This window comes from Mixophyes fleayi, chromosome 1, assembly GCF_038048845.1.
Source record: "Mixophyes fleayi isolate aMixFle1 chromosome 1, aMixFle1.hap1, whole genome shotgun sequence".
In the NCBI taxonomy this organism is placed as follows: domain Eukaryota; kingdom Metazoa; phylum Chordata; class Amphibia; order Anura; family Limnodynastidae; genus Mixophyes; species Mixophyes fleayi.
In genome coordinates, this window is record NC_134402.1 from 9,651,222 (window position 1) to 9,723,310 (window position 72,089).

Here is a 72,089-nt window from a genome sequence, read left to right on the forward strand (position 1 = left end):
CAGCAGCTGCAAGAGGACTAGCATTTGAGGAGAATGTACTTTAGTACAGCAAAGTAGTCACCTGTGAAGAGAGTGCAGACGTGGTTAGCTTGAGTCAAGTGATTGCCTTAATTATACATTTTGAGAAGGAGCTACAGAAATTTAACGAATGAAATAAAACAAAGTAAATGTGCTAACTATATTTTAATTGTAGATTAAGTACTTAATTCGCTTCGCCAGGATCCAAGAGCTATCAACATCTTGTAATGACGTCTACTCCTTCAGTTTCTCTGGCAACTGCTTGTCGGGAAAAAAAGTAGCTTTCCCAAGACACCCAGTTGTGATGCAGATGAGTCAGCACAACATTTTGTATTTGCTCTGCTGTAAAAGAATTGGCCAAAAATTGTGACAGCTCTGCCCTAAAATGAACTACTAATTCCATTCGGAAGGCAAATATCGACAATTACATCATAGTATACAGACTTCTATGATGGTGGGATGAAATAGTATAGTTTAAGGAAGATTAGCACTGAACCCTGCCACCTCTCTTGTTTCTGAGTTAGCTATGGTACAATAAAATGTAAGTGCAGATTTATACCAAGCCAGGCAGGCCTATAATTTATATTTCAGCAATTACAATTAGCAATGGAGCAATGGAGCTGTTTTCTTTGGGTGTTGCCTATATAACTCTGTAGAATTTGCCTGCAAACTCTACAGACAAGCCTGCTTGTCTTCCTCTTCAACAATGACTCTTAGCAATTGAGCACAAGTCTTTGGGTTTATATTACACAAACACCTTATTAGTGCAAATAAGGAAAAATACAGTTTAATCCTTGCTAGGCCCTCCACCATCCTTTGCATGTTAATAGTAGGATTGGTTGCAGTTATGGGCAAGGTCACACATTGTTTGGTAAAATCTTTCAAACCAACCCAGATTTCAAACTGTTGTGGTCTGCCACCTGCATCATCCCTGCTTCTGTTTGGAAAGTGCAATTTGGTGCCAGAACTTCACGTGCCAGAACTGCTGCCACTGGTGCCACAATGTTGCCTCTGGTGCAGGACTTACACAATCAACAGCATCCTCATAAGCGCCCTCGTCGGCTACACAAATCTCCCCCTCATCCTCTTCTAATTCCAAATTTGCATCCTCACTTGGTGTATCACCGGCTACACTCGGGCTGTTCAGGCACACATCTGCAGAAATGCTGAAAGGGCCATTCTTTATGGGTACACTATCACAATGGCCACAATTACACACACCACTCGTGGATGGACTCTCTTCAGGGATGGGTGTCATTTCTGATTCTGAGCATACATTTTCCTCTAATGCCTTACTGTTTTCTTGCAGCTCGGCTTTCACACTTAACAGTAGTTGTGTACCACTTTTGGAATCCAAATTACTTGGTCTTGCTTGGTCACGAGTGACCGTACAAGAAGAAGGCTCAGTAACATTTTTAGATCTAGCACTAATAGAGAATGGCAAAGGCCTCATTCTTTCTTTGCCACTGCGTGTGTAGAATGGCATGTTGGCAATTTTTTTTTTCTCGGCGGGTTAACTTTTCATCAGTTAGAGCTCTTTTTCTCTTTAACACGGTAAAAGCTTTCTTTTTTGTGTTTTTTTCCCTGACGTCAAAAGATTGTGTACTTTTACATAGGCTTTACCAGATGACGTACAGGTAAGACTACCATCAAGACTGGTGCCAGCAGTTTCTTGCTGATCCTGCTCCTATGTGGACTGCTGTGAATCCATTTTAATGAGACCCAAAGCACTTGTAGTGCGAATTCAGAAATTTATAATGCTGCTATATAATAATTTCAGCACCAGAAAAAATATTTTTTTCAAAGAGGGGAATATCTGACACCCCAAACACTTGTAGTGCAAATTCAGAAAGAAATTATGCTGGTATATTACAATTTCTGCAGGCAGAAAATTGTTTGTTTAGGAGGAAATATGACACCCCAAACAGTTTGTAATGATTGCAAAAATGACTCCTCTATACTTCTCTCTTCCTGCTCTAATAACTGCTCTCTTCCTGCTGTAATAATTGCTGTAATAACTGTTCTCTCCCTGCTCTAATCCTGCAACATAACCCTTCTCTCTCCCTCTGTCAAATGGCAATGGATTGCTGTGGAGGCGGATATTTATGCATTTGAAACATCGCGTGTACCAAGATCAGAGATCCAACGACGTCACAATGACGTTTTGCCTCGTTTTCGATTCAGAGTAGGTGGGAAGGTTGGGAGGAACAGATCATTAGGACCTGTGGCCACAAGCAACAGGATGGCTATATACATCAGGGTATATTTCCTAATTTTTAGGTTGTGAACAATAGATGGGAGGTCCGACTGGTACACTAGCTGCCTTAAAACCTGGTCAGGACCAAACTGAACCAGCTAGCGATAAAAAAATCCTGTGGTTTGGACTTCAAATTCCTTGCTGATGTGTCATCCAAAAAAAGCCACTTTCATAAATTTCCCTCTTAAAAATCTAATAAGTCACCAAGGAGTTGTATGAACATATAGGGCCTTATTCATTAGGGCTTGTATCTGCTGATTTTAATCGTATAGCGTGCAAAATCGCTCTGCGCATGCTCAGAGCAGACAAATACGTCCAAGAAACAGAGAGACACAGACAGGTACACAAGCAATGTTTGTCTGATAGTGAGCGCAAGGAGCACTTGTTACAGCTTCCAACTTTGGGCAGTGAAGTGGGCTGAGAAGGGGCGTTATGTCATTCTCGAAGTACAAAGTACAAGTGCCAAACTCTGGGGTATGTAGCCACAGTCGTATCAAGCTCTGCGGCAGTGAATGTAACTTGTTATTCTGTTGTATCTCTTGCATCCACTCTGGGGCTAGTCTAAGTCCTGATCAGTAAAGATGACAGTCTCATATACATCCTGTAACATGATTTTGCAATCACGAGGATCTGTAAAATGTATTTGTATGTTCAGAAGACATTAACAAAGTTCTAATAAATGTATTTCATGGGAATAATGTTTTTTTCTTTTGAAAAAACAACTCTTGTTTCTATTATTCAATGTTTTATCATTAATGCTTTTATTATTACCATAGGACATGAAATCTATTTTTTTTTTATTTTCATGTGCATTCTTTTGAGAATATATAATCAACATAGGGATTGCACGTATTGTGCAGTGTCTTGTATAATAAAGGACAGCAGACCTAGGGCCTGATTCATCAAGGTACGCAAACGCATACGCATCTGCTAAACGGGACTTGAGAAATAGGAAATAGGAGAAATAGGAGAAATAGAGAAATAGGAGGATAAATGAATGTAGCTACATCCCCCTTACCTGTATCCTTGACCCCACCCAATCCTTACTCATAACCCACCTAGCTGTAATCTAAGGACAATGTGTAACAGTATCACTGCAATATCAACAATATACAATGAACAATATACATTTTTACAACGAATAACATATAGTGGAACAGTTTCCTATATAGGCATGGATACAATGTCCCCTTATCCACATGTAATTAGACACTGTATTTGTACTCTGGTTAGCCAGGGAACATTAACAGGGCTATAAAAAGTACATTTTGTGAGAAACGAGGGACAGGCTGGTTAAGGAGAAAACAACTAGTTTCATCACAATATCCATAATAATACTTTTAGGTTTTGATATTCTTTAGAATACACAATGAACATGGAAATTAAGACATAAAACCAAGTTTAAACATTATACATAAATATATATATATATTATTTTTTTTTAGCCTGGGCAGTTATCATATGATGAAATACATAATTTAAGATATGTTTTTGCCCACAGTGTTTATTACAGAGAGTATCAGCAGCTACAAGCTTTCATATTTGCCATTAATGAGATTAACAGGAACCCGGATATTCTGCCCAATGTTACTCTGGGAATGTATGCATCTGATTCTTGTAGACAAACAAGGAAAACTGTAAAAGATGCTATAGCGATAATGTCTGGGAACGAGATGGAAGTTCCCAATTATGTATGTATGGAACATGGTAAATTGGCTGGTTTTATTGGAGATCTTCATTCTGACACTACTTATCCAATGGCGCAGTTATTGAACTTTTATGGATATACACAGGTAATTGCTGTGGTTATTATTTCTATAAAATACAGGTAGAGTTACCCATTTCTATAGTTAAAATATTGTTTTGCATGGGTAACCTAGTATTCTAGATAATATGTCAAAGAATGACTGTGAAATATACAGTATACCGGGCTGATGCACAGTGGGATACACAGCTGTTTGCACAGTGTAAAATACACAGATTTGCCCTGTGAATACTCATCAGAAACCTCATATAAATGTGCTCAGCCAGATTTGCTCTCACCTGATTATTCCACTTTCTTACACCAGAAAAGATGGAACGGGGGGAGGGATGTGGTGATCTAACAGGGGCCAAGAACAGTAAGGACAAGCTGACATAATTGAAACTGAGGCAGACTAGATGGGAGACACATATATGTCTGTCAGTAGCTGTATCTCTTGTGGCTGTTAGAGGATAGGTGCAAATACATGATGATGATGATGATGACAGGCACCACCAGGTAGTCTTCTCTGATTGGATGAATGTGTCTTCATCAATCTAGTAGAAAGCACTTATTTTGTTACTCGTGGCTTATTGTAGGATTAAGTTTCTGATTGTTTGTGAGACCTGCACAAAAGTGTAGTTCTACAGATGTATGTATTTTTTATTTAAATTACATGAGTAGCAAACGCGTGTTATGCTTTCAAAAAAATTTTTTTTAGAAAATATTTCTGTTAGGACATTTAAATTACAATTATGTTTGTCTAGGCTTATGCCATTGTGTATGGTTATTGTGCAACTGACACATTTATAACAAGTATAACATTTATAACAAAGCTAGGGGCCACTTCTCCCTTCTCATTCTCTTGGATCTCACAGCGGCCTTCGACACCGTTGACCACCCGCTCTTGCTCCACACCCTTCAATCCTTTGGCCTCTCCTGCTCTGCCCTGTCCTGGCTCACCTCTTACCTTGCTGACCGTACCTTCTCCGTCACCACCTCTGGATCTATCTCCCCCCCTCCTGCCTTCCAGTAGGGGTCCCCCAAGGCTCTGTTCTCGGACCCCTACTGTTCTCTCTTTACACCTCTTCCCTGGGTGAACTCATCAGCTCCTTTGGTCTCAAGTACCACCTTTATGCGGATGACACCCAACTCTACCTTTCCTCTCCCGATCTCTCTCCCTCCCTCCTCTCCAGGGTGTCTGCCTGCCTCTCCGCCATCTCCTCCTGGATGTCCTCTAGATTCCTCAAACTTAATCTCACTAAAACCAAACTTATTGTCTTTCCCCCCACTCACTCCCCCTCCCCTTCCGACCTTTCTATCACCGCTCTCAACTCCTCTATTTCCCCTGTCTCTCAACTTCGCTGCCTCGGCGTCACCCTGGACTCCTCTCTCTCCTTTGCCCCTCATTTCCTCTCTCTTGCTAAGTCTTGCCGCTTCCAGCTGCACAACATCGCACGCATTCGGCCCTTCCTCTCCCAAGATGCCACTAAAGCTCTTGTCCACTCTCTTATTATCTCCTGCTTGGACTGCTGTAACCTCCTCCTTACTGGCCTCCCCCGCTCTCATCTCGCTCCCCTTCGCACCGTACTCAATGCTGCTGCTCGGCTCATTTTCCTTTCTCGCCGCTCCTCTTTTGTCTCCCCCCTCTACCAATCCCTCCACTGGCTCCCCATCCCCTACAGAATCGTGTTCAAGCTCCTCACTCTTACTTTCAAGGCCCTCTCCAACTCCACTGCTCCCTACATCTCCAACCTAATCTCCATTCACGCTCCATACCGCCCCCCTGATTACCTCCTCCCATGCTCGCATCCAAGACTTCTCCCGCACTGCCCCCTTCCACTGGAACCAGCTCCCCCGCTCCATCAGAACTTCCCCCAACTTGTCCAGCTTCAAACGGGCCTTAAAAACCCACCTCTTCCTTAGAGCCCTCCAATCCCCCACCTAATTGACCTAGTTGACCTATTGACCTCCTCCCAGTCTCCCCTACCCCCCTCCCACTTCTGTCCCCCTCTTACCTCCCTCCTTTTCATTCTCCTCTCCCCCCTCTCCGTCTCTGCCTCCGTTCTCCCCATTCCCTCCTTCCACCATCGCGTCTCTGTCCGTCCTACCCTCCCCTTAGATTGTATGCTCCTTCGAGCAGGGCCTCCTCTCCTTCTGTTCTCCACCACCTTAACTCTGCTCTCCAGCTCCATGTCTCTTCAGTGAGGTCCTCCTGCCCTTCTACCCCCCTCTCTACCCCGCTGGGGGCTCTCACCTCTCATCTAGCTGTACATTGAGCTTCTGAGTTACTGTGCTTTTTGTTAACTGTACCGTGCTGTCTCACCCTGTATCGTTTTTCTGTCTGTCCCTGTACGGTGCTACGGATACCTAGTGGCGCCCTATAAATAAAAATTAATAATAATAATAAAAAAATAAAATACTGTAAATACACTACTCTGTCTTGAAATGTGTTTACTATTTTTTTTCCCCTTCAGATCTTTTGTGCTTTTGAAATACAACATTCAAAGATAGCTACCAATAATACTTTGTATAATAATTTTCCCTGACTATAATATCCATACAAACCTTGTAAAAGTTTTTTAATTTGAAAATCTATCATATATGATTTCATGATGGCTTAGCAGTTTATTTGTTTTTACAATTGTATCACTGAACAATCTATTTTCAGAATTATTTATTAGTATAGTTTTATATAATGTTTGGTTCTCCCTTTTTGAAATATAGCACATTGCTTTTTAATAGGTATGTGCACCGGTCACTTTTCGCATTTTGGGTTCTGGGTTCTGATTACCTTCAGGTTTTGGGTTCTAATGGGTTTTGACAAAACACCCTCCCCCCCCCCCCCCCCCCAAGGTTTTGGGTTTTGGGTTTTGGGTTCAGAGTTTTTTTAAAAAAAGCATAAAAACCTGCTAAAATCAAGATTTTTTTTTTTCTTTTCTACGCTATTATTAACCTCAATAACATTCATTTCCACTCATTTCAAGTCTATTCTGAACACCTCACACCTCACAATATTGTTTTTAGGCCAAAAGGTTGCACCGAGGTACCTGGATGACTAAGCTAAGCGACACAAGTGGGCGGCATGCCCTCTACTATGACATTGGGCATCGGACTTGGCAGACGACGTTGATGGCATTTCATCGTCTATGTCATGACTAGTGGCAGCAGCTTCAGCATTAGGAGGAAGTGGTTCTTGATCTTTCCCTACTTTAACCTCCAAATTTTTGTTCTCCATTATATGCAGCACAAGAGAGCGTACCCCTAAAACACACACACTCGGCAAAGCCTTTAAAAATTATATGCGGCACAGGAGAATACCACTGGACTGGAGATATACTGCAGTACCAATGGACTTATACTGCAGGATCAGTGAACGTAATTATTATATTGCAGTACCAATGGACTTATACTGCAGGATCAGTGAACGTAGTTATTATATTGCAGTACCAATGGACTTATACTGCAGGATCAGTGAACGTAGTTATTATATTGCAGTACCAATGGACTTATACTGCAGGATCAATGAACGTAGTTATTATTTTGCAGTACATATGGACTTATACTGCATGATCAGTGAACGTAGTTATTATATTACAGTACCAATGGACTTATACTGCAGGATCAGTGAACGTAGTTATTATATTGCAGTACCAATGGACTTATACTGCAGAATCAGTGAACTTCTATAGCAGTACCACTGTACTGGACACAGGACAGCACCACTGGAATAATGGCAGCACCACCACTGGACTGAGCAGGACAGAGCACAGGACAGCACCACTGGACTGAGCAGGACAAAGCACAGGACACCACCACTGGACTGAGCAGGACAGAGTACAGGACAGCACCACTGGACTGAGCAGGACAGAGCACAGGACACCACTACTGGACTGAGCAGGACAGAGCACAGGACAGAACCACAGGAATGAGCAGGATAGAGGACACTAGTAACACACCCTCCCTCTTTCCTGATCAATGCCCGAGTGAAGATGGCGGCGGCAAGAGGGGAATATAAAGAATCCGAATCTCGCAAGATCCGATGGCGGGATTATGACGAAATGCCTCGTTTCGAGTTTTGCGAGCGGTGGGAATACCCGAACAGTGCTCGGTTCGGGCTCGGATCCGCACTGTTCGGAGGTGTTCGGATTTAGAAAATCCGAGCCCGCTCATCCTTACTTTTTAACTGATATATTGTGTTGTTGAAAGATGATGCCTTCACCGCAAGCAGCAGCAACCACAACTGCACAGGGAAGGCCTGATTCATTAAGGATCATAAGACCATTTGCATGGTGCATCTTGCGTAAGATTGCTTGGTGCAATAATGAGACTTATGCAGAGGAACACAAGAACATTAAATTCATGTTCACATGCAAATGAAACTGCTAACTACCTATGATTTGAACGGTGGAATAGGGAGGGGTAGGGGAGGAATAACATAGGTAATGTACAATACGGGCCGAGGCCAAGAGCATACACATGCATCTGATTCAAGCTCTGAGAACATCAAGGGTATGTGTTTTTAACCGTATCATTTGTACCAGCTACAGGGCATGTGTATTTGCCGAACGATAGTGATGATGTTCGTGTATGCATGTGTTTGCAAATAAGAACATCTGTATAAATTATTTTATATACAGTACGCATTAAGAACATACTGATAAATTAATTTTAATGTAAAAATAAGTTGCAAAATTAAAACTGTTTCTGTTCAGATTGCATTCCCTAATGAATAAGACCCAGTGTGTCTCCACAGATCACGTGTAAATCTCTTTGCATGCTAGAAACAGAGGTGATACTGCAGCTTCTGCTTCACCTCATGTTATCACTGAAACTCTGCAGGTAATGAAAAGTGACCTAGAGATTATAATCAGCATCTGTACAGTAATACCACTGCTTACTAAATTGTTGACTGTGTTACAATTCTATTTGTCTGGGTTATTAAAGACCACAGTAGCTTTGGCTGCAGGAATGTCAAACCTTTTTTGACACGATTACCAAAATGGGTACTACAGGATTTCTAGTTGCACAACAAGCAATTTATTTAATTGCCATTTGATTCCCTTTTGCCAATAAAGCAGCAATATTACATACCATACTCATGTATGGTACTCATGTAGCCCTGGAACCTCCGATAAGAAATTAATACATTTTTCAGAACTAAAAACATTTTCATTCTTAGATATCATGAACATTTTTTATCAATGTTCATGCTATATATGATGCATCTCTCTACATCTGTAACATTGTTGGCAAATTTCAAGGGAGTGCCGATGACTCCTGCATAAATAGATAATCAGTAATATGGTGAGATGCAAGGTGAACATGCATGTCTATTAGGTAATAATGTTCTTTTTCTATTATAAATGAGTGAAAAAGCCTTTAGCCATGTAAGTCTGAATGAATATACTGTAGAGTACTATAGTTGTATTTGAATCTCATTTTCACAGAGTAGCTAACCATTTTAGAATCATGTTCCATTTTAATTATATTGTAGATAATTTGTACCACTCCAAAACTAGACATTTGTGAGACTTTACATTGCTGTAGTAATTTACGATTTAACAACAACTATGTTTATTTTTATAAATAAAAATAAATATAAAATAAAATATATTAAAATAAATATATAAATAGATAAATTAAAATATAGTAACTGACAAAACGAAAAACTTTGTTTTAATAGTTGTAGAAAAAAATGGACTTCTAATACCCAAATCCAAAATGTCATCTAACTATTGTTAATATTTCGTTGTCTGTCTTCCACTTCACTCTCCCTCTCCCTCTCTCTCTCTCTCTCTTTAGACTAATTAATAGTTGCTAATTAATTTCAAAGTATTTTCAGAAAAAATAGCGCTGCCTTGAAGTGAATATTCAAGTGGGGTGCTTCATGATTTGTGGATCCAACTGGACCACCTTGCATTGGTTTCATCTTAATCGGTGAAGGGAAGTCCAAATGCATATCCGGACAGACAAACAAACCAAAACCATTCAGTAGAAGGCCCAGAACAGGCTCCCCGGGTCAAAGTTCTGGCCAGTGTACACTAACAGGAAGTCTGACTTGGACCTCAACCCCCTGGTATGTCTGCTGGGATCCAATGTAATCAGTCTGTTAAGTTTTCGTCCATATCCATACAGTAGAAGGCTCAGAACAGGCTTCCCGGGTCAAAGTTATGCCCAGTGTAAACCAACAGGAGGTCTGAACTGGACCGTAACCTCATTAAAATCTGGTCGGGATCCCACTGGACCACCTCACGTTGAATTCATCCAAATCGGTGCACAAACAAACTAACAAACTTCTTCTTTTATATATATAGATAACATATTATCAGATTTAGTCCATGCTTACAGGTGTCCTGATTCATAGTATAGAAGGTTCAGAGTTGAAATTTGCATTTGAGTTCTACATAAAAGTTAAAAGTACATTGAAATATTAAAATGAAATAAAGTAAATGAAATAAAATAAATTATAATAAAATAAATTACAATGGTTTTCTTAGGACATAATATAAAAAGGAACAACATAAAGGCTGTATTAAAGACTAATAGACAATAGTGTAACAGTCTAACCTGCAAGAATTTTCATGTATTCTACCAAGTGGTAATATGTATATTGTAATTGTATAGATAATTTAGCCTAGCATTCTGCTTATTACTAGTGAAGGTTAGAGGCTATATGCAGTACACAAGGTGTATTTTTGAGAGTGAAAATAGTTAGTGATTCCAAAGCTTCATTGATTGTAAATATAAATTGTTTAGTAATATTAAAAGATATCATTCTTATTAGTCTCGTAAAAAGCAACCCACATCAAACTCCTGATTAACCTGTTTGGGGTCAAAGTTCCAAGAGAGTATATCCACTTTGTTTCTTCTTGTAGGATTAATTCAGGAAAGTCGCCTCTTCTCCATGTTGTGGATAGTTTTTTGATTCCTGTAAATGCTCTGTAATAATATGTGCTAGGAGTCCATCTTTAATGTTCCTCTTATACTTACCGATTGTCAATGTTAATTCTCTTTTTGTTTGGCTCACGTACTGAAAACCACATGGGCGTCCGAGAAGATATATTACACCTTTGGTTTTACAAGTAATCTTCTCTTTTATTTTGGAAACAGAACCATTTGCTTTTGAGCTGAACTCTGTGATTGGTTTTGTACTTGAATTAACACTCCCTTTGCAATTTTTACACTTATGGAAATAATAGAAGCCAGGGTTCTCTTCCCCATACCAGGTATTGCTTCTCATAGTTTATTTTGTTTGTACAAAGCTGGAGACTAACTGGTCTTTTAAAGTACATGGTTTTCTATTCACCATATTTGTTATCTCTAATAAGATTTTAATTCCGTATCCTTCAAAATGATTGACCAGTGTTTCTTCACTTCTTCCCACTCTTCTCAAACATATTGGGTTGTTCATTAAACTGTGTGATGAAATGTATCTGAGTAACCGATGATCAGGTACAGAGGACACACAGCTTGCAACTGATTAATGAACAAAGAAAAAAGTAAATTGTAATGTTGGTCTCAAACAGCTGAAGTTATTATTATTATTGTATATTTGTAAGGTGACACAGTGCTCCGCAGCACCGTACAATAGGGAAAATAGTATGTACATTAAACAGGGACATAGAAGGTAGACACAATAAATGTAGACATAAAAACAAAGGGTATGGAGGACCCTGCTCATTAGAGAACTTACATTCTAAATGGAAGAGGGCCGAACTAAAACAAGAGGAGCAAATGTGGTTCAGACTGGAGATTGGGACAGTCCTGACGGTGCAATAGTGTGAATACTGCTATCGGGGATAAGGTCACCTCCAAAAGAAAAGATAGGTTTTCACAGAGCATCTAAAGATTTTAAGGCTGTGGGAAATTCTGATTGAGCGTGGTAGGGAATTCTATAAGTGGGGAGAAGCAAGGAAGAAGTCTTTTATGTGGGAGTGAGAAGTGGTTACCAGAGTTGAGACAAGGCGCAGGTCAGAGGTAGATCTAAGAGGGCAGGAGGAAGAGTATTTTGATATGAGATCTGAGATGTATGAAGGGGTGGTGTTGTTGAGGGCTTTGTAGGTAAATTTGAGTAATTTGAATTAGATTCTGGAGGACACAGGGAGCCAGTGTAGGGATTAGCAAAGTGCGGCATCAGATATGCAGCGGTGAGAGAGTAAGATCAGTCTAGCAGCAGCATTTAGGATAGATTTAAGAGTGGATATATGGGTTTTGGGAATGTTAGATAGCAGGAGGTTGCAATTGTCAAGACAGGAGATGATAAGAGAATGGATAAGAGTTTTGGTAGCATGTTGAGTAAAAAAAGGGCATATTCTGGCAATGCTTTTAAGGTGGAATTGACAGGACTGGGAGAGATTCTGGATGTGAGGAAGAAAGTAGAGGGCAGAGTCAAATGTGACACCAAGGCAGCGGACTTGGGAGACTGAGGAAATAGTGGTGCTATTGACAGTGCGGGAGATTTGAGAGGAGATGGTAATTCTGTCAGAAGGGAAGATAATAAGTTATGTTTTGGATATGTTGAACTTAAGGTAGCATTGGTACATCTATGTGGAGATAGCGGAAAGACAGTTAGTTACACGAAACAGATAATGGGAGGGGAGGGGAGGGTGTTCCAGAGGTAGAAACACTGAAGGTGCAGTTAGATAGGAAGGAATTGAACCTAAAAATAACTAAGTCATTGTTATGGTTCTGTTCAAAACTAATTCCTTAATTACAGCCATTGAGCCAGACACGTGATATAAACGTTTAAACTGTTTGTTGCAGAAAAAGTATAGTCCAGGGAAGGCAAAATAAACAGTAAACAGTTCAGGCTGAATGAAACAAGGGCCTTCTAGATCTTGCCAAACAACAGGTAAATAATAATGAAATACAGCAAATAACTTAACTGAAACCAGTTTGCAGTAGTAGCCAGAAACGAGCAGGTAATCCAGGAACAAAGACACATGAACAGGCTTAGGATCTTCAATGACCAGCAAAGGATTCTGGAATAGGCAGGCATATATAGGCCACAGACAGGTGTGGATGATTAACTAGCAGTGCTAGTTAACCCCTGATAGTAGGAAAGGCCAAACAGCAGCACCTCTGGAGGATCACAGGTACTGCAGGGTAATATGCACACAGGGAAACAAGGCAGATCATTACACAGGGCAAAATGCACACAAAGATACAAGGCAGATCATAACAGTCATGAAGGCCAATGGAGTGAAGGGTGTGCAGGAGAAGAGGGTTATCAACAGTGTCAAAAGATAGAGAGAGGTCCAGAATGAGTTTGGAGAAATTACCCTTAGTAGATCATCAATTACTTTTGTGAGAGAATTATTATTGGAATGTTGAGGATGGAAGACTGATTGCAGAGAGTCGAGAATGAAGTAAGAGGAGAGAAAATTAGACAGGCGTTTTTGTACACTATTTGCTCAAAAAGTTTGGAGGCAAAAAGGAGGAGAGATGAGCGCATGTTTAAAGGAGGATGGAAATGTGCCAGTGGAGAGAAACAGATTGAAGAAGTAAGCTAAAGGTAGGCAATCAGTGGAGGAAAGGGTAGCAACGATGTTGGTAGGAAATAGGGTGGAAAATACAGGTTGTAAGATGAGATGATGAGATGAGTGTAGAGACTTTGACTTCAGTTACTGTAGAGAATGTAATAAGAGTGTATTGGGGAGTGGATTAGGGTGAGGGGGAGGGCATGAGGTAAGGTGAGGCTGAAGGAAAGGATGTTGTGGTCAGAGAGTAGGAATTATAGGTTTATGAACTAGAGATGGAGCAGGAGTGGGAGAAGACAAGGTCAAGGGAGTATCTATCACTGTTGCTGGGAGATGAGGTCCACTGTGTCAGGGTTCCCAAGGTAAGACCTTGGAGAGAAGGTAGGTGAACAAAGTGGTTTATTAGAAACACAGGTAATAAAGGTTCAGAATGCAAAACTGGTAAGGCAGTAATATAACCACAGTTCTTAACAGTGGAATAGCAATGCTGTAAAGCGATGAAGAGATGAAGCAGTCAGAGGGTTGCAGGGTGGATACCTCTGGAGGAGGTGGAGAGATGAGTAGCTTGCAGATTGCAGCATTGGATACCTCTGGAAAGGTGGTGAGAAGAGTAGCCTGCGGATTGCAGGGTTGGATACCTCTGGAGAGGTGGTGAGAGGAGGTGAGAGGAGTAGCCTGCAGGTTGCAGGGTTGGATACCTCTGGGAAGGTGGAGATACGAGTAGCCTGCGGGTTGCAGGGTAGGATACCTCTGGAAAGGTGGTGAGAAGAGTAACCTGCAGGTTGGAGGGTAGGATACCTCTGGAAAGGTGTTGAGACGAGAAACCTGTGGGTTGCAGGGTTGGATACCTCTGGAAAGGTGGTGAGACGAGTAGCCTGCAGTTTGAAGGGTTGGATATCAGCATGCCCAGACTGTTTATGGTAACCTGGCATTTCTACGATTTGTAGTTCTATAAAACAAAATGGTGTCTGTTTTTTTTTTACTACATTTATCGCCTTTATTACCCTGCACCCACCGCCCAGAGGTGTAGGAAGAGCCCTAGTGCTTTCAGCAATGGGCTGGTTATTCCTTGAGGACCCACATATTTTTTTTTTGCAGACCCCACTCCCTAGGGTATCCAGCCCAGTGCTGAACAGCTTGGGGTTGGTATGTCATTATGGCAGGGGGACATTTCCCTTTTCTGACTCTGGACTATTTGTTGGATTAACACCTGTGTGTGGGTCTATAAAATAATAATTAGAGGGCAGGTTTCAATCATTTCAATTTGTAAAATAAATTACAAGAGATTTTATTCAACCATGACCATATACTTTCCAGGGTATGATTTGGCACCACATTACATTTTTACAATACTTTGTATTGGCCCCAACTGGGACCTTTGCAGACTGAAAAACTAAAACCAGCTGCATTTAATATGCAATCTAACTACAATAGTCAGCCTTTGGTCTATGCTTACTGGTGATGACTATAAAAGGGGACCTAAATTACCATTAATCTGTGGGTGTCAGAAAAAGGAGATTATTTTAAATTTGCTGTTGGCTGTTGTTGAGAGAAGTGAGGAAATGGATGCTGAACGTAGAGGCTTCTATGCACGTTTTGTCGCTATCCAATAATGATTGTCGAATCTCAATTTATGTTTCCAACGCATAAATATTTATTCTCAAAAAGAAGAAGAAGAATTCAAGCGAAATAATAATAAGTACAGCTGTTACTTATGCCAGGCGCTCTGGATCCAGTGAACAGTGATTCAGGTCTGAAGTTTGTGGTTAAAGATGACTGTCCACTTGATGAAAAGCTCCTGCTTATATGCAGACAGAAATACAGTAAAACAATGCAGATGGTGTGGCTTGCTTCTATTGGTCCAGGTTTCAAGAAGGAGGTTGCAGATCATAAGCTAGATCAAACTAAAGAATCCAAAGGTGGGGGTCATCTCTCCAGGGGATGTGCTCCGATCTTCCCGCCAAGACTCCGGTTTCAACTAGTCCATTAGCATTTTATAGTCAGTATTACATTAAAGGTTTATTCTCTTACATCAATAACTAGAGTATGCAATGTGCGATCTCTTCGCCGAATGAACCGGACAGCTGCTGATGAATAGGGGATTAAAATGATATCAGACATGACGCATTTCCTTTAACCTGAACCATAGGTTTTACTATTATGCATATAACTTATAATAATAAACATATATACTACTACATTTCGACATAGATGACTATGTGTTACAACTACGATTAATGTGTACTATTTACCAATGTATATGTGTGTGTGAATGTGTGTAAAAGTCTAAAAACTGTTATTGCCACGTGTAGCGTGCTCTACGCATATTTTCAGACAAAGACAACCAAGTTGGCTCGATATTAATTGAAATGACTTTATCCAATTTGCTGACTTCGACAGCTCCACCCTTTGCTAGTGTAATAAACTATCACATAATCACCGTTTCAAGTTCAGGATTATACAACACCATCCTCCTTCACAAAAATAGAGTGTCCTATAAAAAGTAAAAACAAGGAAAATCCTGGAACAAAACAAAAACAAAAACCGCCTCTCCATCGCTGGAAAGATAGTTTTAAGGCAACGTCTATGGTTCAGGTGCCTTGACTTTAGGCTTTAGGACTCCTGGAATAGGTTTACGAGTGACAGATCGGTGTCGTCAGTCTCAGCTTTATCTCGCACTTTCTCCAGGTTACTGACTTTTCTGAAGTAGGTAAAATGGACCCAAATGTCTCTCTCTGCAACCTTCAGTGATGTGGTACTGGTCAGCAGCACTTGGTACGGGCCTTCCCAACGGTCTGTTAAACAACCTGAGCATAAGAAATTGCGGATCATAACATAGTCCCCAGGTTCAACATCATGACAGTTCGTTTCTGGCATACCAGGTGACAGCATTTTTAGTTTTTGTTGTTGCTGCTTTAGCTGTCCGCTCATCTTTATAAGATATTGCACAGTCACTTCATTATTACACTTTAAGTCGTCTTGCGGACTCACGATCAAATGAGGTTGTCGGCCGAACAGTATCTCAAAGGGGGACAGATTAAGAGGAGGTCTAGGAGTTCGGATGCTATGGAGGACTAGTGGCAAAGCTTCAGGCCACGCCAACCCAGTTTCAGCCATTATCTTACCAAGCTTGTTCTTAATAGTACCATTTACTCTTGGTCGGTAAGGGGTGTGAAGTCTGCTACTGATTCCCATGAGCTTACACATGTTCTGGAAGATATCAACAGTAAAGTGGGTACCCATATCACTTTCGATGATTCTAGGGATACCGAACCTACACACAAACTCTTGTACAATTTTCTTTGCAGTGAACACAGCAGTATAAGTGGCTGACGGAGATGCTTCTATCCAACCGGAAAACACATCAATACATACTAACACATACTTTAGATTCCTGCAAGGTGGTAATTGGATATAGTCAATTTGTATTACCTGAAAAGGTCCGTCTGTAGGAGGGATGTGGGATGGCTCAGTTGGAATAGTTTTCCCGACATTTTTCCTCAAACAAGTAAGACATGACATTGCTTTCTTACCAGCCTGAGAGGAAAATCCAAGTGCACACCAATATGCTCTCACCAGTTTGCACATACCTTCTTTACCCAGGTGAGTCAGACCGTGTGCTGCTTCAGCCAGGCTTGGATAGTACGTTCTGGGAGCTACAGGCTTACCTTGTCCATCTCTCCAGAGTCCTGAGGACTCTTGACCACATCCCTTCGCCTTCCAGACCGCCTTTTCCTGCAGGGAACACAAATCTTGCAATTCAATTAATTTCTGCAATTTCAATTAATTAATGCCCTGCTGCACATTTAGCAGCTTTGTCTGCCCTGTTGTTGCCCAATGACACCGGGGGGTAAATGTATCAAGCTGAGAGTTTTTCTGCGAGTTTGAAAAACCAATCAGATTGTAGCTATCATTTATTTAATACATTCTACAAAATGACAGCTAGAATCTGATTGGTTGCTATAGGCAACATCTCCACTTTTCAAACCCGCCGGAAAACTCTCAGCTTGATACATTTACCCCCGGGTCTTCTTTAGAGGTATGGGCTTTTCATTTTATGACGGCTACTGTCCTGGGTAACTGTATCGCTGTCAAAAGTCCTTTTATGTGTTGTGAGTGTGCCACTGGCGTGCCTGCTGCTGTCGTAAAGTTTCTAAGACGCCATAGGGCCCCAAAATCGTGCACTACCCCAAAGGCGTACCTAAAGTCAGTATATATATTAGCTGATTTGCCCTTTGCCAACTTACACGCTCTCCTTAATGCTACTAGTTCAGTCACCTGGGCTGAGTGAGGTGGGCCAAGGGGTCTAGCTTCTACAACATCCTGATCATCTACAACAGCGTAACCAGTACATAGTTCTCCCGTCTCTGTCTGTCTATGACAACTCCCGTGTGTATAAAATGTAAAATCTACATTTTCTAAGGTGGTGTCACGTATGTCGGGCCTTGCAGTAAAGGTCTGGTTCAGGTATTCCATACAATCATGCGTATCAGTACTCTTGCCAAATTCATCACCACCCAGGGTCTCCTCATATCCCACCCTTTGTGTCTCTTGAGACACATATGGAAGGTATGTAGCTGGATTTAAGGTGCTACATCGTTTGATGGTGATGTTTGAGGGTGCCATCAGAGCTAGTTCCCACTTTGTGAATCTAGCTGAAGAAACATGTCTGGTTTGGGCTGAATTTAACAGAGCTGATACAGCATGGGGTGTATAGACAGTTGAATCATGTCCTAATACTACGTCCTCGCTCTTACTTACCAGAAGAGCAGTTGCTGCTACACTTCTGAGACATGATGGGAGGGATCTTGCTACAGTGTCCAATTGTGCACTGTAGTATGCTACCGGTCTGTTAGCGTCACCGTGTTTCTGAGTGAGGACACCTGCTGCACAACCATCAGCTTCCGTTTAGTATCGCTCAAAAGGCTTTTCATAGTCAGGTATCCCCAATGCAGGTGCTCTAGTAAGACTATCTTTAAAATAAAGAACGTGTGCTCTGACTCCTCTGTGTGTACAACATGTTCTGGTTTTGAGGATGAGACTAGCTCATGCAGTGGTAAAGCCATAATAGAAAAACCTGGGATCCAGGATTTACAGTATCCACACGTCCCCAAAAAGGTACGAATTTGTTTCTGGCTCTGCGGCAGAGTCATGTGTTGTATGGCCTCAATTCTGTCTGTCGTCAAGTGTCTTAGCCCCTGGGTGAGACAGTGTCCTAAGTATTTGTTCTTAGTCTGACATGGCTGTAACTTGTCCTTTCCCACCTTGTGCCCTGTTTTCGAGAGATGGAGCAACAACAATTTAGTATCATGTAAACATGACATAAAAGAATCAGAGCACAACAACAAATCGTCCATATATTGAATTAGAACAGACCCATTGCTAGGTTGGAAGGATTGTAAACAGTCATTTAAGGCTTGGGAGAAAATACTCAGGCTGTCAATGAACCCCTGGGGAAGTCTGGTCCATGTATATTGTACCCCCATGTAGGAGAAGGCAAATAGGTATTGGCAGGCAGGGTGAAGAGGGACTGAGAAGAAAGCAGAACATAGATCAATGACAGTAAAATGATTTGCAGATGGTGGAATCTGCATGAGGATGATAGCTGGATTGAACACTATGGGGAATTGGCTCTCAACCACTTTATTAATTCCCCTTAAGTCCTGGACTAATCTATAGCCCCTCACCCCACACTTCTTCCCAGGGAAAATGGGACTATTTGCTGTGCTGGATGTACAAATTAAAATCCCTTGTTGCAACAGCCTCTAAATAACAGGATATACCCCTAGTTCCACTTCCGGTTTTAATGGATACTGTGGGATTTTTGGAGCTATCCTACCACTTTTTAGATTTACCATCACAGGAGCTACATTTGCCATCAATGTCCTGTGTCCTGTCCATCTCTGGTCCATAGGGACCCCGGTATTTCCAGCAACATCCCCTTTACTTGAAATGGACTTTGTTCTATAACAGTAGAATGCAACATTACCCTTTGTGGGGTGTCTAATATATCCTGTACCTCATGCGCAACCTTCTCTGGTATATCTAGGAATACACCATCAGGGGTACAGTATATGACACACCCCATTTTACATAACAAGTCTCTTCTTAGCAAGTTAGTAGGAGCTGCTGCAGCCAAGGAAACGAATGCTTGGTATGCAGAGGTCCGATAGTAACTTCTGTGGGTTTAGTTAAAGGATAATGTAACACTCTTCCTGTTACCCCCATAGCTGGAATAGTTTTACTAGTTACCTGTAGATTGAAAGGAGAGGTTATCACAGATCTGGCCGCCACTGTATCTACAAGAAAAGTTTTTTCCTACCAGCTATGTCAACTATCATTGCTGGTTCTTCTCTCACACTCTCAGTTAACCTCACTGGCTGTAGACTACAGGTATGACCTGACCACTAGCGCTGACTATCGCTTTCCCGTGCAGCATTTGCTGCTATTACATGCGCGGGTAGGTATGAGTCTTCTAGTCTATGTGAATTCCTCCTTGGAGGATATCTATGTGACCCTCCATTAGGATTGTATCTTCCCTTTCTACAATCTTTCCTCATATGTCCTTCTATTTTGTGTCAAAGTCATATAATTGGATGAACGAAAGTATATTGGTTAATATTGTTTTATTGGTCGATTGCACTCAGTATGCCACGCTAAACGTGGCATACGGCGATCGCAAGGTAAAATACGCACATACACACTCGCATTACAACATTTAGTTATTTATATAATTCATATTCATATTGGTTCCGTTACACAGTAATTTATGAGCAGATAGTATTTAAATTATTATTAGTTTATATATTATGATTATATGTACACTTCAGTGTTATTAAAGGTTCAGGTTATAGGAAATGTGTCATTTCTGAAATCATTCTAATCCCCTATTCATCAACAGCTGTCCGGTTCCATCGCCGAAGAGATCGCATTTTGCATACTCTAGTTATTGATGTTAGGGAATAAATAGCCAGATTGATATCAAACTGTAAAATGCTAATGGTCTAATTGTAGCTGGAGCATATCCCCTGGAGAGATGACCCCCACCTTTGGATTCCTTAGTCTGAACTAGCCTATGACCTGTTTACCCTGGACCCACCCCAAGTCTGGACCTATAGAAGCAAGCCACGTGTTTTCTATTGTTCTCTCTGTAACACTGAATGTATTATATGATCATAGCTGCTCTCCCAGTTTTCAGTCTACTCTGACCACAGTATTCTAAACAGATATACTGTTCACTGGGGCCTGTGGTAGCGCAGCGGTATGTATGTATCTTTTGGTATTGGCTGTACTGTACCGTATCATAATATAATCATGTATTGAACTGTTAAGCTTTGCATCTGCTAAAATAAATCACAATGCTTGTTTGAAAACGATAGAATTACTTTAATATTTGCAATTATAACATCTCAACATTCTAGGTTTCCTGTAATGTGGGTTATATGCTGGTGGTCGTGTATGTATTCCCTCTAATGCTTGTATACTCACCGTCATCAACCTGTCACTCTTCTCTTCCCTCTTCCTAACAACATTTTTGTCGTGTTAAACGGCAATCTCTCTAAGAGAATCTACCGAGCTGCCCCTCCAATCAGGTGTTGAGGTTTGTACCCTTGTCTTTAGATTTTCCTTTAAACCATCCATCAGTACCGTTACAGCTACTTCCCTATGATGTGGATTCTCCCTTATATCTGATATCCCAGTAAACCGTGTCATTGATGCAAGAGCTCTAGCAAAATAGTCTGCTGCAGTCTTTCTGTTTAAAGGTGAAAATTTTACTCCAATTTACTACTACTGGAAAATAGATGGCTAAATGTGTGACAATTTGTTCTATATTCTCTTGATTAACCTCATCTGTCAAGGTGTCGTCTCCCTCCAACAAACAATCTTTAATACATTTTTGTATGTTAGTATTGGGAGGAAGACACGCCCTCAACACTACACGCCAATCCTTATTGGTTGGTTCGTGTGCATTTCCTAAGTCTTTAACAAACTTCTGACACTTAGCCAACTCTTTTCTAGGATCTGGGAATTAAGTCATAATGGAACGTAATTCTGATCTAGTCCAAGGACAATGCATTGTAAGATTTCTTAAAGGAACTACACCTTCCCATTGGGAACTGATATTGTGCGGACTGGATATATACCCACTGGTCACTATCTTCAGGATTAACTACAGGATTTCCTACTTCAGTACCTTAGAGGATATCCCTTCTAGTGGTTACTCCACTACTCTCACCTATCTCAGCCATTGCCCCCTTTCCATACTTACGCCGAACCACTAACATATTAACAGCATGGGCAATGGCTGAAATTAAAGTGGGTTCATCCTCTTCTTCAGAAACACTTGCTTTAAACTGACTTAAAACAGGATATAACTTAGCAATTTTCTTTTTTTCATTTTCAATAACGGCTATACTTACTCCTCCCGCCATACAGGGTGGCAGGGGCGCGCTTGCGCTAAGTTCTCCACGCTTCTCAACGCCTACTTTCACTGTACACTCTCTGCTCTGCCACGTGTTGCCTTCCATTTGCGACAATTTCAAGCAATCATTATGGTTATTTCTCACTTTCGTTGACTTAATCAACCACACTTTATCTTTTACATTATTTATGTGCATTAAAACTCCCTATTGTTGGGAAAGGCCTAACACAATCCTTGGTCATCTTGACCCATGTGTCGCAATACGCAGTTGCGTATGCACCATATTTCTTACACATGAGAAACCTCGCAGAACCAATAAGCCCTTCCTTAGGTAGTGCCTCGGCCATCTCTAGCATCTGCTTAGCACCCATGTTGAACAATAGGGTCCCAGGATCCTGACACAAAATACGGTTCTAGAAATATCACAATATCCTGCCACTACTTTCAACACTCTGCCACCCGCAATCTACTGCTAGAGTTATTTTACCGGCCTATGAACGTATTTGCTACAAGCCGTGTCCACTCGCTTCCTCTCGTATTAAACAAGGTTCCCTAATACAGAAATATCAATGCGGACTAAAGGGTTATCAGCTCCTCGATTACCCCTGACTCTCCAACAAATCTGTTGAGTTTATTACAACTGGCAGCATTCGGTAAAGTCAATTACTGGCCTTGCCGACAAAATTCCTCCCTGTGCTCCCAAGTCACAATCACGGCTTTCCTTGCCTTGTGGTCCGATCACAATGCTTAAAGATAGTAGTTATCAGTAAACGTTGCGATTACTCTTGGGTGCGCGTCGCGAAAACTTGCTTTGTTTCCTCCACCAGTATACCTGCCTCGTATACCGTACACCAGTTGGGCACCTGCCTCGTCAGACAGCAACTGACACTCTATTCAACAATAGATCAAACCTCAGTGTATTTAAAGTCACCAAATCACACGACATACACCTTTTCTGCGCAGAAATTTAAAGTTCCCAACAATAGTAATAATGTTACAGAGGTTTTAACAAGTGATTATACTATGCATGTATAACAACTATCAAAAATGATTGTTTAAATACGTGGCAAATCTACCGGAAGTTCACATACGCTAGGCAGGAAGTACACATACTCTAAGCAATGCAAAACACTTAAAAACGCAATATGACAATAAAAAGAAACATTTTTCTCTTTTGTCCCTAGACTCAAGTAAGCGCACCTTCAGATTATGCAAAACGGACATTCGGTTTTACAACACAGAGTCAAAATCAGGTTTTGAATACATTGTGTTCTTACCCGTGTATGACGCGTCTCCACCCTTTATTGCGGAACCAAAATCCGTTGTTCTTGTGTATCGTCCAGTAACGTAACCTCCGCTTCGAGCCTCCAAATTGTTATGCACGTTTTGTCGTTATCCAGTAACGATTGTCGAATCTCGAATTGTGTTTCCAATGCAAAAATATTCATTCTCAAAAGTAGCAGAATAATTTAAGCGAAATAATAATAAGTACAGCCGTTACTTATCGCAGGCGCTCTGGATCCAGTGAACAGTCATTCAGGTCTGAAGTCTGTGGTCAAGATGACTGTCCACTAGATGAAAAGCTCCTGCTTATAAGCAGACAGAAATACAGTAAAACAATGCAGATGGTGTGGCTTGCTTCTATTGGTCACGGTTTCAGGGAGGTCCAGGAGGTTGCAGATCCAGGCCCGGCGCTCCCATTAGGCAAGGTTAGGCAATTGCCTAGGGCGCCAGGCTCTGCAGGGCGCCTCGAAATTAAAATGAAATAGAAATCCACGGGGAGGAGAGGAGGGAAGGGGCTATGAATCTTACCTGCATGAAGCTGCTCCTCTCTGCTCTGTCTTCTCCCCTCCGCTCACTGACAGTGACAGGCCGTGATGATGTCATCATCACGGCCCGACAGTGTCTGTGACTGGAGGGGAGAAGACAGAGCAGAGAGGAGCAGCTTCATGCAGGTAAGTTAAAGAAAGACATGGGGAGGGGTGAGGAGGTTAGCGCAGCGGCGATTTTTAAAGGGGGGTGCGATTTTTAAAGGGGGGGTGGCGATTTTTAAGGGGGGGGGGCGCGATTCTTAAAAGGGGGGGGCGGCGATTTTCACTGTGCCTAGGGCGCCAAGGACCCTAGCACCGGCACTGTGCAGATCATAGGCTAGTTCAAACTAAAGAATCCAAAGGTGGGGGTCGTTTCTCCTGGGGATGTGCTCCGATCTTCCTGCCAAGACTCCAGTTTCAACTAGTCCATTAGCATTTTATAGTCAGTATTATATTAAAGGTTTATTCCCTAACATCAATAACTAGAGTATGCAATGTGCGATCTCTGCACCAAATGAACCGGACAGTTGCTGATGAATAGGGGATTAAAATGATATTAGACATGACACATTTCCTTTAACCTGAACCATAGGTTTTACTAATATGCATATAACTTATAATATTAAACATGAATACTACTACATTTCGACATAAATGACTATGTGTTGCAACTACGCTTAATGTGTACTATTTACAAATGTATATGTTTGTGCAAATGTGTGTAAAAGTGTAAAAACTGTTATTGCCACGTGTTGTGGCTGGATACGCCCTTCCATGCTGTAGCGCGCTCTACGCATATTTTCAGACAAAGAAAACCAAGTTTGGTCGATATTAATTGAAATGACTTTGTCCAATTTGCTGACTTCGCCAAGGCTTAGAGGAACATCAGCAGCAATAGGCTCCTAGTAGGCTGCGCAGGCCACGTGCTTTAAGGGCACGTCTGAATTTAGATTCACTGACAGAACAGGAGATGATCCAAATGTTTTGCCTCAACAGAGGCTACAGGTTCTCTTCAGTCTGTATGTGCACAGGTAGTACACCTCACCCAGGCAACATTTTGCAGACAGTTTAATGTTGTCTTAAGGGTTATGAACAAGCTTGCGTACACCAACATCTGCTTCCCCCACAGGATTGTGATTGTGATTGGCATGAGTTGAATAGAGTTTTCTATAGACTCTCAGGCTTCCCTAATGTCCTGGGAGCTATAGTCTGCACACACAGTGGGCTGAGACCTCCTCGTGCAAGGGCACAAGTGGATACAGGCACCATTCCTACTTGATGTATGTGCATGTGGTTTATGATGCAAAAATGAAAATAATGAGTGTGGTTGCAGGTTTCCCTGGCTCTTGCCATGATGCCTATATCCTGCTGCAGTCATCCCTCTATCAATAATTTGAGCATGGTGAAAAGCCTGAGGGGTGGCTACTGGGTATGTATTTATAGGGGGGGTTCTTTAGCTGTTTAAATGTGTTGTTTTCTGCAACTAAATGTATTTATGTGTCATTCTAGGTGACTCCCGATGTTGGTGTCAATCCTGGTTAATGACATCTCTGTTGAATCCACTCCTGCCCAACATAGATATAATAAGTCGCACACAGCCAATCGAGGGGTGATAGAACGTACCTTTGGTCTTTTGAAGACCAGATTCAGGTGCCTTGATACTTCTGGTGGTGGTGCTTCTCTATGCCCCAGGGAAGGTGGCAGCATCGTGTTGGCATGGTGACTGCTGCATAATTTGGCCCTAAAACAAAATTTACCAGTAACACCTGCAGTAGAGAGTATTGAAGCAGGAGAGCTCATTCCATCAGCTGATGTGGATAATACAGAGGGGGGGAGGCAGGTGAGAGGAACGATATCCAAAGATATTTTGCAGGTGAGTATGGTTTTTAATTAACTCTAATTGTTTATGATTTAGCAATAACCTTTGTTTTCTAATTTGACTTATAGAATAAACTTAAACATCAGCAACACAGAATATGTACTCAAGTCAGCTAACACCATTTCAAAGGTCTGTGTATGTATGATGGAGGACCCATTTCTGCTTATTTGTAAGATTAAAATAAGATTCTAAGTTGTACCAGTTTGCACATGTTAACATATTAAGAACAAAGACCATTGCAATTACCAATTTGTGGTTTATTTGTGAAGAAAAATAAACTAAACACATATGGCACAGTCTCTGGCTTGTATGGGTTTACAAACAAAAAATTTGCTATTTTCAAACAATTTACACCAAAAAAACATAACATTAAATATTTTTTTTTCTTCCCTGCAGGCTCGGTAGACTTTGCCCGGCTGCTGGATGGACGTCTCCCACCCCTGATCCGCCCACTGGAAGGCAGAGGAGTAGCGGGTAAGGAGGGGCTTGAGGTAGTGTTTTGGCTACTAGCGCTGAGGTTTTGCCACATTGCCCCTGTTTGTTTATTTATTACACTATGTATGTGCACCAAAGAACTGTCTATGCGGTCCATCGTGTTACATAACTGGTTTTGGTCATCCTGCATATGCTGTAACACTCTAAATCCTTTTGTCAGCTGTCTTTGTATTTCCCGCAAAGAGTCTTGATGGAATTCTACCAAGTTTGCCTGGACATTGCTGAACTGGCGGATAGACTATGCCAATGTGGGTTCAGATTGCGGGTCGGTTTGGCTCTGTGGGGGATGTTGTGTAGTGGCTGATGGTGGAGATTCAGGCTGCAGCTCTACTTCAGGGACATGTGGCACAGTTTACAGCAATATGTATTCCTCACTGAAGTCTGCAGCATCTGCATTTTCTGTGTCTCCAATACTGACACTTGTCTCTTGTGCTTGTGATGATCCTTAAGGCAAAAATATAAAAATAAAAGACTATCTATTCTCTGTCCACTATCAGATACAGGTGATTAACATTACATGCAAATGATTAATAGATATTTTTTTCACAAAATACAACATAGGTGGATTTACCTGCTACAGACTCCTCCTCCTCATGTGGTTCCAGTGCTGCTGCTGCTGGCGCTGCTACTGGTCCTGCTGGCGCTGCTACTGCTCCTGCTGGCGCTGCTACTGGTCCTGCTGGTGCTGCTACTGGTCCTGCTGGCACTGCTACTGGTCCTGCTGGCGCTGCTACTGGTCCTGCTGGCGCTGCTACTGGTCCTGCTGGCGCTGCTACTGCTCCTGCTGGCGCTGGACTTGACTGCTGTTGTGCGGAGGCTGAGTGGAGACACATGTGAAATGTTACATAAAATTCCTCCTTTTTGTACAAATAAAAATCACCCTTTCTAATAAAAATCACATTGAAAAATGTTCAGACTTCTGTGTGCATTTTTTTTTTAAAAAAATAACATTTAAACAGGCAGCAGGATAACTGTTTACACATAAAATGTTCAAAGTGACACCATTATACAACACTCACCAGGCATTGGATGAGACACAGGTCTGTGTCCCGCCCATTAATCCCCTTGAGGATCTCTCTGGGGATCAGCTGCTTAAAATTCTGTTTATATGAAGTATATGTCATCACTAGAGGAGGCCACCGCCAGTACCTATGGGGGTAAAGAACACTTTTACAAAGGGGCTACTACACCATTCATTTGTAACTATAAACATAAACTAAAATCATACATCTCTTCATACACTTTTTAAAAAAAAATTACTACATGTACTAATAACCACAAAGGTCTTAAGACATTTACCGTTTGATAGGCAAAATATCCAAAAAATGTATAAGGTGACTAGATGAATACATAAGTGGTTAAAATATGTGTGAATTAACACATCCTAAGGTAGCTCATACTTATGTTATGATATTCCCTTTAAGATTTTGTAAGGTGATGGTCACACTCTGTAAATGATGTACCAGTATTAGTGTGAAGCAGTGTCAGGTAATGTAGATCTCAATATACGGGAAACGTTTTAGCCAAGTGTATGAATTTGAATATCATGGATTATTATTTGTAGGTTTTTTAAAATGTGTTGAGTCTTTTATCACCCAATCTGATATATTCCTGTAAATCACACCGCCAGTACCTGCAGCAGCTCGTTGCTCGTTGGCCATCTTATCCTTGACCCGGCGTTTGACATCACTAATCCATTTATGACCGTTTTTAGTAGCACACTTAAAGGGCCTCACTGCATTAACTGCATTCACCAATTGTGACCACAGTTGTTTTTTGCAAGCAAACAGGGTTTTTGCAGCGAGGCTGCCCAAAATGAACTCATAGATGGGCACTTAATTGAGCACAAGCACACAATTTTCTTCAAAACTGAACTGTACATCAAGGCCAGACCTCGTTTTGCCCGCAGAAGGGCCTGGCTCTTCCTCCTGTACCTTCTGACCTCCTAGCTCCTTTCTCTCGTCTTTCCCACTCTCCCTAGCTACCTCACCTCTCCTTCCTCTCACAGTGCTCACACACAGGGGGAACAAAAAATAAAACAACAAAACTGAGAAATGAAACATAAGGGAAAGACAGCCCAACGAGTAATTACACACACTAAGAAAACATCGAAATTCAGAAAACAATTAGCCATTCAGAAAACAATCAGCCGAAAAACTCTGCAAACAACCAAAAAAATAGAAACACAGACAATAAGTCAATCAAGGGCAGACAGTGAAAGAAAACAAAAAAATATAACTTTTACCAACCTTCTCACACCAAAAACACTCTTCCTGGCTGTTACGAGCCGCGGTGGTGCCCAGCCGCCGCGACTCACTCACCTGCATCCCGGCCGTCGCTATGATGACCGGGACGTCACTTCTGGCCAGGACCCGGCCATTGCCAGGGCAACGGCCGGACGCTGAAAGTAATCTTTATGCGCTCCGGCAGGCTGTGTAGCCGGGCGCATGCTCACTTGTATTTCACAGCCTGTGGGGTGATTAAACAGGGCATATTATTTATTAGCCTACACCTGAGTGTAGTTCCAGGGGCAAGCTCTGATTTGTCTAACGGTATAGCAGGCAATTAGCCTGCAAATGTGCACTCAAGCCCTGATTGGTCTGCCTGTGTATTTAAGGCAGTGAGGTCTGCAGCCTCACTGCCGGTTATAGCTTCTGCTACCCAGTCTGCTGACCTGCTTTGTTCCTGTTCCTGTCTATTGAACTTCTACTGATTCTCCGTGCATGAACCTTGGCTTGGATTTGGACTTTGCTTGTGAATCTCGTGACCCTGACCTCTGGCTTGAATACCGACCTCCCTGTCTGCTCGTGACCCTTGACCCCAGCTTGTATACTGGTACTGTTGTCTGCTGCCGGCCCCTGATCTCTGCTTGAATTCCACTCCGCTTGCCTGGGTTCTCCCCAAGCCGCTACACACTTCACGACCCTCTGTCAGTCCGCAGCCCAGTGTGTCCACACCATCAGGGGCTCCAGTGAACACCTGACTGGCAGAGTAGACTCCGGGTTGAGTTGTGCCGGCTGGAGCGGTTCCTAACACTGGATTTACACTTCTCTCTCTCTTTTTCTCTCTCTCTCAAACTCCTTAAAGCCCTTTTAAATTAAATAAGGAATTAGATGCCTTTTTATAATGTTAGTGAAGTCAAAATCCCGTGAGTTTTGCTGTTCAAACTGTCAACCAATCAGAAATTATTATTGGGTTTCAAAAGGAATGTTTGACCTAAACACGGGAGAGTTGGCTAAACATGGCTTTTTTAAAATCCAAGCATTTGCCAGAGATTACCAGCGATTTTGAAGATGAGAGTAAAAAAACAAATCTTAATACATTTCGAGACTTGGGCACTAAACTCTCGGATTATCACCCACAATTTGCCGTGATTTAGAATTGCTGAAAAAATCGCAGCTTAATACATTTACCCCCAGGGTCCATTTCTGAAAGGAAAAAACTATTTTAAAAAAATAGGTAAAATCCAGAAATTCAAGGGTGTTAAATACTGAGAAAGTATATAGTATGTGTCTGCATCGTTAGGATAAAAATGTGGCAGTCAGAGTACTCTAAATCCTTGCAATGTTATCACCCTTATGTGAGCCATGAATTACTAAATATACATCTGACAATGACAAGACAATGCAGTGTGTACTTGCAGTGTTAGGTCAAAATGCAGCATCACACTTAGCAAATAACTTTAAATTCATTACAAACACCCCCCACACCTGTCACCCCCCCCCCCACACTGTATGAATGCAATAGGAATATTCTTTCCTATGATAGTTGTACAGATTGCAGGTACGAAATGCAAACAGATGATTATAATATAGCTGTAATGTAAATGATGAAGTACTATCAGCTGAAGGGGTCAATCTGCAAATGAGCCATTCAGAAGTCGTTAGCTGAGCACCTACTAGGGAGACTCCTCAGTTGTATTTGGTTTTGTCTACCTGAGTCACAATAATAAGAATACACCCTTACTGTACTTGGACTGTGTCTGCCCAACGCTTCCCTCACCCATTACGCTCCACTAAGTGTAAGGAGTCGTAAGTGTAAGATGTGACTACATCTGTATATGGACATATCATCATCCTCATCATCATCATCATCATCAGCAGCAGCAGCATCATCATCATCATCAGCAGCAGCAGAAGCAGCAGCAGCAGCAGCATTTATTTATATAGTGCCAGCAATTTACTTACATATGTGTATGTATCATTGGTGCACACACATAATATAAAGAACAGACATACTTTATGATCTACATGATGATCTATACTTTACATATATATTATGATCTCTTTATATTTTACATGAGGCCCCATAGTCATTATTATGTTCTAAGTAAGCAAACATTGTGTGATTCAGTCTTAGAACATGTATGATTTTGAGTCCTTCTTCTACATTAAATGAATACAGTACAATAATTTATGATGATTTGTTGATGTTTGTAGATCAGCTATGGAGCGAGAGACCCGCTGCTAAGTGATAGGAGTCTTTATCCAAACTTTTTTCGCACAGTTCAAAACTACCAGATGCAACATGTGGCCATTGCAAAGTTATTGAGAAGTTTTGGGTGGAACTGGGTTGGAATCATCACTTCAAATGATGAAACTGGAAACCAGGAGCTGGAACATCTGAGCAAGACACTTAATAATTATGGAATTTGTACTGAATTCAAAATTAAACTTTTTAATGGACTGTTAAATAAAATTCATCTTGTTTTTCAAAATTCATCAACCGAAATTGTTATTATTTGTGGAACTTTACAGATAACCTTTATCGATATTTTGAATAAAGCACAATATTATCTCTTTAACAAGACATTTATCATTACAACGTCATGGTCACAAGCTAGAGATCTTTTATTTGACAGAATGAGTGAACTGGTGGATCGAAGTTTGGTATTTGCTCCTCCATTGCGTTATATCCCTGGATTACAGGAACGTTTATACAGTTTCCATCCATCCACCCATGTGAGTGACAAATTACTGGAAGATATCTGGATTTATTATTTTAGCTGCTTATCAGGAAACTCTAAAAAGAATTATCTCATTTCACATATTACTCATCTAAACCTTCATAACTGCACTGGGAGGGAGAATTTGAAGCAACTTCTTAATTTCTCTGGAGATTCTGCCACCTACCAAGTATATATAGCAGTCCTCAGCATGGCACAAGCTTTACATGATATGTATATGTCTTTCAATAGATATGGAGCAAAGTATGGTTTAACTTTCTCTAAATTTCAACACAAGGTGAGTGAAAATATACAAAATTTTCCCCCAAAAATCCTATTATTGCATATGCTGTTTTATATAGAATAATTTAGCAGATATCATGACATTTAGATCACCAATGGATCTGGAAACCAATCTTAAAAGTGTTAAGTTTCAACACTTCGAATATTGCGTTTTCTTCTGACATCACATAAAATGTTTCAAATATTATTACATCACTAATCAGATACATAATAATTCCCTGTTATATCAACAATCATCTTTATCAAACAGGTCATCCTAATAATGTATGCTTAAGTACAGGATAGTATTACTACTGCTGGTACACTACTGTGCATGTAGAATAGTACAACATGAGGGTTATTTATTTATAATTAATATCAATTAGCTTTTATTTTATAGGGCTTAGAAAGTCTTATTTCAAATTGGCCATACATACAATTTTACTTCTTGTCCTCCATGTGCTGTAAGTATATGTCATCAGCAAATAAAAAATAGCTGTCTGTGAGTATGAATCAAATACGTTGTGGAGCATGGTGAGTAGATCATTATCTTGAAGGATATTCTAACAAGCAGAATGACATAACAGTGTGCAAACATATTATTTGCCACAGTGGAAGTACATTTCCTAATTACCAGTGTTACCAGTGTTACTAACCCTTTGCAATGTATATAGATAGAGGTAGAGCGCACTAATTGAGGCTGCTGCAGATGTGAACTGAATATCACCTATTCAATCAAAACTATACAAAATAAACATAATGTCCATGTCCAATAGCGCCACAATGTAAAACAGAGTCTATATTTAGAAAAAAGCCATTAAAGGCATAGTTCTCATAATTCATAAACAATGTTGTATCCACACGATATATTCAGTTTCAATATTTCCATTAGATGTGTTCCATATTCATATAGTGTGGGAGAAAAAAGGGAAAAGGAGACAAAAAAGTTTCATAGTGCATTATCTTTTTTTTAAAAAAATATATTTATTTCAATTCTTATAAAACATAAAAGAATATTGTTTACAACACTTAATAATGCAAGTATTTGATATTTTCTTAAAAATTAGTGTCCTTGAAATGATAAAAAGTGGCTGCTCACCAGAGGTGACTGAAGATCTGAGCTGATGGTAAAAAGGTCTTAGAGTCCAGATCGTTCTCCATACGGAGTCTCCTTCAATGGTGCCGTAGATACTTTTAACACATTCAGGATCCACATCAAATCAGACCTACGCGTTTCGACCCTCCAGGGGTCTTTATCAAGGCATAATTGAACGTTAGAAACGGACACTCTTTTATAGTGTCATATTCAGCGCCGTTCCAATGAGAATTACAATCTTATAAACAGATAGAAACAAGACAGCAATATTCTATTACTTGTATGTGTTCTATCTATTTAAATATATGACTATCTTATACATAATACTTCATTGTAATAAAAAGTAGATAGTATGAAATATATAATCCGTGAATTTGTTGCGGTCACAAGGTTTTATTAACCAATCAGAAAAGAGGATGGATCATCTCACGGTATTCAGCCAATGAAAAAGAAGGCTAAGCGTTGTCTAGGTGACCACAAGGACTTACGTATTTCCCATACTTCTATATATCCTAAATAGAGGGATTCTATATGGCATCTGACCTGTTTAGTAAAGAAATGGCTCAAGTGTCATATGTATTCTCAAAAGATCACAAGTCCGAAACATCATTCTAAAGGCTTCCAGCAGCGGAAGTGTGCGTGCTGATTTTTCTTATAGTCACACATGAACAAAGTCTCTAAAACATATAAATGTGGTCTCGAGAATTTAGGTATGTTATTCCATGATATCAACACCATACTTTAGATCGTATAGATTTTTTGACATTCATTTGTAACAATTTCATTTATAGAATATAGTAGTGACAAAATATATAATGAATAATATATATAATGAATATATATTATTATAATGAAAATATAAATGAAATTGTTACAAATGAATGTCAAAAAATTAAGACTCTATCCTTATATTATACTTACCCATTTTTCAATATGTGGAGAACCATATCTGTATTAAGGAATGGAAAACTTCCATCCCGGTAACAATCGTGGCTTTTATGAATAAAAATCTTCATTGTAACTTTGGAACCACCTCATTGGTTTTAAAACACCATGTGAGCGGATTGTAAAACAACAAGTCCTATGATACTGCCAATATAACAATACGATCATCCCGGTAACAATGGTGGCTTTTATGAATGAAATCTTCATTGTAGCAGGAACTTTGGAACCACCTTATTGGTTTTAAAATACCATGTGATCGGATCGTAAAACAACAAGTCCTACGATACTGCTAATATAATAATACGATCTAAAGTATGGTGTTGATATCATGGAATAACATACCTAAATTCTCGAGACCACATTTATATGTTTTAGAGACTTTGTTCATGTGTAACTACAAGAAAAATCAACACGCACACTTCCGCTGCTGGAAGCCTTTAGAATGATGTTTCGGACTTGTGATCTTTTGAGAATACATATGACACTTGAGCCATTTCTTTACTAAACAGGTCAGATGCCATATAGAATCCCTGTTTTTAGGATATATAGAAGTATGGGAAATACGTAAGTCCTTGTGGTCACCTAGACAACGCTTAGCCTTCTTTTTCATTGGCTGAATACCGTGAGATGATCCATCCTCTTTTCTGATTGGTTAAAAAAACCTTGTGACCGCAACAAATTCACGGATTATATATTTCATACTATCTACTTTTTATTACAATGAAGTATTATGTATAAGATAGTCATATATTTAAATAGATAGAACACATACAAGTAATAGAATATTGCTGTCTTGTTTCTATCTGTTTATAAGATTATAATTCTCATTGGAACGGCGCTGAATATGACACTATAAAAGAGTGTCCGTTTCTAACGTTCAATTATGCCTTGATAAAGACCCCTGGAGGGTCGAAACGCGTAGGTCTGATTTGATGTGGATCCTGAATATGTTAAAAGTATCTACGGCACCATTGAAGGAGACTCCGTATGGAGAACGATCTGGACTCTAAGACCTTTTTACCATCAGCTCAGATCTTCAGTCACCTCTGGTGAGCAGCCACTTTTTATCATTTCAAGGACACTAATTTTTAAGAAAATATCAAATACTTGCATTATTAAGTGTTGTAAACAATATTCTTTTATGTTTTATAAGAATTGAAATAAATATATTTTTTTAAAAAAAGATAATGCACTATGAGACTTTTTTGTCTCCTTTTCCCTTTTTTCTCCCACACTATATGAATATGGAACACATCTAATGGAAATATTAAAACTGAATATATTGTGTGGATACAACATCGTTTATGAATTATGAGAACTATGCCTTTAATGGCTTTTTTCTAAATATAGACTCTGTTTTACATTGTGGCGCTATTGGACATGGACATTATGTTTATTTTACTAACCCTTTGGCCTACTTCCACTATACTAATGACCTACTCATAATCTGGGCAGCTTCTGAAAACTTCAATTAAACCTACAATCACCTCACGTTCAGCTATTTGACTAAAAGTAACATTTCTAGATTTGCCTTCAGGAACAGAAATACCATTACACAAACATATGCTGTTATATAGGTCACCAATATTTATGCAAGCTTAAAACATTGACATTATGTCACTCATTCATTGATTTTATATTGCCCCATGACACTCCCACACTGAGCACCCTCTGGTGACAACTTACCCATGAAGCTGATCCCTGCTGCTCCAACATGTCAGTGATGTCATGTGAGTGTGGTGCTGTGCTATGATGTCACTGCCCAGCGCCCCTCTCCCAGCATGATGAGCAGATGATGATGAAACCACCTCCCATCTACTAAGATAAGAATCAGGGCGGTAGGAAAGGCAGCAGATGAGGAAGGGAACCTAAGGTATTTACTATGCTTCCTCCAGCCCGGTATACCTCATCTCCTATATAAACATCCTCCCAATGTGAGAAATATGCTTGATAGAAAAACCATAAAACTCCACAGAAACAAGCACATTCCCAAAAGATTTGAAACTTATACACAATTCATTTATACACACAATATCCAAATACCCACTGACAGTGATGTACAATAAATAACAAATAGTAGGAAAACACTTCTGCAGACCCCATCACAGTACTAAGAATTGGAAAGAGTGAAAAAAGAGTGAAATCTGTGAACTTAAAATGATATCTATGTTCAATACAGTCAAACAAGTTTTAAATGTTTGTGTATCAAGAATCATGATCCAAAGTGAAATATAGAGCGACCTCTTTGGAGTAATTAGAGCCAGAACTTTGGGCTTTTCCAAGCATGCATCTGATACACAGCTATTAAAATTAACACACATATATATATATATATATATATATATATATATATATATTTATATTTACATAGACACACATATATATATATATATATATATATATATATATATATATAGTTGGAATAAAGTATCAACATTTTAAAAATAATTAGTAGTTTAGAAGCTCCTCCAACACACACATTAGGTAGCTGTCTAGTGTTATTTTTGTTTTTACATTAAATGTTATCGAAATCCATTAAATGGATTGCCCAGAACAGACTCCACAGGTCAAAGTTCTGGCCAGCGTATAAAAATGGAAGGTCCGACCAAGACCTCAACCCCGTAGTAGGTTTTCTGGGATCCGATGTTAACAGTCTGTGAAAGTTTTGCTCAAATCGATCCAGTGGAAGGCTCAGGACAGGCTCCCCGAGTCAAATTTCTGCCGAGCGTCTACCAACAGGAGGTACTACCGGGACTCTAAACCCCTTAAAACATGTCCAGGATACAACTGGACCACCTTGCATTGGTTTCATCCCAATCGGTGCAGGGGTGTCCAAATGCATATCCAGACAGACAATGAATCCAAATCCATCCAGTTGAAGGCTTAGAACAGTCTTCCTGGGTCAAAGGTCTGACAGTGTACACCGACGGGAGGTCTAATCGGTACTCTAACCCACTTAAAACCTGTCCAGCATCCAACTCTACCACCTCCTGTTGGTTTCATTACAATCATTGTGGAAGTGTCCGAATGCAAACAAACCAAATCCATCCAGTGAAGGGCCTAGAACAGGCTCCCTAGAACAAAGTTCTGCCCAGCATACAACAAGGGGAGGTCCGACTGAGACCTACACCTCCTAATATATGTTTTAGGATGCAATGTTAAAGGTTTTTGACATTTTCGTCCAAATCCATCCAGTGTAAGGCTCAGAACAGGCTCCGCTGGTCAAATTTATGGTCAGTGTACACTAATGGAAAGTCAGATCGGGTCCCTAAACCCCTTAATATCTGCCCGGGATCCAACTGGACCACCTTGCATTGCATTATCCAAATCAGTGCAGGGGTATGTAAGATATTCGCCTACAATCAAACAAACTTCTTCTTTTATATATAAAGATAGATATTTTCTAGTTGTGATATAAACATTAATAATAATTTACACTGTATTGCAGATTAGAGGATATTTAAAACCACTTGCGTATTCTAACATCTTGTTTGGTTTTTTTGAAGCTAAGGAACTTTGTAAGTAAAGTTAACTACAGAGGTCCATTTAATGAAAAACTATTTTTTAATGAAAAAGGAGAATTGCCGGAAACACTAGAAATTGTGAATTGGGTATGGACAACAAATGGCAATACAAAGGATGTATTACAGTATTATGTGGGGAAATTTGATGGATCACTTCCAGAAGATCAGCAGCTGATTGTTTTACCTGCTAGAATAACATGGAGACATGGTAAGGTAAATTCTAACATTGTATATTATGTATAACAATAAGTATAGTAGAACTACTACTACTAGAAACAATAATAATGGAAAGTATTAAAAGGGTAGAATATAACTATATTTATAAATGTTCAACAATCTACCATTTAAAATGAGATATGAGACTTTTGAGTTGTCTTTTTATCTTGAATATGTTATCTGTGATGATTGATGTAATAATTGATATCACATGATGTTATAATGTTTTAAATATTCTATGCAACGTCGTCATTGATAACATTAAGCTCGTCCATTATCATGTGATTTATGAAAAGGTTGTGTCAAGTTACGGTTACTTGTAACGTTAAAAGTCCAACTCTTTTTTTCTTTGTTTTTTTATACCTTGCATGTGTTTATCTTTCATTCAGCGGCTAGATGGTCTTCCATAGAAGACCATAGTGCGTTTGTGTGCTATCTATTTATTTTTTTTGCCAAGCCTGTTCCAGTGGAATTATCATGGGGTCCTTGGGACTGAAGAACAGAAGATTTTTCAAGCCCTTGTGGAATATTTTGGGATCCTTTCGATTGAAGATAAAAAAATGTTTTTCATGGATTTTTGGAATATTATGTGGTCTTTTGGACTAATAATGAGATGTTCTTCATGGACTTTAAGAATATTTTGGGGTCCTTGGGACAGAAGAATAGAAAATGTCTACATGGACTTTTGGAATATAATTTGTTTGGAACATCAACAGGACATTGGGAAAATTTTGGTTTGATTTAGTTAAAAAGCTTTAAGTCCAATAAGGCTTAATATCCTCAAGACCAGAGCTGGAACCACACAAAGAATAAGGCACTAAAGTCCACTAGACCATAATACTATCAAATAAAAAATCAACATATATTATCTCATTTATTGTGAAAAAAAATATGAAAGCAATGAAATATTATTATATTTCTTTAATTTTCATTAAGAAACAACAAAGATACCAATAATTCTCCTTTTAGGAGCAATGAAAATCTAAACATAACAATAGACATATCTCATTTCTGGCAAGAAGAAATTTATATTCTGCTAGTTATGAATGAAAATGATAAATATTAAACACCTTTGGTTATTATAACGTGGCTTCTATGGAAGGGTCCTTTTGATTTTAGTTCACACAAGATTTTCCTTCTTTATTCACATTACTTGTATTACTTTTAATATTTCGCTAACATAAATCTCTGGAATAATGGTTTTTTTGACAACAAATAAGATAATATAAGATGCATTTTAATTTGATAGCCTAATGAACTAGTGGACTGGAGTGAACATTTCTTTGTGTGGCTCCAACTCTGGTCTTGATGATAGAATGTTTATGTATATTGGAAGAGCACCCCCTCGATAGTTGATTTTGGTAATGTAACCCCCAATTCTGATTATGAGGACAATCCCATCCTTGTGCAATTACATTTTCTCTACTGGATTGAAAGCTTACAAGATTGGATCCCATACAGATGAAGACATCAGATGATAAGTATATGGGGTTTCATTATTTTTAAAAATATATGTGGTTATAAGAGGTAGTTGTGGCTTATTTACATTGTAACTTTGTGCGCTCCATGGCTCAGCAAGCTATGTGGTTCTACAAGCACCAGCATGCCCAGACTATTAATGGCAGCATGGACTTGCTGGGACTTGTACTTCCACAATCTAAAATGGTGTTTCAAACTTATTCTTACATTTCACACACTTTATTACCCTACACCCACCGCCCCAGGGGTGTAGGAAGAGCACTAGTGCTTTCAGGGGCCTCACACAATTTGTTTTGCAGACCCGACTCCCTAGGGAATCCAGTCCAGTGCTGAACAGTCTGGGGTTGGTTTGTCATTATGGCAGAGCGACCACTGTCGCGTGTCCCCCTGCTGTAGTACAACGCACCCTGGCTAGTTGGCCTAGTGCTGGATTCTGTGAAATCAGGAGGACGCAATGATTTTTGTTTTCCCCAATTTCACAACAACCAGCAGTAGCCAGGCAGCACTGGGGTTAATAGCATTATGAGGAGGGGATCACATGTGGTTTGTTTTTTTTAATTCACTTTTTGAACACTGTAAATAGCCGACGGGTCATCCGGCTGTAATACCAGTCGACCTGCCGACTAAGTTAAGTATGCCCCAGAGCTAGAGCAAGAGATATGGGCGAAATGGGAGTTGCGTGTGATCGAGTTTGGCACGCTCAGATTGTACATTGACGTCAGCCACACGCCCCTTCCCGGACCAAGACACCCCCTTTCATGTAAGGGGTAGTAACAGCCCTTACCATACATTAGAGCATGGAAAAGGGCTGTTTCACTGGACATATCTGCTGGTTCTGAGCATGCGCAGAGTAGTTTTGCATACAATAAGTTCAAAATCGGCAGATATGTGCCCTAATGGATCAGGCCAATTGGTTTCAGTTTACAGATAGCCTTCATGATGATTTGTAATGTTTTGTTTATCGGTAGGAATAGAATTTGATTTATATTTTTCATACTATCATTATGGAAATAGGGAATATCACTATCCATAGTATCAGTACATTAAGGTTTATAATATCTCTTTTATAATGTCACACTTACCATCAGGTATATTCTCCACATAAAAGTTCATTGGAATGTATAAGCTCTATTATATGTATTAAAGCAATGTATTTCTTAAGCTCAGACAATGTCTGAGTAGACAAGAACAATGTCCAAATATTTAAAGTAAAAGTAAAACAAGAATATCATTGAAATAAAGATTTGCAATGATATTTTAATATTTAGCACAAAAACAAAGGGACAAAAGATGTGTATATGGGGCACTCCAATAGCAGACTTAAAATAATTAGATTTTATTGGTATGCGTTAAAAAGGTAGAATTAGGAGTGAAATAATTAAAAGAAAACATATAGACAAATAGTGATACAAAATATAAAATGCAAACTATGTTGCAAGGGCTACAAAGCTGAAACAACACACTTGTACAACAGCTTTAATAGGCCCAATAAATTGGTACGGTATTTTAATATTTGCATTTCCTAGGTTCCACAAGCTTTGTGTTCTGCAATCTGTCTTCCGGGAACCAGACGAGCAATAAGGAAAGGATCTCCCATATGCTGCTATGACTGTATTCCATGTTCAGAAGGAGAGATATCTAATACATCTGGTAAATATCTTATACACCTTACCTGCCTGCAGCCCTGTGCCCACTGTATAGAGAAGTAGAGATGATCTCTTTATTTAATTTGATTTGATTTAATAATTCACAGTTATGTGATCTTCAAATTTATCAAAAGCCCTAACATTTATTAGAACCAAATGATTAGTTTGCATGAATTGCTCTGCTTATCTTTACAGACAGCTTCTGCAAATTCCCATAATCCTTTGCTACAGTATGTAACAAGCATGAACTTGACTAATATAACATCATAGTTTTAAATCGTTGCTCCACTCCTGAGTTACAATTTTGCATTGCAATACTATAATGTAACTGGCTAAATCAGACTTATTGGTTACTGCTTTGAAAGTAGTATCACTACTGTCATTCTAAAATTCAATTGCCTAGCAAGAAAATCCACACCACCCCCGGACCAGTCCAAGATAGCCACATGGTGCACCTGGGGCGGTCTGTGCAAGAGTAATGATTAAAAGTGTTAAAACATTAAATACATTTGTGGAACTATAACTACCAACAAGTCCTCACAACTACTGACTGCTCGAGTAATCTGCTGCATTTGGAACTACAACCACCAGCATGCGCTACCAGCCAGTGCCCACCATCATACCTAATAAAAAAAAACACATGCACCCATTTATACAAACATCTTTATTAAAATAAAGACACAACAAACCTTAGTTTACCATGTTATTACACAGCTAAATCCAAAAGGAATCTTCTTTATCAAGTAGTTCATAGAGAATCTTCATCCACAACAGATGCAACCGCACCTTATGGCAAAGCCATAACTAGGCATTTTAGTGCCCTGGGCGAGAAACAACACTGGCGCCCCCCCTCCCCCCACACAGATCATTTTTGGTAGGGGCAAAACTAGGCACCTGCGACTATGACACGTCACACTGCCATAGTTACGGCTCGGTTGGTATATCAGCTGTCTAAGGAATCAGGGGTAAGTATTGCTGTCTGTACTACTCTACCTCACTCACCCCTCTTACCACTCACTAAATACACCACCCACCAGATAAAATACATCACCAGATACTACACTATCCCCCACTCACTGAAATAACCCTTGTTCACCAGCACTCCCTGTTACCACACCTTACCCACTAATATGCTCCCACCCACTCCTTGGCACCATCCCTCACCCACTAAAATACCCTTCACTCACCACCACTTCTTAGTAGGGATGTGCACCGGCGACTTTTGAGGTCTCGTGTTTTGTGTTTTGGATCCGGATTTTCATTATTTTTGGGGTTCGGATTTGTCTCGCAAAACACTTGACGAAAGGTCTCGGTTCGGATTTAAGGTTTTGGATTCGGATTTTTTTTGAAAAAAACATAAAAAGTTTAAAAATCAAGTTTTTGGGCTTATTTTCACTCCTACGCTATTATTAACCTCAATAACATTCAATAACAAGCATTTCCACTAATTTACAGTGTATTCTGAACACCTCAAAATATAGTTATTAGTCCAAAATGTTGCAACGAGGTATCTTTCTGGACTGCGTAGAAGAGTGGGTCACCACAATATATATAATAAGAAAACCACCATCTTGTATGATTCGCAGCAATAAATGTACCTGGACTGCGTAGAGGAGTGGGTCACCACAATATATATAATAAGAAAACCATCAACTTGTATGATGCGCACCAATAAATGTACCTGGACTGCGTAGAGGAGTGGGTCACCACAATATATATTAAAAACCCTGAACTTGTATGATTCGCACCAATAAATGTATCTGGACTGCGTAGAGGAGTGGGTCACCACAATATATATAACAAGAAAACCATCAACTTGTATGATTCGCACCAATAAATGTACCTGGACTGCGTAGAGGAGTGGGTCACCACAATATATATTAAAAACCCTGAACTTGTATGATTCGCACCAATAAATGTACTTGGACTGCGTAGAGGAGTGGGTCACCACAATATATATTAAAAACCCTGAACTTGTATGATTCGCACCAATAAATGTACCTGGACTGCGTAGAGGAGTGGGTCACCACAATATATATAACAAGAAAACCATCAACTTGTATGATTCGCAGCAATAAATGTACCTGGACTGCGTAGAGGAGTGGGTCACCACAATATATATTAAAAACCCTGAACTTGTATGATTCGCACCAATAAATGTACCTGGACTGCGTAGAGGAGTGGGTCACCACAATATTATTAAAAAACCCTACATAGGTCTGAATTCCACCCAAAAAGTTTATGGACTGCGTAGTGTAGTGTTCCCCACAATATTATTTAAAATTTTTGCAGCAACAGTCAACGTTGTTTAATATCTGATACACCTCTATCTGGACTGCATAGTGGAGTGGCCCCGGTACCCAATTTGGTACCGGGGCCACAATACCTCCTCCAAACATGGTACAGACCATTCGTCATTGAGATCCCATCAAGTATGTTAAAGACAGACAGGGTCGAAGTGTTATTGGTTGACTTTGTAAACCAAAAAACTGTCCCTGTTGCACATAGTCGTGCAATGAAGACTGACTTTTTCATTTAAAGGCACCATCTTTCAAGTGTAGTGTTTGTAAGTCTAAGTCATATTATACTTTTGGTAAAATTGGTTTATTTTGTTCCTCTTTATGGTAACTACTAATAGAATTAAAGTATTAAATAGAAGCGGCAGTTCCTCTTTATGGGAATTAGTAATAGAATTAAAGTATTAAATAGAATTAAAGTATTAAATAGAGTGGTATAGAGTTGTAGTGTGGTATAGATAGAGTGGTCCCCACAATATAATAATAAAACCCTCAACTGGTCTGAATTCCACCAAACAAGTATCTGGACTGCGTAGTGGGGTGGCCCCGGTACCCAATTTGATACCGGGGCCACAATAAAATAAATACACCCTCAACTGGTCTGAATTCCACCAAACAAGTATCTGGACTGCGTAGTGGGGTGGCCCCGGTACCCAATTTGATACCGGGGCCACAATAAAATAAATACACCCTCAACTGGTCTGAATTCCACCAAACAAGTATCTGGACTGCGTAGTGGGGTGGCCCCGGTACCCAATTTGATACCGGGGCCACAATAAAATAAATACACCCTCAACTGGTCTGAATTCCACCAAACAAGTATCTGGACTGCGTAGTGGGGTGGCCCCGGTACCCAATTTGATACCGGGGCCACAATAAAATAAATACACCCTCAACTGGTCTGAATTCCACCAAACAAGTATCTGGACTGCGTAGTGGGGTGGCCCCGGTACCCAATTTGATACCGGGGCCACAATACCTCCTCCAATTTCCAAGTGTAGTGTTTATAACATCTTAACACTACACTAATTCTAGCACGTCAAAACCTCTTGTTTTAAATAATGACAGGGCATTTAACTTTTGATTTAATTTATTGAATTTGTTGGCATTTTCTTTTACTTTTTGAACATGGCAAACGACTGTTGAATGGTCACATAATGCCAAAAAAAAAGTTGCAAGATGGAATTGTCCTTGGGCCCTCCCACCCACCCTTATGTTGTTGAAATAGGACATGCACACTTTAACAAACCAATCATTTCAGCGACAGGGCCTACCAAACAACTGTGGCTGAAATGATTGGTTTGTTTGGGCCCCCACACCAATAAAACAATTCATCTCTCCCTGTACAAACTAAACAGGCTCTACTGAGGAAAGATGTCGTCCTCATCCTCAACCTCTGATTCCTCTCTCCCTACAGTGTGTACTTCCTCCTCCTCACACATTATCAATTCGTCCCCGCTGGACTCCACAACCACAGTCCCTCTGTACTGTCCGGAGGGCAGTGCTCTACTTCATTGAGGAATTGATTATTCATTTTTATAAACATCATTTTTTCTACGTTGTGAGGAAGCAACCTCCTTCGCCGCTCACTGACCAGGTTCCCCGCTGCACTAAAAACTCTTTCCGAGTACACACTGGAGGGGGGACAACTCAGTTAAAAAATAGAGCCAGTTTGTACAGGGGCTTCCAAACTGCCTTTTGGAGTTCTACCACGTCACTACCTCTAGTTAGTTTAGATTGCAAGGCTTGTAAATATAAATACTTTGAAGATAAAAAAAGCAGGCTGCACAGACTGTTGAGCTAGAAAGTGAAATTAAATGGACCACGTTACTTTGGTGGCTATCTATGCCCCCCCCCCCCCGCCCTACACTTGTAGTTGAATATAAATAAAGCAGCCTGCATAGACTGTAGAACTAGAAATTCAAATATACAAAGAAATGGACAAAGGCAGTTTGGTATCTGTCTGCATCAGATCCCCTCTCCACTAGGAGTAAAACAGGAAACTGTTCAGCCGTTATATAATCTAGAATATAAATAGAAATTGAGAAAGGCAATTTGGTATCTGTCTGCATCATAATCATCAACATCCTCCTCAGCGCCAGCTACATCAATATCCTCCTCCCAGTGTACAACATTCACACCTTCATTAGCCAAATCTGTAACTGGACTGTGAGTGATCCTTCCAGCATATGCATAACCAACAACACCCTTTGACTCGCCTTGGGGATTTGTGATGTCATCTGTTTAGAAGGCAGAGTTCTTTGCTGTTTTGTTGTTGTTGCTGACAGCATAACTCTCTTAAATTTTTTGTATGGGGGGGGTGGGCTTAGATCCTTAGGTGAAGCTGGACCACTAGTCATGAACATGGGCCAGGGCCTAAGCCGTTCCTTGCCACTACGTGTCGTAAATGGCATATTGCCAACTTTACGTTTCTCCTCAGATGATTTTAAGTTTCTCTTTTTGCTATTTTTTGAGAACTTGGGCTTTTTGGATTTTAGATGCCCTGTACTAGGAGATTGGGCATCGGGCTTGCCAGACGACGTTGATGGCATTTCATCGTCTATGTCATGACTAGTGGCAGCAGCTTCATCATTAGGAGGAAGTGGGTCTTGATCTTTCCCTACTTTATCCTCCAAATTTTTGTTTTCCATTATATGTAGCACAAGAGAGCGTACCCCTAAGCCACACACACTCGGCAAAGCCTTTAAAAATTATATGCGGCACAGGAGAGTAGCACTGGACTTATACTGCTGAATCAGTGAACTTTGTAATAGCAGTACCACTGGACTTTTACTGCTGAATGTGTGAACTTGGTAATATTGCAGTACCAATGGGCTTATATACTGCTGGATTGGCTTGGCAAATTTGGTTATAATTATTATTTTTTTTAATTTTTAATTTTTATTTTTTTTATAACTTTTTTTTTATTTTTTAAAAACTTGGGAATAATGGGGAAATAACTATGCCCTTAGAAGCACAGAGCACAGGACACAGCACCACTGGACTGAACAGGACCCAGCAGCACTACTGAACTCAGCAGGACAGAGCACAGGACACAGCACCACTGGAATGATACTGCAGAATGTGTGAACTTTGTAATATTGCAGAACCACTGGACTTTTACTGCTGAATGTGTGAACTTTGTAATATTGCAGTACCAATGGACTTATACTGCTGGATTGGTTTTGCAAATTTGGTTATAATTATATATTTTTTTTTATTTATTTTTTTAAAAACTTGGGAATAATGGGGAAATAACTATGCCCTTAGAAGCACAGAGCACAGGACACAGCACCACTGGACTGAACAGGACACGGCACAGGACCCAGCAGCACTACGGAACTCAGCAGGACAGAGCACAGGACACAGCACCACTGGACTGATACTGCAGAATGTGTGAACTTTGTAATATTGCAGTAACACTGGACTTTAACTGCTGAATGTGTGAACTTGGTAATATTGCAGTACCAATGGGCTTATACTGCAGGATTGGTTGTGCAAATTTTGTGGTAATTAAAAAAAATTAAATTAGTTTTTGGTATTTTTTTAAATAACTTTTTTTAATTTTTTTAAACACAGGGGAATATTGGGGAAATAACTATGCCCTTAGAAGCACAGAGCACAGGACACAGCACCACTGGACTGAACAGGACACAGCACAGGACCCAGCAGCACCACTGACCTCAGAAGGACAGAGCACAGCACACAGCACCACTGGACTGATACTGCAGAACACAGCACAGCACAGCACAGCACAGAACTAAACAACACAGCACAGAACTAAACAGCACAGCACGAGATCTACCAGGACAGAGGACCACCTAACACACCCTCCCTCTACCCTGATCAATGCCCGAGTGAAGATGGCGGCGACTAGCGGGGAATTTATAGGATCCGAGTATCGCGAGATCCGACAACGGGATTATGAGTCAGAGCCTCAGTTTCAGATTTGAATTTGGCGCCAATACCCGGATCTGTCTCGGATCCGACTCGGATCGGCAACGTTCGGGTGGGCTCGGATTTCAGAAATCCGAGTGCGCTCATCTCTACTTCTTAGCACCATACCTCACCCACTACCACTCCTTGACACCATATATCACCCACTGAAATACCCTCTCCATAATGTGACTAATAATGAAAACAGCAAAAAAAAAGTCTGTAACATTTTTATTTATTAAATAAACTAAATTGTCCAAACTCTCAATAGCATTCTCTGCTATTCATTCCTCAAGAGTATTTTTTGTGATCGCTGCCTTGTTAGGTGGAAATGGTCATGGAAATATTCATTGGGTAAAACGTAACTACATTTTTTACTATATGCAGCGGTGCGACAGTGCAAGTGAAACCGGAGAGCGGACTCCAGATCAACCACCAGCTGTATCAGACACCACCACACCAGTACAATATGGTGGCTGGTCCAGACGAGACCAGTATGAATAAATCTCCATAGCAAGGCCTGGCCCCTAGTAACCAGGACCATTGAATTTCAAAGAAAATGAATCCCACACTGGAGCTGGCATGTCATCCCAACCTTGTACCCTGGATGGTGGCACATATCACGTTGCCAGGGAGCAAAGATATATATATATATATATATATATATATATATATAATTTATGCGCATAGATATAGGCAGCGCTCTAAAGACCAATCAAGCAATTATAATCATTACAAACAATTCATCCAATACAGAGGACAGAACCAGAAGCTGCACATATGTATCAAATCAATAAAATATTGTATTTAATAAATACATATAAAAATTAGGTAAAAAACAAAACACAAGAGTACCACTTATACAAAAATAAACATAATACCAAAAAACATGAATTTGGAGCTCTAACTATACCCCCGACATAAAATATACATGAACAGAATGCATACATACATACATACATACATACATACATACATACATACATACATACATCTATACTCATGATGTAAAAACTTCAATTGATTTAATAGTTTGGAGTATTATTATATATTAAGTTCAGTTATAGAACAGACTGTGCCCATGTTTTCAGCTCTAACTCTGTTCCTCCTGCACGCTCTCAGTGTACAGTGTACACCTCCCTGCCAGTAACGCGGATCCTGTTGCATAGCTGAGTTGCAGACTACAGGAAGTGATTGTATTACTTCCTGTATTGCGGTCTGAAATCAGGCGCTGCTTCTATATCTATATGGTACCAATAGAGTAAAGACTAAATTATGTCAAAGAAATATCCAATATAGCTGCGCCAATAGGCACTATATAGATCCAGATCGCAGACCACACTGCATTATATTTAGGGACTTTTTCTCACATCACCCCCTGCGCACCAGCTTTTTTAATGTCATCTTCCCTGTGCTCAAGTTTTTTTCCACAAATGCCACCACCAAATGCACCAGCTTTATTCTCACGTCTCCCCCTGTGCACCAACTCTTCTCAAACATGTTACCACCTGCACAATAAATTTACTTACTACACACTTAACCCACAGCACACCAACTATTTTCACGTTACCTGTTGCACACCTGATTTTCTCACACAAGTCAATCATACGCACCAGCTTTTCTTTCACATCATCACCCTTATTCCTTTACCATGTCACCCCCTGCAATCCTGCTATTCTCACATATTATCCCCTCTGCACACCAGATTTTTTTTCTCACATGCCACCCCCTGTACACCAGCTTTTCTCATGCATGCACCTAGGCCACCAGATTTTTTCATATATCCATCCCCATGTGCACCAGATACACTGGAGATGGTAGTAGCAGTTCTGGAGCAGCAATAGTTCAACACAGCAGGAGACTGAGAGCAAACTGAAGTAGCAGAGGTAACTCGTAGTAACAGCTGATGAGTCACAAGTGTAGTAGCGGCTCTGAGTGGTAGCGATAAGAGAACTGAAGCTGTCGCGATGAAGTACACTGGAGATGGTAGTATAGGTACTGGAACAGCGATGGTTCAGCACAGGCCACGAACAGAGAGCAGGCTGGAATAACGGAGGCAACTCGGAACAACAGCTGATGAGTCACATGCCACCCCCTGTACACCAGCTTTTCTCATGCATGCACCTAGGCCACCAGATTTTTTCATATATCCATCCCCATGTGCAACAGATACACTGGAGATGGTAGTAGCAGTGCTGGAGCAGCAATAGTTCAACACAGCAGGAGACTGAGAGCAAACTGAAGTAGCAGAGGTAACTCGTAGTAACAGCTGATGAGTCACAAGTGTAGTAGCGGCTCTGAGTGGTAGCGATGAGAGAACTGAAGCTGTCGCGATGAAGTACACTGGAGATGGTAGTATAGGTACTGGAGCAGCGAAGGTTCAGCATAGGCCATGAACAGAGAGCAGGCTGTAATAGCAGAGAACCACAAGGAGAACAGGAACCAGAAACACAGGCTACAGGTAGTGAGCTTGAAGAACAGGCATCAGACAGGTGAATCCAGGAGGTTTTAATAGTACTCCTGGAATGCTCAGCCAATGATAAGAGGAGGGAGGTCCAGAAGTGCAATAGACTTGCACCTGTGCAGAACTGAATGTAACTGAATGAATGAATGAATGAATGAAGTTTGTCTGATGCTAGAACATGGCAGTTTCCAGATGAATGAAATGCGGGTAACGCAACAGGTACTATTTGCGGGACCGAAGCGTTACAAGGTGGCTGCTGTAGGTGAAGACCTCTTCCACTAGTTCTACAAGTTTATGAAGCACTGGTGGCCATAAAACACAGATGAGTTTACCTTCTAAGGAGTCCTCATCATACTGGCAAGCGATTAGATTTGGAGATGTTTGATATTAATATATTTTGTTTTCAAACATATTGAAGCTGTAAAATAAAAAGTTGACATTCACTTGTTATGAACATATTTTCAAATATGTGACACTCACCAGTCTTAGGTTGGGACAGAGGCCTGTCCGTGTCCTGCATAATGATCTCTTTAATAATTTCTTGCAGGATTAGTTGTTTAAATTCCTCCTCATAGGTTATGACCAGTGCAGGCCGACCGCCAGTCCCAGCAGCTACTCTCCTCTCTGAAGATATTCTCACTTTGACATGATGTCAGTTATGCATATTCAGCAATAATCGATTATTGTTTTGATATGCCCAACCACATTAACAGCAGCACAGACTGATGACCACAGCTACTTTTAATGTGAAAATGCTGTTTTGACAGTGGGAGTGCCAAAAAAAACCGCTTATACACTGGGATGATGTTATGGACAAGGACACAATTTTCATAAAAAACTGAAGTGCAATTTTCACCCAAATTTTGTCTTCCCAAAAGCTGCAGAAGACCCTGCCTCTTCATGAAGCTCCTGCTCCTCCTCATTTACATGCTCCTCTCTAACCTTCTCCTCACTGTCCCTAGACTCATCATCTCTCCGACCTCTCATTATTATAACCAGCAAACAAACACAGGGATAAGACATAAAAAAGATTTTAAGAAACCAACCCACAAACGCAATACAGGCTCTAAATACATAGACTATGACACAAACAAGGGCAGATAAGCAAAAGTAACAACAATGTACAGAATTTATGACTCACAAAACGCTTTTACCAACAATCACTACTCTTCTGCTCCATTAACTACTCTCTTTATTACTCTTCAAAACCTCAAATAAGGAAGTAGACTTATTTATATTATTGGTAAGGTCAAAATCGAGCGAGTTTTCGATTTCAAACTTTCAACCAATCAGAAATGATTTTTGATTTGAAAATCACAATGTGAGCACTAAATTCTGGTGGTTTGAGTCTTTTCTTCTTATCGCTAATTGGCACCTAAAATCTCCAGTGATCTCGAACGATTTGCAGCGATTTCAAATCACTGGGCAAATTGCAGCTTGATAAATTTATCAACTAGCCCTAAAAGACCTTGTACACAGAGTTCCACTTTCCCCAACAAATAGAAGAAAGTGAATTTCGCAAAACAGGAAGTGGAAAAAGAGTTTTCAACTGTCAATTAGTTCAAGTTTGTCATTTTTTTCACCCAGAAAATTGGCATGTAGCACAAAGAGGTGGCTCTCCATTGGCAAGTCAAAATGTCACCAAAACTTACAATATTTTAAAAGTGCTATTTTAACTGCACCAAAGAAATGCGCTGAGCAATCAGAGAGCGTGAATATAGAAGCAGATGAGTAAGAGAAGGGTATATGCCAAACCCTATAGATATGATCCAATAAATAAAACAAAATTCTTACAGAGCTAAAATTAATATATACAAGAGGAACTGCTTTCTGAACAAAATCGATTATTAGTATAAAACAAAAAGAGGATAAACAATCATTTAATATATAAATAAAAACAAAAATGCAATAACATGTGAATGGTTAATAATCACAAGAGACCGGTCTCATATTAGTAGTTTCATCAATAGAAACATGTAATATCTTAAATTTCCAACCTCAATAGGTATAGGGAGATAAAATGGGTATAAAGTCTCTTCCCTAAAATATTTTTGAATAAAAGGGGAGTTCAAAATCTTCGATACAAAATATGATCTTAATATGGACATCAGATGCTATGTGGGGTAAATGAGAAGCAGCCTATAATAATGTCACACAATTGATAGTCTCATGACAAGGTAGATTAATGGACGTGTCTGAATGAAATACATATAATAAAAAGAAAACGGATCTTGATAAGCTGTTGTAGACGGTGAAATAATGGACCTTGTGTCTAGATAGATATTGCTCCATTAAAGGTCCGTGCACCTTGTGTCGGGGTTGGTGCGGCTCCACTTGATATTCGTAAGATGGAGTAATGGAGTTTTAGGCTGGTAAGTCTCCGCCACTGCACTGGGGCTCCATGGTATATATTATAAGCCTCGATGTTTGACCACTGGCAGTGACGTGTCTGTTTGTTCAAAAAAGGTGAATCTGACTTCAATATTCGTGTGAGAGACAGAGGCGCTGGAGCCCCGGGTCAGTGTAAATCCGCCCTAACACAGATACTCAGTATAATATACTGATAGATGGTGTGATATATGTGCTGGTGACTAAATAGAAACTAGTCCAAAAATAGGCTACTGCAGATAGCCTAAATAGAGCTCTACAGAGAAATTCCTCGGTAGTCTTGATAATCTTAGGAATCTTCAGCATAGGTTGGAAAACAATCTCCTCTCACTGTAAACGACTGACGCGTTTCGATCAGCTCAGCTGAACTTATTCAAAGACCGAATGTGTCTAGGTCATGTTGTAGGTAATTTATAGATTGATTGATTAGGTCCTAATTGGTTACAGCTGTATGAAATCCAATTAGACTAGCTGAATCCTCTAGTGTCTCAGCAACAACAAAGACCAAAGATCATGAGAGGTATATATATGTATATAAAGGCCACTCATATGTATAAAAAATAATATCTATAAACGTAATTAGAACAAACTCGATGTAATATCTGAGGGGAACCAAAGGTAAAGTTGCCAAGGAAAGCCAATCTAACGATTGTAAACATTCACAGCCAAAATACCTCTTAATTTATTCTTAGATCTTATATGATTGCAATTAAGATCTCATCTCAGTTCTGAAGCTTCTAAAACACAGGCTTGTGATTTCCAAAAAAAATGAAAAAAGATAAAGTAAAACACATTCCCCTGCAATATATTAAAAAGTTTCAATCAGCCCAAAAATATAATTGTGGTACAGTTACCAAAAACTAAAAAAAACAAATACAAACCAAAAAAAAACTGTTGCTTAATACTTTCTTTAATAACGGATTTACACACTTGGAAGACTTATTGATGCAAAGAGCCAGTTTTTTTTAAGACCAATCAATCATTTGTAATAGAAGTAAATGGGGCAATATGGCAATATTATGTGTTAAAATAACATTAGTTTGCACAATTCATTTTTTTAGACAGCGAAAACTGCCAGAAATGTCCTGATGATGAATGGACCAATGAGGAGAAAGATAAGTGTATTCCTAGAATGGAAGAATTTCTATCATACAAGAGGGACACAATTGCTACAGTTTTTTCTTCAATATCTGGACTATATGTTATCTTAACTGTCTATATAATCAGATTATTTGTTTTATTTCGGGACACTCCTATAGTAAAAGCTAATAATAGAAACCTTAGCTTCATTCTTCTCCTCTCCCTCATGATGAGTTTTCTCTGTATCTATCTGTTCATCGGTCGCCCAGTGGATATCACCTGCATGCTACAGCAAGTTTCGTTTGGAATTATATTCACTGTGGCTGTGTCTTCTATCCTGGCGAAAACTATCATGGTTTACATAGCTTTCAAAGCCACCAGACCTGGAAGTTCCTGGAGGAAATGGCTTGGAGTTAAATTGCCGATTTATGTAATGTTGACCTGCTCATCTGTTCAATTTCTCACCAGTGCTATTTGGTTGTCAGTTTCTCCTCCTTTTCAGGAGTATGACAGGGATTCTTACCCTGGAATAATCATCATTCAGTGTAATGAGGGTTCTGTCTTTGCCTTTTATTTCATGTTGGGTTACATGGGGTTCCTGGCAGCTGTGAGTTTTGGTCTAGCTTTCATGGTGAGGACATTACCTGACATCTTTAATGAAGCCAAATACATCACGTTCAGCATGTTGGTGTTCTGCAGTGTTTGGGTCTGTGCCATACCTGCCTATCTCAGCAGTAAGGGGAAACACATGGTCACTGTAGAAATTTTTGCTATATTGGCTTCAGGTATTGGAATATTGAGCTGCATATTTTTTCCTAAATGCTACAACATTCTACTGAGACCTGAAATGAACAATAAAAGACATTTGTTAGAGAAAAGTTATTCATAAAAAATATTTTTCAATGAAAATTAAATCACTGCTTTATAGTATTGTAATGATAACATATAACTGTTTTTAGCAACATAAAGAAAAACTTATCCTTATATAACTTTTGTATTTGCATGTTATTAAATTAACATGAAGTGCTAAATGGAATGAAGTGTCCTTCAGTTTTGTATAGGGGTATTACTGGTGGACATTTTCTGTGGGCTCCCAGGAAATGTTCACAGATGTCGAATTTTACAGTGATTCTAAAATTATAATCCAATCGATTTTGAATAGGGGTTATAAAACTGAGGTATTATATAAGTTTATATAAGAACTTGTTTGAATTAGGACGATGCAAGAGACCAAATGTTAAGTCTGATCCTGATACATATAGATTCATCACAACATAAGAACTACTTTGGTAGAGTTGCTACATTTTTCATTAACATATCCTATCTCGTCTCTCCTCCTCTTCTACAACTTGTGTTCTTGATCCTGTCCCCTCCAAGTTTATCCACTGCCTCTTTTCCAATGCTTCTTGTCCCCTTGCTCACCTCTTTAACCTCTCTCTCTTTCCACTGGTGTCTTCCCCTCAGCCTTCAAGCATGCACTCATCTCTCCTATTCTCAAGAAACCTTCCCTTGACCCATCCTCTCTCTCCAACTATCGCCCCACATCTCTGCTTCCTATTGCTTCTAAAATTCTCAAACGACTTGTCTTCAATTGTCTGACCCACTTTCTCTCTTCCCACTCTCTTTTTCACCCTCTCCAGTCTGGCTTATATCCACTTCAATCTACTTACTCTCAGCTAAGTCCTATGGTCACTTCTCCCTTCTCGTAGTCGTCGACGTCTCTGCTGCTTTTTACATCTTTGACAATTCTCTTCTCCTCACCACCCGTCACACTATAGGTTTTCGCGAAACAGCTCTCTCCTACCCCTCCCCCCATCCTTCACCTTTCTATTGGAGTCCCACAAGGCTCTGTGCTTGACCCTCTGCTCTTCTCTCTCTACACCACCTCTGTTGGTGAACCCATTCATTCATTTGGCATCCAATACCACCTCTATGCAGATGACACACAAATCTATCTTTCCTCCCCTGACCTCTCTTCTGCCTTCTTCACCCAGGTATCTAGCTGTCTCTGTGCTTTAACTACCTGGATGTCACAGCCAGGGCCTGATTAAGGGTTCTGGCCGCTCTAGGCTAATACACCCGTAGCGCCCCCCCCCCCCTCCCCCTTCAAACCAATAACGGAAAAATCAGGAGTATTCTCCAGCAAACAAATTTAGACAGATTCTCTTACCTGTTCTTGCTGTTCTTTCTTGCAGCTTTGTTGTCATTTAGCTGCCTTCTGCAAAGTTGGGGTCCTGTTTTGAAATTGTGCAAACATTACAAACCCTCAATGATTAGGCTATTTAGAGAGCATCCTCGTGAAACTTGAAACAGAATAAACTCTGACAAGTGGGGACATACATTTAGAATTAGTAAATCCCTGTATGGGCGTGCTGGTGCTCTTGCAGTTCTACAAAGGGGAGAATAGAGACAAGTGACCTAATAACTGTTCTATACAAGCGATTCAGTTTTCCAGCTTTTTCGCTGATACAGGAATGTTACTGCAGCCTATTAAGGGACTTTCTAATCCTAAAACTCTATGGCCTCTCAAAGAAGCTACTTTGATGAATCCAAATCTATCCCAATGGTGGCACACAGTTAGAGGTCTTTCTTGCACAGCTTGCACATTGCACTCTATCCCCTTCAAAACACACGCTGTCCCCTTCAAAATGCACAGTGTCCCCCATTCTGCACACACTGTCCCCTTCACACTCTTTCTCCCTTAGAACACACTAATCATATAAAGACAAAATGTCACATTCAGCTTAAATGACCTTATACTTTTATAGTACTTTATTAGGAATAACATTCAAAACCTGACCTTCTTTGTAATCAGGGTTATTCTATTTAAGGGGTATTAAGAGGGTTCCAGTAAGATGAGAGACAATGGGAAAAGTACACGATTTCAAGTGAGTTGCTTAAAAAAAAAACTAGATTAAAAAACATAAATAAAATAGTAACCTCAGTCTTAAAGTGTTCCTGTCATACATTATATGACAGGCACAATAACTGCTCTAATAGACAATTATAATTGTCTATTAGAGCTGTTACTTTTTAAAATTATTTGGGTATTGCAACCTGGAGAATTTTTCAAATAAATTGCACTGTGCTGGTTTTTCTGAGAAACTTATTAGACTCGTCACATGTCTGTCCACTCAGGTTCTATCTGACCAGCCCAATTTAGATTCAAAGTTCTAAATAATTCATGCCAGAGCAATCATTCATTACACAGGACCAAGTATGTGACTATGTGGTTTTAGTAGTAAGATAATGAGATGTAAAGATTGAAAGCAAAATTCTGCAATGAGTTTAACCTTTAAATACTTTATCATTATGCTCACATAAACCTGCCATTAATTTAGCCCAATTCCAGAATCTGGGGGTAAATGTATCATAGTCCGTTTTTTGCATCCCGGGCGAGATCAGCGAGATGACAGCTAAAATTTAAAGCGGCGCTGCCTTGTAAAGGCAAGTTTCCCTTTACAAGGCAGCGCCTCTTTAAATTTTAGCTGTCGTCTCGCCGATCTCGCGCGGGATGCAAAAACCGGACTATGATACATTTACCCCCTGGAGTTTGCACCTGCTCCAAGCATTATCCTAAAACCTAATATAATCAAAGCATAAATCCTAACCCTTTACATTATATATGTATAAATTATAATTACATATTTATATATGTATAAACTGTAAATATATAAACATATATATGTATATGTTATAAATGGGTTAATAGTGTGACAAAAAATCAATTACTCTGAAATGCATGAAAAAGGTTCAAATTTGGGGCATTGCACACGATTTGGTGCAACACTCTAAGTTTCAATGTAATGTTCTTTGGAAAAGTCTAAATAATGAGTCAGCTAAAGAGTTATCCACCAGAGCTAGGAAGCTACACAGTGACAATGCCACCCACCCCTGTGATGTTATATCAGTTTGAAGCTGGGAACCTCTGGGATGTGACAGATGTAATTGGTTAATATCAGCACAGAGAGGTAACTTGCCTGCAAGCAAAGTATATATATATATATATATTATTTATCTGGACACTCAACCAAACAAATCCTTCCTCTTCCTGGACTTATTGCACACACACATCCACACATCGTTAGACTATGGTAGCTGTGACCTAGCAGTGTCTGGATCACAGCACAGCCCTTCCTATCTCTGGCAAGTGAGGTCCGTGGCAGACAAACTCAGATGTATAGTGATAATCTCAGTACCGTTTGAAGACAGAGGGAACGAGCTCTCATGCTGAAGATAAGCTGATTAAGCCAGACATGCCCACTCCGAGCAGCTTCACTTTCTCCCTGCACTGCAATCTGCACGCTACAAGTAAGTGCTGTGCCAGTGATGAGGGAGGAGGGAGGAGAGGGGAGAGTGGAAGGAGGAGAGGGGAGGAGGGAGCGACAGTGTCTAGGAGAGGGGAGGGGCACCTCCGGGTTAACATAATCAATAATAATTAAAAAAAAAAGTTTATTTTTTTTAACTACTGTTGGCGTTGCGCCCCCCCCAGGTCCCGGCGCCCCAGGCTGCAGCCTGATCAGCCTATTGGTTGATCAGGCCCTGGTCACAGCACTTTCTGAAACTCAACATCTCCATATCCGAGCTCATCATCTTTCCTCCTACCAATGTTGCTATCCCTCCTTATATCTACCTCTTGGTTGACAGCATCACTTTTTCTCCTGTCACCCAAGCCCATTGCCTTGGAGTCACCCTTGATTCAGCCCTCAGTTTTACCCCTCATATCCAGTCCCTCACCAAATCCTGCTACTTCTGCCTCTGTAACATTACGAAAATTCGTCCCTTCTTCTCTCTGGAAGCAAACAAAATCCTGGTCCATTCACTCATCATTTCTCATCTCGACTATTGCAACCTCCTGCTCACTGGCCTTGCTCGCTCTAGTACTTCTGAACTTCAGTTCATACAGAATCTGCAGGTAGGCTCATCTTCTTCCACCATGCCTCTACCGATTTCTCCCCTACATAAATCCATACTTGCCAACTTTTCCTCGTTGGCTTCAGGGAGATCCCGGGTAGGTGGGCGTGCAGGGCTTGATGAATCGCATAATTTTGGCCCCGCCCCCTACACGACTGTCACGATTTTGACCAATAACAGCAGGGGGTGGGGCTAAGGTGACACAATATTTGCTTAATTAAGCCCCACTTATGTTTTGCGGGGGCGAGAGCTGGGAGGTTGCCCTGCTCTCCCGGAAGCTCGGGAGGTCTCCCAGAAATGCGGGAGTCTCTTGTGCCTTCCGGGAGATTAGGCAACTATGCGTTAAATAAAAGCAGTTAATGAATCTCTAGAGACTGAAGTGTCTCTTACATTTCTGTCTCTTACAAGTCATGTTGTCTTACCTGTCAGTCTTTGATTAAATCTTGCTCTCCATTAAAAAAATGGCCACCTCCATAGGCATCAATACATGGACATAGGACACAATTTCTGAACGGTGTCATCATGCAACAGATGGCGAAGCCAACCACATCTTGTACTGGCTCAGCGTCAGGGAGAATGCCAGACTCTTCCGGGAGTGAGGAAGATCAGCCCTATTTCAGGGAGTCTCCCTCACATTCAGGGAGAGTTGGCAAGTATACGTAAATCCCGTCATTTGCTCCCTATCCGTTTCAGATTTCAGTTCAAGCTCCTACCCTCACTTACAAGCCCCTTATTAACACTTCTCTCCCTTACAACTTTGACCCTGTATCTGGGTACATACCTACCCGGCCACTCTGCTCTGCCTCTGGCCTCTGCTTAAATTCACCTCTCATTACCTCCTCCTATTTTCACCCCCCGTGCTGCCCCTAATATTGGAAACTCCCTATCCCTCTCACTCGACTCTTCCCCAACCTTCAGTCCTTCAAATGCTCACTCAAAACTCACCATTTCAAGCTCGCCTATCCTACCACCTCCTAACCATTCTATCCATCACCTACTATTCCTTGTCTGCTATCTAAATTTTTCTTCCATTTGGTCCTATTTTCTCTCACCACCCCTCCCTTTAGAATATAAGCCCTCGCTACCTATTGTCCCACGTCTGTCTACTGTGCTTAGTATGTACTGTCACATATTTTGCTGCTCTCTGTGTGAGTCTCACTAGCATTACTCACACTCATCTGTGGTACTGACATGTATTACCACATCTATTTGCTACTTACTTCTGTATCAATCGCTACGGAATCTGGGGTGCCTTATAAATAAATAATAATAATAAACATGGTGTTACTTTGATGTAGCTCTTGCAGTACCTCTGTTCTACCAGATATGTTGCTGTTGTGAAATTTGGGACTTTGCACTTCACCTGTAGGAGTTATTCTTCTTCCCTTTTTTGATCACCTGCACCTACTTCCATGTCTTTATTTTCCTGCCTCTCACTCTGCACTTTGGTGGTCAATAACTGTTACCTCTAAACAGTGTTCTGCTAATAGTTCCAGCCTCCTACTACTCTGATCTGTGCTCCCGTGTTTTAGACATTCTGCAATCCAGTTTTCTGTTTTCCATATGTTCCTGGATCTGTCTGTTACCATTATCTAAAGCTCAACATTTATCTGCAACTTCCAGCATTAGGCTTTTACTCCAGCAACCTTCTTATCATTTCAACCTGTGTCTACAAATCCAACATTGTAAATGTTCAGCTCCTCCTTATCCTACTACTCACTGTGTATTACCTGCTCTTCATAGACTGATTCTCTGCATATCCTGCCATATTCTGGATGTGTGCTGGTTTAATCAGTCATATGTTTTGATATTTGATTGCAAGAAATGTATTTTGTAAAAAATACCTTTTTAGAACAAGAATTCCATAACATATTTTAAATATAAAATATTTAAGTAGCCCCCCCCCCCGCCCATTTAGACATTTTTAGACATTTTTAGACATTTTTAGACATTTTGAGACTGATGCAAAGTTGGACGTACAGGACTATGTGTAGCATAAATATGCAAATTTGTTCTGCGCATACCAACAGACAAGGCGTAAACTACGTCCATATACAGAATTGGTACTTGCAGCTCCTTACGCTTGGAGAAGTTAAGCCGGGGAGGGAAGGCATAGTCTAATGTAGGACAAGTATAGTAAGGTTGTGTTTGTGCAATTGTCAACTGAGGCAGACCTGCAAGGTGACACATTTATGCATGTCACTAGCTGTATCACTTGTGGCTGCTGGAGTGCGGGTGGAAATACACACTGGTGATGATCGACAACACTGGAACGTCACTTCTGATTGTGAATTCACCTCTCCAGCTGACAGTACTTCCTTCACTGCTCATCACTATATTACAAAATTCAGCATCTTGTGAGTTTTAGTGTTTGTGGTCGCACCAACATAGCACTGGATTTCTATACAGATATGTTATTTTATTTAACAACACCAACAATGCCCCAGGGAACATGTATACAGATAATGTGCAAGTCTCTTTGGGAAGCTGAAACAGAGGTGATAAATGTCACTTTAACAAGAATTTAAACTGTTATCTGAGTTTATTATAGTTGGATCCTGCGGCTGGGAGCTGAGCGGAGCTGGAACAGGCTGTCAGAAGGTCTCTGCATTGTGTAGCACTGAATCGAGTGTAGGTGTTGTCCTTAATAGAGCCAAGTCGGTACACAGGTGGAGAAATACAATAAATTCCAGTGGTTAGAAAGAAGTTATATATATTGTATTTTTAAGTAGTAATATGTCAGGCAACATGGCGTTCTTACTTTGTGTATACATGCAGACTAATTTATTGTTTCAGCCTAAAAGAAAAGATTATGGTCCACCATTCCTTTATGAATGTACTTTACTCCAGTGCTCTCATATGTTAAGATAGGGAAAAGGTCCACAGACAGAGGACTACATTGTTTACTTACATGTAATGTCTCTGGATTGTGATCTCTCCTGTTTAAACAAACTCTGCAGTATAGCCATAGAACAATACCTGCCTCTAATTGTATCAAGAGCAAATCATCTGCTATCTGTTTAAGGATAAACACAGAAAAGGACTAATCATGAAGGTACTGAATCTCCTGAGCAGGTAATTTCTGACTTTAAAAGTGAGCCCCACACAACAGCAAATTGGCATTCCCTACCCAGTAATAGCTAAAGTCATGTAGGCATTTAGGCCTTTGTCTCTGTCAGGTGACGGAAGGGATAAGCGGTCCTTGAAAAATTGCCTTTGTTCTGATCTCTCTATCCAGGTCTTGGGGTGCTGTGTGTCCGCCAAAAGGAAAGTGACAGTGACTCAGGACCGCTGCCTTGCTGGTAGTTTTAAAGGTGAGAGGGTTTGCATCCCAGGAGAAGTTTGGATACACAGGACCCCATGAGAGTGGCTAGGATACTAGTGTTTTCATTATACCCTGTATTTGTTGCAGGTTATTATTTAAATATTATTATTGAATAATTAGTTTGCTTGAAAGATCTGGAGCAGAGAGATGGGAGCTAGCTTATATAATGTGTTTTCCTGTCATGGAAATGTCTATACACCCTTTAGCAAAGCAAGGATTGCACATTCTCCTCCCTTGTATCTCATTTTAATAATCTTACTCCACAAAATGAAATCTTGATTTTGCATAGCTCTACAAAGTTAGTAACATCTGTGAGCCTGTATCACACACAGAAATCATAGCAAGGACCAGACTCTAATAAACCATATTCAACCATTTTCATTTTAAAAAAGAGGGCATGGTGTTTGAGGGGCTACATCTTAGAAAGTATTATAGCTTTTAAGCTGTTTTCATGTCAATAGACAACCACCTCTGGTGGGGCAGTGGGACATGTAAGAGACAAGCTGGAGATCAGTGGCTGACTTGTGGGAGAACTGGTGGTCAGGAATCATGAGAGAAAAGCTGGTGGGTGGACAGACATGTTGGAGAAAAACTGGTTGGTGCACATGTTAAGTGAGAGAAGCTGGTGGGTAAAGTGAGGAAAAAGCTGGTGGGCATGCGAAGGACGAGCTGCTGGGCAAGAGGCATGTGAGGGAAAAGCTCAGCATAAGGTGGCTTGTGAAAGAAAAGATGGTTGTCATGGTTGTCATGTGAGAGAAACTAGCGGGCAGGGGATGCCTTCTGAGAATATAGCTGGTGGGCATGATGGCAAGTGGGAGGAAAGCTGGTGGGCATATGCTGGTGGCATATATGGAAACTGGTGTCTAGGGGTGACATGTGAGAGAAAAGTTGCTGGGCATGTAAGGTAGCATGTTAGAGTAAAGCTGGTGAACAAATTCGGTTGCAGGCTAAAAATTCTGATTGTCGGGTCTGACTTAAAATAACTAAGCATTATATAGCTTGTATTGAAATAGTTAATATAGAAGCAAATTAGTTAAAAATGATTAACATACAGACCTTGATAGCTAAAGGAGTTCCAATTAGATTAACAATCTATTTGTCAAGTGTGAGAGGGATTACTTCGAAACCCCTAGAAATAACTCATTTAAATAGATAGGAACATGAGACAAGTCTGGAGAGAAAGATTTATAGATTTCTTTGTAAAATTAATTGAAGGTCATACCCAGGGAGGTGGTTTAGTGATTCAAAATACTGCAGACTATAGAAATGAAGCTCACCGTCAACTTTTAGACAAAGAGTTTTATACTATCTTGACAAATAATCCCTCTTTGAACTTTCAAATCTTATTAAAATCTCTTTTGGATGATGCTCTTGAACATGGTATTATTACAAAAGATATATGGAGATTTTTATTTTCTTATTTTCCTATTGTTCCTGTCTACTACCACCTACCAAAAATTCACAAGTCACTGGTGTCACCCCCCGGGAGACCCATTATCTCGGGTATTGGGTGTCTCATTTCAAATTTATCCTTTTATATAGATTATTTTTTGCAACCTTTGGTACGTTCTTTGAACTCATTTATACGAGATTCTTCACATCTTGTGCATCTTATTAAAGATATTATATGGCAGGAGGATTATTGTTTCCTTACGTTGGACGTACAGGCTCTATACACCGATATACCACATAATCTGGGTATTGAGACTATATGTAGGATATTAAGTGACGATGGGACTTTGACAGACGGTCACCAGGGCTTTATTATTGATGCAATTATTTATATTTTAACTCACAACTATTTTTTGTATGAAGGGGTCAATATCTCCAGCTGATGGGGACGGCCATGGGGATCGGGTTCGCCCCAAGTTACGCCAACCTATATATGGGTGCGTTTGAGAGGAAGCGCATCTGGGGAGGTGATCTTGGGGCGAGCCTGGCCTTCTATGGCCATTATATAGACAATCTTTTAATCGTCTGGCAAGGTACCGATCAGTCAGCAATTGATTTTGTTGAACAATTAAATTTGAACACTTTTAATTTAAAGTTCACTTACATTTTAAGTAGGGTCTCTATAGATTTTTTGGATTTAACATTGTTTATAGATGGTACCAAAATTTCCTCACGTAACTATAAGAACAAAGTAGATACAAACAATTTTTTACATTTTGATAGTGCACATTATAAACCATGGAAACGAAACATTCCCAAGAGCCAATTTCTACGATTAAGATGAAATTGTTCTTCCTTAGAAGATTTTGAACAACAGTCTGTCACGGGCACTAGGAGTCTTTACCCAGGGATCACCAGGTGATAGGCTTACCAGAGCAGTATAGGTGGTAATATGGTACTCTGGTAGCAGGGTGATCACGGAACAGGAAATAGTAGCTGATGAGATGCTCAGGAAAGTCTATGACTAGCAGCACTGGCAATATGGAGTAGTAATACACGAGGAACTGTATGGACAAAGGACACGTGAAGGTAGTCAGTGGTCTGCGGTAGCAAGTTGTACCACTGCTATAGTGAGGAGGAATGTCCAACAGAAACGAGGGGGTGATGAGAGTCAGCGGTCTGCGGATAGCAAGTTGTACCGCTGTCTGAGTGAAGGAATGGAATCCAAGTGGAGGGATCCGGGTAGTCAGTGGTCTGCGATAGCAAGTTGTACCACTGCTATGTGAGAGGATACTGGAACAGGTGATACAGGAAACAGGGATCAGTGGTCTGCCTTCAGCAAGTTGTACCACTGAATATATATGTGAGAAGGTGCACGGGGAGAGACTGCAACACAAGATATACACGGGCACCTTGACTTTGAACCACAGTAATATGCACAATATTAATGTATAGATGACTGAACAACACTGCCAATATAGAAAGTCTCTTGAAGTAGTCCAGCATAAGATAACACAGTCAATGATGGCAATAGACTCAGTGGATAGCACACTCCAGAGGAGAACCAACACAGTCCAGCAAGGTATGCAATACACAGCACAGTCAATGAGAAGTATGCATACCGTGGTTCAGGAGAAGGCAGGCAGACAGGAGTGCAGAGATACCTGAACGGCAGGAGGCCGGCAGGATGCGAAGTCCCTGTATGGGTGAAGCGGTGGTCTAGTAGGTGCAGCGCACAGGTAGGTAGACCAGCAGGGACACACAGGAAAGCGTGGAGAGCGGATCAGCAGTAGATGGATAAGTCGCGCTGAGGAGTAGTAGCAGCGAGACTCTGCGGGACACGGAGGTAGCCAATAGCAACCAGCAGGTGCAGTAACGATGGGACACTGGAGAGCAGAGTTGAACTGGAACTGTTGATCACGGATAATAGCGGGTAATACCAAAGGCAGCAGACTCAAGGAAACACGGGAGAGTAGACGGGAACTGAAGACTGAAGCGCCCAGAGGCAGCGGATAGGAATCAGCCCAAACAGTCACGATGAAACACAGACGAGTTGCAGGTTGAAGACTGTAGTGCAGGGAGGCAGCGGATAGGAATCAGCTAGCAGTCACGATGATGAAACACAGACGAGTTGCAGATTGAAGACTGTAGTGCACGGAGGCAGCGGATAGGAATCAGCTAGCAGTCACGATGATGAAACACAGACGAGTTGCAGGTTGAAGACTGTAGTGCACGGAGGCAGCGGATAGGAATCAGCTGGCAGTCACAATTATGAACAGGTGAATGGAAGTGAATGAAAGGCTGTAGTGCACGGAGGCAGCGGATAGCATAAGCTAATAGTCCCAATAATACATGGTAGAGTTGAAGTGGTTAGAAGACTGTAGTGCACGGAGGCAGCGGATAGGAATCAGCTCACAGTCACGATGATACAGTTGATGGTAGAAGTGATATAGAAGACTGTAGTGCACGGAGGCAGCGGATAGGAATCAGCTCACAGTCACGATGATACAGTTGATGGTAGAAGTGGTATAGGAACCACAGTAGTAGAAGTGGTTTGGAAACCACAGAGGTAGGAGTGGTTTGGAAACCACAGGAATCAGCTGGGCTGAATAAACGAGGAAACACAGGAACACCTTCAGAGACTCATGGGGAATGAGACTCCAAGATCAGGCCACGTGGTGTTGACCACAGGTGCTTAATATAGGGAGGTTGCCTGATCTGCCAATTAAGTTAAAGGAACATACACTGAAGGTTTGGAAAGGGCTGCGCATGCGCAGTCCCTCAGGATGGAGGACGGCCACGGTTCCTAAATGTCCGGGAAGAAGCACTCACGGTCCGGTGAGTGACAGTACCCCCCCTTTTAAAGGTGGGCACAGAACGCCTGGAACCGGGCTTGTCCGGATTTTTGGAATAAAACTTCTTCAGAAGGGCAGGAGCATTAAGATCTTCAGCTTTGATCCATGAACGCTCTTCAGGTCCAAAGCCCTTCCAATGAACGAGGAAACGGAGGACTCCTCGCGAAATTTTTGCATCCAATACCTCAGTAATCTCGAAATCCTCCTCCTGATGAACTTGAACTGGCTGCGGTGCTGAAGAAGGAGTCGAGAAACGGTTGATAATGAGAGGTTTGAGCAAGGACACATGGAAGGCATTGGAAATCCGAAGATTCTTAGGAAGAAGAAGTTTAACACATACTGGATTGATAATTTGAATGATCCTATATGGACCAATAAAACGAGGGGCGAATTTCATAGATGGAACCTTCAAACGAATATTTTTGGTAGATAACCAAACCCGATCTCCAATTTTTAGTGGTGGAATAGCCCGCCTCTTCTTATCTGCGAAAGATTTATATTTGATAGATGTCTTCTTTAAACAGGTTTTGACCTGAGACCCGATATTTTTAAAGGTCTGACAAGCAGTCTCCACCGCAGGAACTTGGGTGGGCGGGAGGGCAGGAAATTCTGGAAAAGACGGATGGTGACCGTGAACCACCAGCACTTGACTTTTTGAAGATGACTCCTGAGATCCATCTTCAACGTCCGATGACGTCACGAACGCCCGATGAGGAGGAAGGCGTTCAGACTGAACCTTATCACACAGATCCGTAGATGAAGGATCCTGTGGAGGAGGACCTGGTGGAATAGACGAATGCTGTCTTTTGAATGAACCCACTTGAGAGAGACAACGATGATGACATTCAGCTCCCCAAGATGTAACTTGAGAAGTGCGCCAGTCAATCTGGGGAGAGTGACACTGAAGCCATGGAAGGCCTAAGACAATCGGACTTGTCGTAACTGGAAAAATTAAAAACGAAATTTCTTCATGGTGTAGTACACCAATCTGAAGGGTTACTGGAGACGTACTCTGGGTGATGAGACCATTGATGAGACGTGATCCATCTATAGCCGTCACAGTAATGGGTGTTTTTAAAGTGATCACTGGTAGGGACCATTGATTCACTAGTGATTTAGAAATGAAATTTCCTGCTGCTCCGGAATCAATCAATGCCTGTGACTCAAAGGATTTGGTAGCAAAGGAGATCGTAACATCAAAAGCGCAGGCTTTAGATTTCATAGACAATGGAGAGGACTCCAGGGACCCTAACTTCACCTCTCCAGAACTAGTTAGGGCCTGGCATTTCCCGATCTCTTAGGGCAAGAGCTGAGCATATGCGTGGAATCAGCACAATAGATACAGAGTCTATTCTTTACTCTTCGTTTCCTCTCCTCTGAAGATAATTTGGAACGTCCTATCTCCATGGGAATCACAGAGGATGGAGCTGGACGAAATTGAGGGTTTGAACGAAGAGGTGCTTTGACAGCCGTTGTTTTCTCAGACTCTCTTTCCCGAAATCTCATATCTACACGATGGCAAAGAGAGATCAAATCTTCTAGTGACGAAGGAAGCTCTTGGGTAGTCAGTGCATCTTTAATTTTATCGGAGAGCCCCTGCCAGAAGGCGGCAACTAATGCTTCAGTGTTCCACTGAAGTTCAGAGGCTAAGATCCTAAATTGAATGACATACTGTCCTACTGTATGGGAGCCTTGTCGCAAACGAAGAATGCTGGAAGCAGCGGAGGTCACACGACCTGGTTCATCGAACACACTTCGGAACGTGGAAATGAATTTGGCACTATCTTGTAGAATTGGATCGTTTCTCTCCCACAGAGGGGAGGCCCAAGCCAGGGCTTGTCCGGAAAACAATGAGATAAGATAGGCCACTCTGGAACGATGGGTAGAAAAATTTTGAGGTTGGAGTTCAAAATGGACTGAACATTGGTTAAGGAAACCTCTACAAGTTTTGGGGTCCCCGTCATATTTTGACGGAGTAGGCAGGTGAAGCGTAGGAGCTGTAGACACCTGGGATGGCACTGGGGAAACGGAGGAAAGCACAGGAGCTTCAACAGTAGTTGTGGCATCTTGCACAGACGGTCTTTGGGAGGCCAACGCCTGGTAACACCGCAGTAAATGCCGTTGGCGAACTTCCTGTTGCTCAATACGGGTAACCAGATGCCGCAGCATCTCTTTAGCGGTAGGTTCCGTATCTGGGTCTGTCATGGCCTGATCTTACTGTCACGGGCACTAGGAGTCTTTACCCAGGGATCACCAGGTGATAGGCTTACCAGAGCAGTATAGGTGGTAATATGGTACTCTGGTAGCAGGGTGATCACGGAACAGGAAATAGTAGCTGATGAGATGCTCAGGAAAGTCTATGACTAGCAGCACTGGCAATATGGAGTAGTAATACACGAGGAACTGTATGGACAAAGGACACGTGAAGGTAGTCAGTGGTCTGCGGTAGCAAGTTGTACCACTGCTATAGTGAGGAGGAATGTCCAACAGAAACGAGGGGGTGATGAGAGTCAGCGGTCTGCGGATAGCAAGTTGTACCGCTGTCTGAGTGAAGGAATGGAATCCAAGTGGAGGGATCCGGGTAGTCAGTGGTCTGCGATAGCAAGTTGTACCACTGCTATGTGAGAGGATACTGGAACAGGTGATACAGGAAACAGGGATCAGTGGTCTGCCTTCAGCAAGTTGTACCACTGAATATATATGTGAGAAGGTGCACGGGGAGAGACTGCAACACAAGATATACACGGGCACCTTGACTTTGAACCACAGTAATATGCACAATATTAATGTATAGATGACTGAACAACACTGCCAATATAGAAAGTCTCTTGAAGTAGTCCAGCATAAGATAACACAGTCAATGATGGCAATAGACTCAGTGGATAGCACACTCCAGAGGAGAACCAACACAGTCCAGCAAGGTATGCAATACACAGCACAGTCAATGAGAAGTATGCATACCGTGGTTCAGGAGAAGGCAGGCAGACAGGAGTGCAGAGATACCTGAACGGCAGGAGGCCGGCAGGATGCGAAGTCCCTGTATGGGTGAAGCGGTGGTCTAGTAGGTGCAGCGCACAGGTAGGTAGACCAGCAGGGACACACAGGAAAGCGTGGAGAGCGGATCAGCAGTAGATGGATAAGTCGCGCTGAGGAGTAGTAGCAGCGAGACTCTGCGGGACACGGAGGTAGCCAATAGCAACCAGCAGGTGCAGTAACGATGGGACACTGGAGAGCAGAGTTGAACTGGAACTGTTGATCACGGATAATAGCGGGTAATACCAAAGGCAGCAGACTCAAGGAAACACGGGAGAGTAGACGGGAACTGAAGACTGAAGCGCCCAGAGGCAGCGGATAGGAATCAGCCCAAACAGTCACGATGAAACACAGACGAGTTGCAGGTTGAAGACTGTAGTGCAGGGAGGCAGCGGATAGGAATCAGCTAGCAGTCACGATGATGAAACACAGACGAGTTGCAGATTGAAGACTGTAGTGCACGGAGGCAGCGGATAGGAATCAGCTAGCAGTCACGATGATGAAACACAGACGAGTTGCAGGTTGAAGACTGTAGTGCACGGAGGCAGCGGATAGGAATCAGCTGGCAGTCACAATTATGAACAGGTGAATGGAAGTGAATGAAAGGCTGTAGTGCACGGAGGCAGCGGATAGCATAAGCTAATAGTCCCAATAATACATGGTAGAGTTGAAGTGGTTAGAAGACTGTAGTGCACGGAGGCAGCGGATAGGAATCAGCTCACAGTCACGATGATACAGTTGATGGTAGAAGTGATATAGAAGACTGTAGTGCACGGAGGCAGCGGATAGGAATCAGCTCACAGTCACGATGATACAGTTGATGGTAGAAGTGGTATAGGAACCACAGTAGTAGAAGTGGTTTGGAAACCACAGAGGTAGGAGTGGTTTGGAAACCACAGGAATCAGCTGGGCTGAATAAACGAGGAAACACAGGAACACCTTCAGAGACTCATGGGGAATGAGACTCCAAGATCAGGCCACGTGGTGTTGACCACAGGTGCTTAATATAGGGAGGTTGCCTGATCTGCCAATTAAGTTAAAGGAACATACACTGAAGGTTTGGAAAGGGCTGCGCATGCGCAGTCCCTCAGGATGGAGGACGGCCACGGTTCCTAAATGTCCGGGAAGAAGCACTCACGGTCCGGTGAGTGACACAGTCTCAAAATATGCTGATCTCTTTTAGAATTAGAGGATATCCTTTACAAAATTTATATACTACTTTAGAAGAAGTTAGACAAACAGATAGAACCACATTGCTTACATATGATGATGCAATACCCTCTAAAAAATCAGAGCCTATGGAGATAGTTTCATATCTAAATATAACAATTTATCTTATAAAGTTAAAAAGATTATTTCAAATTACTATCCGATCTTATTACAAGATTTCACTTTGGGATTGATCCTTCCAGATAAACCAAAAGTTGTCTTTAAAAAGAATTGTAATTTAAAAAAATTACTTGCTCCAAGTTTAGCGAAAAATGCTCACAAAAATAAGGGTAATAGTGATTCAATTCCAACTTGGCTACCACAGCCACCGAATGATTCATATAGATGTGCTAAGACCAATTGTATTACTTGTAGATATATACAACATGGGGTTAAGGAAGTTTCTTCTTCCATTACTAAAAATAGTTTTAAGTCTATAGGATTTGTGAATTGTAACACCGAATATGTTATTTATCTTCTACAATGTAGCTGCAGTCTCCAATTTGTGGGAAGGACCAAGAGATCTCTTACGAGAAGAATAGTCGAACATAGACGGAATATTCTAAACAAATTTCTGAATCATGGAGTTTCAAGACACTTTGCAATGGTCCATGATAGCGATCCTTCTTGTCTTACTGTATTGGGCTTGGAACATGTGAAGATTACTGATAGAGGGGGAGACAGATATAACAAACTCTGTAGACAGGAAGTTGTTTGGATGCATAAATTGAACTCCATACATCCAGATGGTCTCAACGAATCTATGGAATTGAACTGTTTCATATGATCTAGTGGGAATTTATTTTGGTACATCTTTTTCTGTTTATACAGTTATTTGTCATTTATATTGTATTTTTATTTTTACTGTTACTATGTTATCACATTGTTAGATCACAAACATATAGCCATGTGATACTATTCTTCAATTAACATATGTGCTGCATTCCATGTCCCTTCCATTTTCATTTTTATTTTTATTTTCATTTTCCTTTTTTATTTTCATTTTTATTTCATTTTTATTTCTGTCTTCATTTTTATTTTTATTTATCATTATAACTGTATTTTTTTCCCCCTTTTTTCCTTTTCCCATTACCATTTTTATATATTCATATACCATATACCACCCATTTTATAATAGTTTCACTCATTTCTATTTTTATTTTTATTTTTATTTTCAGTTTAATTTTCATTTATGGAGATGAGAACACAGAACAGTGGTACCTGCAATATACGCGGATGCTTATGGTGTAAGCAGTGGATTATAGCTCTTTTTGCTGTTGTTGGTCTATAGCTCTTTTGCCGTGTTCACAGCTCTAATGCAGTGAATATCGGTGTGGTGGTACCTTCTGTGTGTGGGTAATGTTTATAGCTCTGGTTTATAGCAATGCTTTAGTGGGCAGGGATGTCTATAGCTCTTAGGGTTTCTCTGTTTGATAGCTCTAAGTGGAGTGGTGATGAGGACTGTCTATAAGCAGTCTTGTGTGTATATGTGGTATGTATTTTCCTGTATGTATTCTTTGGAGGTGGTTTATAGCTCTCTATGTGCTGGCTATGTGTCTATTATACAGAAGCGTTTGTGTATTGTGTTATATTGTGTAGGTGTGTCTTGATGTAATAATGTGTGCAACTTTCTTTTGCTCAAATTGCTCTTATAAGAGCAGTTAATGCTGGGCGGTGCCTTTCCTTATATTTAGCCGGTGGGGCTAATCTGTGGGTAGCGGTGGATAGCGGGAATGCTCGTAGCGTCTGCCGAGCAGTCCGCTAGCTCTGGCTGGCCGGGTCCTCCTGACGTCACCTGAGCGCCTGCGTGTGTCGACCCCGAACTTCCGGTGTTGGTGGAGCGCACAGCGTCTGTGCGTTCCACTGCGGAGTGGGTTTTTCTAGTTCCTCTCCGTTACCTTGAGTATTTGGGTGGTGATTAATTGCGGCGTCCAGTGATTTTAGGAGTTCGGCTGAGTGGTTGCTGAGGTCCTTGTGTGATGTGATCGGAACCAACGCGTTTCGTCCTTAGACTTCGTCAGGGATGTGTCTGTGCTGTGAGGGATCTGAGCTTCTTATCCTGGTTCTTGTGGGTGATGTCCAATGGGATAAGGGGATGGGAGGGGGATGGCTTTTGGAGGCGGGGAGTGGGGATGTTAAATATTAGAATTCGATTTTAATAGTATTATGTTTTGGTTATAGGGTTCTGTGGTGTAATCTTATAGAGTGGCGAATGACAACGAAACAAACAAAGAGCTCGGGAACTGGAACACGCGAAAATTCCGTAACGGCAGCACCGACCACAAAAATACTCCCTCCAAGCGCAGACCACAAGGTAGGCTCCCTTAAAAGAGCCCCCGCCACCCACTAATTTTCATTTATGATTGTTTCAATTTGGGTCTTTTTTTGGTAGAACCTGCCTCTGTTTGGACTAGCATATATACAGATTTGTGTGTGCTGGATGCGATCACGAGTTGTCACAAATGTGTGTTGTATAACATTTAATCACCTAATTGAAACTTCAGTGTATATAAGGCTCTTATGAGCCTTTAATGATTCAGATCACTCCCTCTGATGGAGTTACGTTCCGTAATGAAACGCATATTTTTGTTTCAATATATTGTTACTATGTCACAGTGCACGGTGATGTAGTTTATGCTTACTTTCTATCCCCTTAGCATGCCAATTGTAAGCATTAGTAGGTATTTGAACACATGTTTATGATTGTATAACAATACATTTTTGGAGGAAGCGGGTGAGTTTGGAGTGCCAGGTTTGGGGAATAAGGCGTCGGGAGGCGGTTAGAAGAAGCCGGGGCGACAGTGTCCAGGGCAGTCGTGAGGGATTGGTTGTAGAGAGAGGATGCCTGGTCAGGGCAGGCCAGAGAGGGAAGAGGTGATAGGAGAGTTTCAAGAGAGGAGGAGAAAGAGGTGGGTTCAATATCATCAAGGTTGCGCCTAGTGATGGTGGCTTTAGGCA

The 72,089-nt window shown here is 40.8% G+C and overlaps 2 long non-coding RNA genes across 2 annotated transcripts; both read right to left on the bottom strand.

Annotated features, from left to right (window-relative positions):
- Nucleotides 1-25,927: 25,927 nt before the first annotated feature.
- On the bottom strand, nucleotides 25,928-27,297 carry LOC142103831 (uncharacterized). The gene is made up of 3 exons (XR_012679444.1): nucleotides 27,125-27,297; nucleotides 26,677-26,922; nucleotides 25,928-26,549 (listed from the first exon to the last, which is right to left on the bottom strand). It is a non-coding gene; the product is annotated as an uncharacterized LOC142103831 (long non-coding RNA).
- Nucleotides 27,298-52,246: 24,949 nt separating this feature from the next.
- Nucleotides 52,247-56,707, bottom strand: LOC142103834 (uncharacterized). The gene is made up of 3 exons (XR_012679445.1): nucleotides 56,603-56,707; nucleotides 54,574-54,637; nucleotides 52,247-53,245 (listed from the first exon to the last, which is right to left on the bottom strand). It is a non-coding gene; the product is annotated as an uncharacterized LOC142103834 (long non-coding RNA).
- Between the last annotated feature and the right edge of the window lie 15,382 nt (nucleotides 56,708-72,089).